At 55.7% G+C, this 68,595-nt stretch overlaps 3 protein-coding genes across 5 annotated transcripts; 1 reads left to right on the top strand and 2 right to left on the bottom strand.

Annotated features, from left to right (window-relative positions):
* Positions 1 to 7,562: 7,562 nt before the first annotated feature.
* On the top strand, positions 7,563 to 17,678 carry TLE6 (TLE family member 6, subcortical maternal complex member). The gene is made up of 16 exons (XM_079918719.1): positions 7,563 to 7,631; positions 8,128 to 8,189; positions 8,609 to 8,654; positions 9,810 to 9,851; positions 13,329 to 13,391; positions 13,478 to 13,754; positions 13,857 to 13,911; positions 14,109 to 14,125; positions 14,314 to 14,417; positions 14,503 to 14,540; positions 14,894 to 15,146; positions 15,246 to 15,496; positions 15,790 to 15,931; positions 16,348 to 16,498; positions 16,761 to 16,837; positions 16,998 to 17,678. The coding sequence occupies exons 1-16, from the start codon at positions 7,629 to 7,631 to the stop codon at positions 17,100 to 17,102; spliced, it is 1,686 nt and encodes a 561-aa protein (XP_079774845.1). The 5' UTR covers positions 7,563 to 7,628; the 3' UTR covers positions 17,103 to 17,678.
* Positions 17,679 to 18,735: 1,057 nt separating this feature from the next.
* Positions 18,736 to 38,785, bottom strand: TLE2 (TLE family member 2, transcriptional corepressor). 3 transcript variants are annotated; one of them, XM_079917821.1, is made up of 20 exons: positions 38,660 to 38,785; positions 38,485 to 38,582; positions 38,037 to 38,100; positions 37,509 to 37,553; positions 35,011 to 35,073; positions 32,586 to 32,660; positions 32,184 to 32,364; positions 31,822 to 31,841; positions 30,133 to 30,240; positions 29,741 to 29,785; positions 29,007 to 29,156; positions 27,353 to 27,491; positions 26,362 to 26,522; positions 25,229 to 25,305; positions 24,211 to 24,460; positions 23,534 to 23,781; positions 23,257 to 23,404; positions 21,526 to 21,676; positions 20,651 to 20,727; positions 18,736 to 19,243 (listed from the first exon to the last, which is right to left on the bottom strand). In XM_079917821.1, exons 1-20 carry the CDS (start codon positions 38,681 to 38,683, stop codon positions 19,136 to 19,138), a joined length of 2,232 nt encoding a protein of 743 aa, XP_079773947.1. In that variant the 5' UTR covers positions 38,684 to 38,785; the 3' UTR covers positions 18,736 to 19,135. The 3 variants fall into 3 exon arrangements, 2 of the variants coding, with proteins under 2 accessions (XP_079773947.1, XP_079773946.1); XM_079917820.1 differs by having other exon boundaries at positions 32,184 to 32,367; XR_013827712.1 differs by lacking the exon at positions 23,257 to 23,404 and having other exon boundaries at positions 32,184 to 32,367.
* A 15,203-nt stretch (positions 38,786 to 53,988) lies between these two features.
* On the bottom strand, positions 53,989 to 62,974 carry TLE5 (TLE family member 5, transcriptional modulator). Its single transcript, XM_079917822.1, has 7 exons — positions 62,458 to 62,974; positions 61,262 to 61,359; positions 58,838 to 58,901; positions 57,398 to 57,442; positions 56,681 to 56,743; positions 55,213 to 55,287; positions 53,989 to 55,123 (listed from the first exon to the last, which is right to left on the bottom strand). Exons 1-7 carry the CDS (start codon positions 62,482 to 62,484, stop codon positions 54,902 to 54,904), a joined length of 594 nt encoding a protein of 197 aa, XP_079773948.1. The 5' UTR covers positions 62,485 to 62,974; the 3' UTR covers positions 53,989 to 54,901.
* Positions 62,975 to 68,595: the final 5,621 nt, after the last annotated feature.

Here is a 68,595-nt window from a genome sequence, read left to right on the forward strand (position 1 = left end):
GTTGCTTTACAATATATTAGCGTCAGGTGTACAGCATTGTGATTCAGTATTATTACAGATTACACTCTTAAAAGTTATTACCGGGGCTTCCCTGGTGGCGCAGTGGTTGGGAGTCCGCCTGCCGATGCAGGGGACGCGGGTTCGTGCCCCGGTCCGGGCGGATCCCACATGCCGCGGAGCGGCTGGTCCCGTGGGCCATGGCCGCTGAGCCTGCGCGTCCGGAGCCTGTGCTCCGCAGCGGGAGAGGCCACAGCAGTGAGAGGCCCGTGTGCCGCAAAAAAAAAAAAAAAAAAAAAAGTTATTACCAAAGAATGGATTTATTTCATGTTTAGAAGCAACGTGTCAGTGTACTTCTTTGGTGGAACATTATTTTAAAGTATCCTAGATGCTAGATAATAGAAAGATGGATAAACAGAGGAACTGAAGGGTCAGGGCTCCACCCACCACAACGACCCAGATCCATCTGACTCTGTGATTCTGGCGTCCCATCTCAGAGGATGGGCAGAAATGAGCCTCTAAATCAGGACTGGAGGTGGACAGCCTAGAGGCTGATGAGGGAAAGCTGGCATCTGGCTACCAGGAGATCCCTTCTGAGAAGGAAGAAGTTCCTACCACCGTGAATCCCCTAATGTGAAAGGTTTCCCACTGGGAGGGTGTGAAGCAACTGGGCCCTCAGGCACTGCTGGGAAGGAGGGAACCACTCAAAACGGACAAAAGGGACATTTCTGAGGTGATGGAAAGTTGCTCAAATTGGATTGTGGTGATGGTTGTACAATTGGACAAATTTACTAAAAATCAAGGAACCCTGTGCTTAAACACAGGTCAACTCACATTTTGTACACGTCAATGAAGCTGTAATAAAAAGTTTCCCCAGAAGAGGGCGCCAGAGACCACAAATTCAACTCAGAACATGCCTTGGGTATGAGATCTACGGCCACCTTCCTCTCTTTCCACCTCATAAAGGGGGTGAGCTGGACCCCCAGGAAGGTGTTCTGCAGCCTCTCCACACCGTGGGGGTCTCGCTGGGCTAAAGCCACCACCTTCCTTTAGATGATGCCATTGGAGTGAACAACTGGCCAACTGGGAGTTTGCCCGTAAGCCCTCAGCAGCCTAAAATGCCTGGTTTAACCAACCTTAGTCCCGCTGAGCCTTAAATGTACACCAGGGGGCTGGATGGACAAGTCAGTTAAGCACGTGACACGGAGGGGTGATGTTGGGACATCACCTGGGTCACATCCCTTCACCAAGTCACAGCGGAGGGGTCTTTACAGGGCAAAGTATGAATTGGGATGAATTGACAATATGGGATGTAACAAGGAGGCCAGGGCTTGGCCATCAAAAGACCACCTCAGGGGACTTCCCTGGTGGTCCAGTGGTTAAGACTCTGCGCTCCCAGTGCAGGGGGCCTGGGTTCGATCCCTGATCAGGGAACTAGATCCCTCATGCCGCAAATAAGACCCAGTGCAGCCAAATAAAAAAGAAAGAAAGACAAAAAAGACAACCTCAGTACCACCACCCTGCCCAGCCCTGGTGGGGAAAAGTCAGAGGACGCAGAGCTTCCTGTGGGGGGCCATCTTGGACCCCCACCTGCGACCCAGCCATCTGGGAGAAATAAGCCCCCCAAAAATGCACTTGGAGGAACACAAGAGTCATCCACCCAGCCACCCTTTCAGCCACGCATGGACAGCACGGACAAGAAAGAATTAAATAGGGACTTCCCTGGTGGTCCAGTGGTTAAGAATCCTCCTTCCAATGCAGGGGACGCGGGTTCGATTCCTGGTCAGGGAACTAAGATCCCACATGCCGTGAGGCAACTAAGCCCGCATGCTGCGACTACTGAGCCTACGCACCACAGCTAAAGAGAAGCCTGTGTGCCACGACAAAGAGCCTGCGAACGGCAACAAAAGATCCCAAGTGCCACAACTAAGACCCGACACAGCCAAAAATAAAATAAATTGCAAAATAAGAATTAAATAAAACCAAAAAAATCACGGGGTGATGAGCAGGATTAGGGGAGCAAGAGAGAGAAAGTGATGGAGCCTTACTGAGAAGAGATTTTAAGTTGAGTTCTGGATGGCAGAAGATGATCCCTGTAAAAAGGGAAACAAGAAAGGCTGAAACATGGATAAAATGTTCACCAGTGACCCAGCATTGAACCAGTGAAGCCACCTCCAGATTCCTGACCACTAGAACTCATGTGAGGTGATGTTTCTTATTTCAAGGCACTCAGCTAGGGGTCACTTTGTTATGCAGCAGTAGCTAACTAACACATCTGGATTTCTTCAGAAGTTGCAGGTCCCAGAGACCAAAAATCCACTTCTGGGATGGACACACCTTCCTCTAAGCTTAGGTCCATGGGATGGCTCAACCTATCGCTACATGGACAGTTCAAATGTGGGGCTTCCATGGGCTTCCCTGGTGGCGCAGTGGTTGAGAGTCTGCCTGCCGATGCAGGGGACACAGGTTCGTGCCCCGGTCTGGGAAGATCCCACATGCCGCGGAGCGGCTAGGCCCATGAGCCATGGCCGCTGAACCTGCACGTCCGGAGCCTGTGCTCCATAACGGGAGAGGCCACAACAGTGAGAGGCCTGTGTACCTCAAAAAAAAAAAAAAAGTGGGGCTTCCAGCAATCCCACTCCTGGGCATATATCCTGAGAAAACCATAATTAGAAAAAATACATGCGCCCCAATGTTCATTGCAGCACTATTTACAATAGCCAAAACATGGAAGCAACCTAAACGTCTGTCAACAGAGGAATGGATAAAGAAGTTGTGGTACATATATTCAGTGGAATATTACTCAGCCATAAAAAAGAATGAAATAGTGCCATTTGCAGCAACATGGGTGGACCAAGAGATTGTCATACTAAGTGAAGTAAGTCAGACAGAGAAAGACAAATATCATATGATATCACTTATATTTGGAATCTAATTTTAAAAAATGATACAAATGAACTTATTTACAAAACAGAAACAGTCTTACGGATATCGGAAAAAAACTTAATGGCTACCAAAGGGGAAACGTGGTGAGGGTGAGGGATAAATCAGGAGCTTGGGAATAACATATACACACTACTATATATGAGATAGATAACCAACAAGGACCTACTGTATAGCACAGGGAACTCTACTCAATATTCTGTGATAACCTATATAAGAATCTGAAAAAATGAATATATGTATATGTATAACTGAATCACTTTGCTGTACACCTGAAACTAACACAGTATTGTAAATCAACTCTACTCCAATAAAAAAATTTTTTTTGTTTTTGGCTACACCACGTGGCTTGTGGAATCTTATTCCCCAACCAGGGATCAAACCCAAACCCTCAGCAGTGAGAGCATGGACCCGTAACCACTGGACTTCCAGGGCAGTCCCAACTATACTCCAATAAAATTTTTTTAAAAAATGAACCATTACAGCAAGTCCTGAAATAAAGGAAAATTAATTTCATTTCGCAAAAAAAAAAAAAAATGTGGGAGCTTAATTTAGATCTGGGCATTAGGGCATAAGGGTTATGCATGTACGTCACGGGTTCAAATCCCAGCTTAGCCACTTAGTAACGGCACGACCCGGGGCAGGTCAGTTAACCTCTCTGAGCTTCATTTTCCTCCTCTGTAAAAGGGGGATGTCAGGATTCATGGAGGATAGAGTGGGTTGCTATAGTTACTTAATTTTTCTTTTGAGCCTTGTAGGGCATAGAATTGTATCCCCTAAAAACATACATTTAAATCCTAACCCGCGTTAGCTGGGAATGGGACCTTGTTTGGAAAGAGGGTCTTTGCAGATGTAATTAGTTAAGATGAGGTCATACTGGAGTGGGGTGGCCCCAAACCCAGCGACTGGTGTCCTTGTAAGAAAAGGGACATTTGGATACAGGCATACACACGCACACAGACAGCATGTGAAGACACAGGCAGAGCTTAGGGTGACGCTTCTGCCAACCAAGGATGCCAAGGATGGGCAGCAACTCCAGAAGCTGGAAGAGGCGGGAAGGATCCTCGCCTGAGCCTTCAGAGGGAGCAGGGCCCTGCCTGCCAAAGCCTTGATTTTGGACTTTCCGTCTCCGTCTCCAGAATGTGAGAGAAGAAATTTCTGTTGTTTTAAGCCACCCAGTCTGTGGTTATTTGTGACAGCGGTGCCAGGAAAGGAACACAAACCTCTTTCCACCAGGTGGCAGAAAGCAAACCTCAATCAATTCTGAGTAATTTGATAAATTCACTTTTCCTGGGGCCAGGCTAAGTTCAAGGAGATTCACGTGGTGGCTGAGTGGGGACAGCTGGGGGCATTGGGCCCTTGAGCAGCTCCCAGCCCGGCCAGTGTCTCTGGAGGGTCCCTGTCCTGCTGCTTCTTGGTCATTCATCTGTTGCCTGGACACGAGGGCTGTTTACCTACAGGCTTCTGCAGCTTCCCCCTCACTCCTGTCACTTGGCTATGGTCTGTGGCCCACGAGGCCCACTGGGAGGTTCTGGGGATGGGGGAGAGAATTTGGGGGGTTGAAACCTGTCACTACCTCCCAGCTGTCACCTCCCTGAGGTCACTCCACAGGCCCCTCTCCACCCTGGGCTCTCTCTTGAGCCCTCTGCCTGGTCTACACCCAACCCAGGTGACCCTGTGGCCTCTGGGCATCCAGGTCTGAGGTCTCTGGGGGTGAGCCCAGGGAATTCCAAAGCTTTGGAAATGCAAACTGTTTTCCTCTCAAACTTTCATCCAGACCTTGGATTTCCAAAGTAAACCACAGCGACTTGAGAGCCAAGAAGGAAATCTTTGCTTCCTTCTCTCCTAGCTGCTGTGTCATCCATCCCCTTCCTGAGGGCTCAGGGAGGATGCTTCTCTGCCCGCCAGGCTGGAGCAAGCGGGGGACAGTTAAAGGAAGAAGCAGGGGTGAGCCCACACCAGCCAAAGGGCCAACTATCACCCCAGCCCCAGGTGCGGGGGGCTTTCCACGAGTGAGGATGAAATGGCTGCTATAAAACGGCTCCCATTTCTACAAGGACCTAGGAATTTCTCTTTTTTAAGAACCTCAGATCTATGAAACTAATACAACATTGTATATCAATTATACTCCAATATAAAATAAAAATTAAAAGAAAAAAAAGAGACTCTCAGATCTGCACTGACCAGCAGAACTTTCTAAGATGATGGGAATGTTCTAGATCTGCAGTGCGGACAGTCAGGTGTGGATACTAAGCAATTGAAATTCATTTGCTCAGTGGCCCCCAGGAACTGAGGTTTAAATTTTATTTAATTGTAATTCATTTTAATTTAAATAACCACAGGTACCCGGTGGATACAGTAGAAGACAAGATAGCCTCGGATAAACTGGTATGTCCAGCTGACTGTCTGCAAACAGGGAGAGGGGCAATTAGCAGTCTGGACCATAAATAAAATACACTTCCATTAAGGGCCAGTGGAGGGATTGTGGGTGAAAACCTTTATTTGTGGCTCGTACATGGCAGCCCTCACTTTGTCCTCCATAGACAAGCCACAAAACCCGATTTGTGTGTTTACATCATAACCTCTGGGGGCTACGCATCCGAAGATCTGAACCCTCAGTCACCCGTTTCCTTCCATCCTCCCCCCATGGCAAAGCACAGACTTGGGTGGGGGGAAAGAGAGAGTGCTCTGGTTGTGTGGATCCCGAGCCAGCATACCCACCCAAGTGCCTGTGACCAGGTGTGAGCAAGTGGGAAAATCCCGTCAGCATTCAGTGAATTTTGAACACAGCAGGGTATAGGGCCATGGAGATTACGAGATTAGCTCCAACAGAAGCCAGATTTGGAGAAAAATAAGAAAGGGGGGGTGGAGGCCTCCCTGAGGTGCTAACCTCTGTACCAGAGCCGAAGGTGAGGGATCCAGCCAGTGGCAGTCAGGGGACAGGCTCTCCCTGGCCCAGGAAGGAACAGCCAGTGCCAATGTTCTGGGGTTGACCTCTCACCCCCAGACTCTGATCTGACCACTTGCCATCTCAAGCAGGCATTTCACACGAAAACAGGACTCCTGAATCCCTCCACATACACCCCACCACTTATCTCTGAGCTACCCTAAGCCTAGAGTAGGCACTACGCTTCCCTCCTTGGCCTTGAACCTGGAAAAATTGTACCAGCCTCAAGGCCTTTGCAGTTCCAGCTTTTTATTCTCAGATTTCTCAGAGTCTCGGTCCCCGGGCTTAAAGGGCAGCTGGGAAAATTCGCTGATAAGATGCACAGCCCCGGGCTTGGCTCCTAGGAAGCCTGGATAAAAGGGAGCCATTGAGTTTTCCCCAAGAAAGGGGACTGAAGCTTCGTTTGCATTGCACGTTATTTAATATTGAGGAAAAGGTTCTTAGTCCAGATCTAAGGATTGGAGTGAGAGTGCAGAAGACTCTCCCCATCTCCACCCCCAGCCCCGAGCCACTCCTGGGCAAGACGAAAAATTGACAGGACTTCTCACCAAACAAGGCAAATACACACCGCCCAGTCCCTCCTCAAGTTGCACCCGCTGACTCCAAGCCCCTTGCCCTTCTAAATATCCTCATCCCTGCCTGGATCCCAACCTGCCTGCGACTCTGCACGCTGCCCTTCTCCGCAGCGGGACCGCAAGGGTTAAGCGGCGGCGCCCCGCGCGCTGATTGACAGCCCGGCCAGAGGCTGGGGAGAGCCGACCAATCACCGACGGCGACCGCGGCCCACGTGGGCAAGCGGCCTCGCGATTGGTCGGCACTACCAGCGGCCGCCCGCGGAGCCTGAGCCCACGTGCAGCTGCTGCTAGTTCACGGACCAGCTTCGCGTTGCAGGTGGCGGCGGGGCGGGGCCGGGGCGGGGCCGGGGCGGGGCGGGGCGGGGCCCGATGGGTCAATTGGCCCCCGGGGATGGGGGGACGTGCTTCCTGTCAGCCTGAACTTGGCTGATCCCGCGGCTTACTCCTCGTTCCTCCTGGGCCACCATCCTAAGGGAGGCGGGTAGGCCTGCCAGTCTCCCGGAGGGCCCCATGGTCCCTGGGCTGGGGAGGAGCCTAGAGGGGAGCTGAGGGGCAGAAGCGAAGTAAAGAAGGGGCTTGGTGCCGCAGGAATGATTGGGGGTAGAGAGACGTCTCTTTCCTCCTGTCTGAGAAATTTCTCCGAATTCACCTGGCCAACTCTTACTCATCCTTCAAAACCCCTTTCCAAATGATGTTCTCCCGTGCTTTAGGAAATTGTCTCAAAACTAAGGTTGAGCTTTGATATCTTTCTCTGGGGTACCTCCAGCCCTGACTGCTCCTGTCAGGGAGTATGTTTGGCACCCTACGGCGCCCCCACCTCAAAGGGTGAGGCCCCAGGGGGTCCCCACCACTAATCAGCACAGCTGGAAGCACCAGAGTGATGAATGAAAGAACAGAGGATGTAGGGAATGCAGTGGGGTGCTGGCAGTCAGGGAGGGGTTTGGGGGCCCGGGACTGAGTCCTGGAGGAGAGAAGACCAAGGTGGGTGGTGCTGGAGGCCGAGGGTGGGGTGGGGCTAGTTCTGTCCTCTGCTACTGCCCAGCCTTCTGCGTTCAGGATCTGACATCCCCTCTTTACTTTTACAGTCCCTGGCTAAAGTCCTTGTGACTCCAGCCTGAAGACTGACTTCTTGGGGCCATCTCAGCCCCCACGGGCACCCTCAAAGGATGGTGAGGCATTATCCCCTGGGGGAGGGGGCAAGAGGCTCAAATCTTGTTCTCCTGCTCCTGAGGGACAGACATGGGCCGGCTGGCCAGGCCTTCAGCTGGGGACAGTAACCCATCATACTTTAAGGCCTTTCTCTTTAAACTTATTATTACCCAGGTGATAAAACATAGGGCTACATCACCTACTCAGTTACTATTTTATAAGCAAAAGTCCCTCTCTGCGCCTCCCCACCCGCCATTACTTCCCAGGGAAAACCATTTCTATCAGTTTAGGCCAGGGGCAGGCAAGCTTCTGTAAAGGGCCAGAGAGTAAATATTTTCATCTTTAGGCCAAAAATCAAGATGGAAGATACCCTGTGGGTACTTAAGTAATAAGAGAGAAAGCAAACTACCCTCAGGCCTCAGGAGGCCCCACCTCACCCTCTTTGGGGCTGATGACCTGACGGCAGGGATACGGGGAGGCTGTGGGTTTTCTTCATCCCTCCTTCGACCTCTCCAGGCTCATCCTGAGGCCGGCTACTATCAGAATGCCCTGGATCAGCTCAAGCAGCACTTCCCCAGGTGAGGGCGATTCTCAGGGGCTGGAGGCCCCGCTGGGGCCCTAAGTCCCACCGAGGGAAAGAATCCCATCCTTGTCTCCATGGCCCAAAAGACAGGACCAGTGCTGGTGGGGGGCGGGGAGGGGGGAGGAGCCATACTGAAGGCTGAAGCAAAAGGAAAGGAAAGCCAGTAATACCGATCCTGGCTTTCATTTAAATTTTTGATTTTGTTGTTGTTCAGTGTGAATTTGCTTGCATTCAATTACGTTTTTTTAAAATACCGCATTAAAATCATATTCGTCTTGGCGCCTTCTTCAATGTGGCACCTGGAAGGGACTAGCTCACTTGCCAGAACTGCCCTGATGGGAGGCTGGGGGCAGGGCTCATTCTGGGGAAGGGTCTTGAGGCCTCCTCTTGCAGCGGGTTTGTCTTCCCTGGCAGGTTCCCCACTCACTTGACGACACAGATGGACAGCGCTTACTACTTGGTGAGCCCCGGCCCGGGAAGCCCCGCCCTCTCCAGGAAGCCCCGCCCCTACTCTCCCCACCACCACCACCACCAGGTAGCCCCTCAGGAGCCTCCTGGAAAGGCTGTTGAGTTTGACCTCAGGATCCGGGTTTGGGGGCACCCTCTCCTCTACTTACTTTGCTTATTTTAGGCAAGTGAGTTAACCCAGTGAGCAACAACTTCATGTGACTTTTTCTTAATTAATAAAAACCTTGCTGTGAAAACAAGTAATTCTGTATTTAAATTAAGGAGAAGTTTCTTCAGCCCACGGTTGATGAGTTAGGGGTACAGCACGTGATGGGAGTCCCTGCCCTTCAGGAATGTATATTCTAGTGTGTGCTGTCTTCTGGAACTTTCCACAAAGATAAGAATGTTCTCTATCAACAGGGTCCAATATGGCACCCGCCAGCCACATGTGGCTACTGAGCTCCTGTAAGGAGCTGAATTTTAATTGACTGAAAGTTAAAGAGCCACGTTTGACTAGTGGCTACCCCATAGGACCCGGCAGCTTTAAGGGAAGGAGAGAGACAAATAAGTAAATAGAGAAACAAGATTCACAAAATGTAAGTGCTTGAAAGAAAATAGAAGGTGAAGCGGTGAAAGTGAGTCAAGATTTTGAGCTAAGGTAGTCAGGAAGGGCTTCTTGAACATGAGACACAGTGACACCATGTCTCACTGTGTCTCACGTTCACAGTGAGACATGGAAGATAAGGAGTTCCTGCCACCCTAGAGAGAACAGGGAAGGCTGTTTCAGGCAGAGGGCACAGCCCGTGCAAAGGTCCTGGGGCAGGATCGGGCCTGATGTGTTGGAGGAACAGCCAGGAGGCCTGTGTGTCTGGAGCAGAGTGAGCGAGGGGGAGAGAGGGAGGAGGGGAGGGCAGGGAAAGAGCAAGGGCAGGTTGTGCCCCTCTTTGACCTCCACTTCATACCTAGAATGAAAACCAGGGGTCTCCCTAATACTTCCTACTCTGAGTATGGTAGGCAGTATCCCATTTGATGAGAGCAGGGATCAGAGAGGTAGCATGACTTGCCCAGGGTCATACAGCTGGGGAGAAACATGCACAGCATTCAGTTCTGCACTCTTGCCCACTTCCATTGACCACCTCCCAGTGTGACCGCTGTTGTTCCTTTGCAGTTCCAGGAGATCCGGCAGGGGCTCCAGGAACATCACAAGCAGGTGAATGGGCCTTGTGGGCCGCGGAGGTGGACTTGAGCTTTTCCCCCTGAGGGAGATGGGAGTCCTGGAGTGCTGGGGGCAGAGGGGGTGGGGCCTGAAGTGGAATCCCCACGGTATCAGTGGATCCCCCACGTCTCAGGAGTGCATCTCTGGTCCTGAGCCTCTTCCCTCCTGTCCTGCTCGCTGGTCCCCGTGTGCCTGGAGGAGGCCAGGGGCCTGTCAGCACATCGCAGGTTAGTTGCCTGTGCTAGGAAGGGGCTTTTATGTGCCAGGCATGGCCGGATGCGGTCTCCATGTGTCTGAGGTTCCCAAGGGCCTGGCTCACACTCGGGGGTGGGGGGAGGGACAGGCCTGCACTGGGGGCCCAGCTCCCAGCACGGGGAGCCTTGCCCAGGCTGAGCATGGCGTCCACCCCGCCTGTCCTCCTGCCACCTGGCCCCTTTCTCCTGGGTGCTGGCAGGACTTTCTGCCTGTGCCAGATGTGACTGGCAGAGGGCCAGGGCTGTGTCTGCGACTTAGTGGGGCCTGGGGTGGGTAGCTCAGGGAACAGGGAAAGACAGATCCAGAGGCGGGGGTGGGGTGGGGCAGGAAGCAACCAGAACACGGTTATTCATTCAACAGATATTTATCCATCACCTCCTTGCCAAGTGCAGTTGTAGGCGCCAGGGAAATAGCAAAGGAGAACACAGACAAACCGCTGCCCTTGGGGTGAGAGGAGCTTGGTAAACAGAAGTGTCAGATGGTGAGGGCTGGGCAAGGCGGGGGTGGAATTGAGCAGCCCCAAGGCGACGTGGGGGGAACCAAGGTGGGAATGGGTTACAATTCAGGGTGGTCAGGGAAGGCTCGATGAGAAGGTGACATTTGGGCAAACTCTTGAAGGAGATCAGAGAGGGAGTGTAGATGTCTGGAAGGAGTAGACCAGGCAGAGGGCACAGCCTGTGCAAAGGCCCTGGGGCAGGACCAGGCCTGGTTCATTGGAGGAACAGCAAGGAGGCCCGTGTGTCTGGAGCAGAGTGAGCGAGGGGGAGAGGGGGAGAGAGGGAGGAGGGGAGGGCGGGGAGGGGTTGCGGCAGGTTGTGCAGGGCCTTGTGGGCCACAGGGAGGACTCTGGCTTTTACCCCCCCCGGAGGTGGGACCCTGGAGGGCTGTGGGCAGAGGAGGGGCGGGTCCTGACTCAGGTGCTCACTCGCGCCCTCTGGTGGCTGCTTTGGGGAGGATGGATATTTGGGGGCCAGGATGGGAGTTGGGGTCCAGTTGGACCATCCAGGTGCGGGAGGCTGGTCACCGAGCCAGTTTGGCGGTGAGAAGCAGTCAGAGTGTGGATGTGTCAGGAAACTGACAGCATGTGCTGAGTATCAAGACATAAGGGGAGGAATTCCTTGGTGGTGCAGTGGTTAGGACTCCGTACTTCCACTGCAGGGGACACAGGTTCGATGATCCCTGGTCGGGGCAGTTCTGCATGCCATGGGGTGCTGCCAAAAAAAATAAATAAGATGTAAGGGGGTGAGGAGGACCCAGGAGGGTCGCCCCTAAGCACCCTCCTCCCCCAACAGAAGGCCCCAGGTGGTGATCCCTAGCTGACTTGTGGTTTCACAGGGACCGCCTCCCCCTCCCCTGTTTCCTGTTCCTCGTCTCCCAGCCTCCTTGCTGTGTATTTAAAATCCTGAGCAGCAGCAGTGGCAACGCCCCCGGCTCCGCAGCCCGCCTGCACACAGCTCTCCCCAGGGAGGACCCGCATGCAGGCAGGGGGCAGCAGCACTTTTCATGCTGAGTGCATTAAAGTGCCAGTAAATTGCGCATTAACGAGCCAGGGAGGATTGGGGAAGGCTCCCCTGGGCCTCGTGCTGCTGGGAGGCCCAGCTGGGGAATCCATCGCCTGCTACCCTAGGAGGCGGCCACCTGGAGCGCCCAGAGCTCAGGGAGGGGGGTCCTCCATTCCAGCCTCTCCCTCCACCATCCTGCTTGCCCCCCACCCCAGCCAGCGAGGGGCAGGGGGTGGGACCAGGCTGCCAGTGGAGGCAGGGAAACACTGCTGGGCCCCAGGTGTCCTGACTTTAGGAAATTGACTTTGATGCTCTGAGCCTCAGTTTTCTCATCTGCAGAACGGAAACGCCAGTGGTGCCCGTTCAACAGAACTGACAGCCACAGGCCTTATGCCACGTTCCTTAGCAATTATTTCTTCCTGTGAATCACAATATTTCCCCAGGATTTTGGAATTCGCTCTGGGCCAGACAGCTTCCTGGCATCCACCGTGGAGGTGCATGTGCATTCGGAAGGCCCACGGCACTGCCTCCAAAGCCAAAGGCCCAAGACTAAATCCGTGTCACCCTCTGCAGTAGCCACGGGACACACGTGGCTGTTTACACTTTAATTGGCAATCAGGTGGCACCGTCCACGTTTCAAGTATTCAACCTTAGCTGGCAGGTCTAGAACATTCCTCATATTACTGTATTTAGTCCATCTGGACTAAATATAGCTGCACATTCCCGTAGAGCCCCTTATCGGGCCGAGAAGGTGGGTCTCCTCGCAGCGAATTCCTGGCACTACCGGCAGGTCGTGTCTTGCGTGGTCTGTGTCCTCAGCTGGCTGCCAGGCACATTCTAGGTTCGTGCCTCGCCGTCTCCTCTGGCAGCCCCCAGCCCCACGTGGCTATTGAGCCCTTGAAATGTGGCCCGTGGGACAGGAGGGATCGCATTTTTAATTAAACTTAACTTTCTATTTAAATAGTGACCTGCAGCCAGTAGCCGCTGTGCAGGGAGGTTCAGTCTTGAGGAAGGAGAGGTTAAACACAAATCTGGTACCCGGGCCAGATAAATGCTCTTGAGAAAAGCAGTGGGACGTGTCATAGGAGGGAGCCTGTCCTAAAGGAACAGATGGGCAGCCTGCTGGGAGGGAGAAAAAGAAAATTTAGGGTGCCTTCCATGACCACAGAAACTGTTCACTTAAATCTGGAATCGGTAGCAGCCACGTGGCTTGATTTTAAATATAAAATAAGTGACCCTCCCACCAGGGCCCCTAACATCCCCATCGCCAGCCCTGCTCCCCAAGAGGTAACCATTGGTTTCTTAGGATCTTTGTAATGTTTCAGCAGCTTCAAATGTCATCCCCATAAGGGGGACATGTGTACACACGGCCTTGCTTCTTGAAGCCATTTTAAGCAAGGGGGTGGCATTCAGGCTTTTGTTTCCAAACACCCCAAGAAAAGCAGCTGGGATGCGAACCCAGATCTGACTTGACTTGCGACCATATTATACTGGTGACAGGTCATTAGGGCTCAATTTTGTCACCCGCCGCCAAGGGTGGCCTCTGGGTACCGAGAGCTTGCTTTTTGCTAGGTGATCATGAATCCACCCAAAAACGTTCAAGGGAGGTGGTGTAGCCTCACTTTGTGAATAGGGAAACTGGCTTGTAAGAAGGTATTCGCACCCAGGGCTGTCCTTTCATGAAGCTTTAGCCGGGATGACGTTCCCCCTCCAGGCAGAAAACTTCCTACAGATAGTGGAGACCTGCAGCCAATCCCTGGGCTTCCAGCTGGGGGAGGTAGGTTCCTGGGTCCTTGAGTAGGGGGGGGATAGGCTTGGGGCAAAGGGTGCATCCTCGTGTCCCTCACGACCCTGTGCTTACAGCACCAGGGAAACCAAGAGTTCCCCAGTGAGCAGCCCAACCGGGACCCCCAGTGCCCAGAGGCCAAGACCCCACAGCCCTCCGGTCTCCAGGGGCCAGACTTCGAAGACATGGCCACGAGGTCATCCGACTGGCTCCAGCAGACCCCCGGAGTGGACACAGTCCACCAGCTAGACACGTGGCCATCCTGGGACTCGGAGCCCCGGTTTTGGCAGGATGTTCTGACAGAGCAGCTCTGGCAGATTTTTACTGGGACCCAGGAGCACCCAAGACGCAGGAGTGAGTCTCCCTGAGGGTGAGGGGAAGTGGGGAATCAGGCCGCCTGGAGGGACAGCACCAGTTGAACTGGCTTCTCCCCCTCATCCCCTTCTGTTGTCATAGCGACAGAGCAGGCGCCACGCCAGGTAAGTAACTGGAATCCTCGGTACCTGGAAGGGTGGGCTTTGCCCTGGCTGGGCCCCCTGGCTTTGACCTCTAGATGCCTGTGGGATTGGCATGCCTCCCCCACCCTCAGCCCTTGGATACCCTCAGAGGACCTGAGCCTGTCTGCAGCTCTGCCTGGATGGGAGGATGGGACTTCAGGCAGTTGGAGCATCCTGTCCACACTGCCTTGGCCCGCCTGCCATGTTCCAGTTCTCAGACCAACCCTGGTCAGGTCCTTTGGTCTGAACTGATCTCCCCAATTCCCACGGGCAGGAAAGCCAGGAGCCAGCACCACGATACTTGGGAGTGAAACTGCTCCCCAAGGACACTTTGGGTAATCCTGGTGGGAGGAGGGCAGTCCGCCCTGGGGGAGGGGAGCCACACCTGCCACTGATCCACTCTTGTCTCTGCCCAGTTCTCAGCCCAGCTACGCCCTCCCCCAGCTCCTCTGAGGGCTCCCGAAAGGGAAGCACAGGACTGGGCACTGTAGGAGAGGGGGTGTTCTCCCACATGGCCCAGGTGAGATCCCCGCACCCCACACAAAGGCTGGGGTGGCTGGGGTGGGAGGAGAATGTGGCTCAGCTGTGACCTCATCCACCCGCAGGAGCTTCCTGTAAAAACCTATCAATTTCTGAAGCCCATGTAAGTATGTCCCAACCTTGTGGTCTGAGGCTAAGGGAGCCCAGATGTGGGGGTGAGAAGGCTTCCTGGAGGAAGGGACATAATGGTTAGGACCTTGAAGGATGCGTAGGAGTTTGCTGGGATAGGGCAAAACATGTCAGGCAGAAGGGAGCAGTGTTTGGTCATGGGAGAAGGAGAATACTTGGAGGGGTGTGGGTAGAACCTGGGGGGATATAGAGTGCCGTGGAGAAATGAAGCCTGAGAGAACCCAAAATCTGACAAAGAACGAAGCCCCTCTGGGGCTTGATAGGTGCCCTGCTCCGGGCAGAGAGGCTCACAGGCGGGCTGGTGACCCTGAGGCCTCCTCTCCCAAGATGCTGGGACCCTGAGGACTTTGAAAACACGTGGAATAGGCCTGATGCTTTGCCCTGGCAGTCCAAGAAGCTGGCCGTGCCACACAGAGTGGAGAAGATACGGAGGCTAGAACATGGGGAGCCTGTGCTGGCCACGGCCGTCAGCAGCTTCACGCGGCACGCCTTCACCTGTGGCAGGGGCGGCGTCAAGGTGTGGAGCCTGGTCGGCCAGGTGGTGGAGGCCAGGTTTCCGGAGAGCTACCTGCGTGTACAGGTGAGGGTAGGGCTGGCTCTGGGGCGGAGCTTGTGGGAGCAGGGAGAGCCCCCCCACCCTGCAGGGGAGGAAGCTCACCCCAGGCTCTGCCCACCCCAGACCCAGGGGGCCTACCTGCGCACCTGCTTGCTGTTCTCAAACAGCACGGCCCTGCTGACGGGCGGCCACAACCTGACCAGCGTGAGCCTGTGGGACCTGACGGCACCTTCCCTGTACGTGAGAGCAGAGCTGCCCTGTGCAGGCCTCACCTGCCAGGCCCTGGCCGCCAGCCCTGAGGACAACCTGGCCTTTGCCGGTTTCACCGATGGCAGCGTCAGGATCTGGGACCTGCGGAACCAGAGTGTGGTCAGGTGTGGCCCAGGGGTGGGCGGGGCCACCCTGAGGGCCGCTTCCCACCTGGATCCCTGAGTAGGGACCCAGCAGTCTCAAGGCCAAAGCCCCTTTCCCTAAAGAACTCTTGCATTTGAGAGTTGAAGACCCAGGTTCAAACCGTGGCTGGGTCCTTGAAGCCCAGTTGTGGTACTTCTTGCCTGCCTCAGTTTCCCCATCTGTCACCCGGGTGTGATTGGAGGGGGGGTGTCCTCGGGGGCCCAAAGCTTAGAGTTTCAGCCCTGACCTCCCTTCCAATGCCTCTCCTGGCCAGGGACCTGCCGGGTCACCTGAACGGTGCCAAGAGCATCGCTGTCAAAGACCAGCACATCTGGACAGGGGGTCTGGACGCCTGCCTGCGGTGCTGGGACCTGAGGACCACTGGGGAGCCCCAGGAATACCAGTTCGAGTCTCAGGTGTGCAGCTGGGATGGGGCCTGCTTGGCCAGGTAGCAGCTGGGCTGTGGACTGAAGGAGGTGGAGGCTGGCGGGAAGGGCAGGGGTTAGTGGTACCTCAAGTCTCAGTGATGCCCTGAAGAGAGGGGTCCTTAGCTACATCCTCCCCAGTTGCCCAGATAACATTGGATGCTTTCATACTCTGTATCAGAGGTTCCTATTCTCATTGAGTCTCTGTGATAATCCCACAAAGTAGAGAGGACCACACCCATTTTGCAGATGAGCCAGCCAAGGCCGGATATGTGAAGTTGCTTTCTGGGGGTTTCACAACCAGGAAGCGGGCAGGCAGTCGGCCCCCGGGATGGGTCCCTGTGCTCCTGCCACCTCTCGGGCCCCGCTGGGACCTGGACAATGTTTCCCTGCTGCCTTCTCCCCAGATAATGAGCCTGTCCCCCAGCCCCTGGGAGGACTGGGTGCTGGTGGGCACAGCCAACGGCCAGCAGTGGCTGCAGCCCAGCCTTGGGGGCCAGAAGCACATGGTGGGGTGTAAGGACGGCACCATCCTCGGTCTCAAGTTCTCCCCGCTGGGTGAGTGGCCAGGATCGCGGCGGGGAGTCTGCCGTCGTCCCCAGCCTCCCACGGGGCCCTGGCTCACTAAGACTGACTCCACCCAGCCCTTTCTGACCCTTCCTGACCCCCCCAAGCCCTTCATCAGCAGGAACCGCCCTGAGTGATGCTCTCCGCAGGGGTGTGAGGGAGATGGGGAGCTCCCTGTTTCCCAGATCCCCAGGGGTCCAGCCCTCAGCTGCCAGCTTTCCCTATGACCGGGCCCCCCTCTGCCTTCTCCCAGGCCAGTGGTGGGTGAGCGTGGGGACGGACAACCTGGTCAGCGTCTTCAGCATGCCCATGGGGACCACAGTGGTCCAGGTACGGGGGTGGGGCAGGTGGGCGGCGTTCATTGGGCTGAGCCCGGGGTTCCAAATGCAGAGACCCCCCCCCCTGACCCAGGGACCACGTTTGAATCTATGGGCAGATGTTAAGGGCAAGGATGGGTGAACCCTGTCGCTCTGCTCCCCGACTCTTCCAGGTACCCGAGACATCCTCCATCATGTGCTGCGACGTGTCCCCCAGCAACCACCTGATCGTCACGGGGTCCAGGGACCATGCCTCAGTGTACCAGATCACATACTGAGGGCTCGCCAGGGCGGGTGGGGTGAGCACAACTGGACCTATGATCTTTGTCACGTGTAATAAAGCATTTGGAAAAAGCACGGATGCAGTGCTGCATCCTGTCCCCTGGTCGTCTTGTGGAGATTTGGAAGGACTTTTCCAGCCTGGGTCTCTGAGCCTTTTGAGTCCACATTCCCTGAGAATCGGATCAGAGCCACTGACCCTTGCCGTCGGGGGAACTGGACGTAGAGCCCTTCTTTTTTTTTTTTTTCTTTGTTTTTGGCCACGCCACGCAGCATGTGGGATCTTAGTTCCCCAACCTGGGATGGAACCCGGGCCACGGCAGTGAAAGCATGAAGTCCTAACCACTGGACCGCCAGGGAGTTGCCTGGAGCCCTTCTTTCTGCTCCACTGAGCTCATCTGATGTCATGGAGAGATGTTTCCCAGCCCTGCCTGCACAGTCCCAGGGATGGGGTCCTCGGTCCTTCCCAAGTTACCTGTGTCCCGTTAGATCAGTGCTTCTCACCTGGCGGTGACTCTAACCCCCAGGGGACACAGGGCCATGTCTGGGGACACGTGGTTTGTCACGACTGGGAGGGCTCCTGGCCTTGAGCGGTTGGGGGCCAGGGATACTGCTTAACACCCCACAGTGCCTGGGACGGCCCCACAACCAAGAATTATGCAGCCAGTGTCAGCTGTGCCGCGGGGAAGACTAGTTTACAGGGGTGGCTCTTGCTGGCCAGCACTTTTCCACCCTCTTAGTAGGGCTCTGAAATCACCATTTGCTCACCCCATCCTTCTGGGATAAGCAGCGTCCCAGGTGGCGTCAACGGGTCTGGCCTCCCTAACTGGAGAATTATCCTATCTCCGTCCCATGCCTTCAGAAACCCCCTGGGCACGACTGTTTCCAGCAGCGACCCTGCCACCTCCCTCCAGAAGTTTCCCAGCAGCAGCCCTACTTTGCCCCCCAGCCCCCCCAACCCATGGTCCTCGTGGCAGCCCCTGGGAACTTCCAGAACCCAGCTCTGATGGCTTTACCACCCCCACCGGCCTCTCCCGAAATCTGGCTCACATTTCCATGGGCTTTCTCTGCTTAAGCCTGATCTGAAGCTGAGGAGGAAACCCCACGCCCCTGCTCTCCTGACTTCCACAACGGCCAAGCTCTTTACCTCTGAGCCTTCGCACATGCTGTTCCCTCTGTTCCCAGCACATCCTTCCATCACTCTTCCAAATGGCTGTTTCTCCTCCTTTAGCTCTTCTCTTTGCTGTCACCTCCTCTGGGACTGTGACCTCCGCTCAGCACCTAACCGTGGGCTGGGCACCGTGTGCCAGGCTCTTAGGAATTATCACGGAGTCTCAAAGGAAACATGACTGCACCCCAAATACCTTCGTGCTCTACCATATTCCCTAACGCTCTGTACGTGGGCAGGGTCTTGGGGTGAGTCTGTCCCACAGGCTGGCAGTAGAGCACATAGGTGAAGCTTTGGGGCCAAGGATGTAGAAGCAGCCCCCCTGCTACGTTGGCCTCAAAAGCTACACACTGAGGTGGCAAAGCCTCCACCTGGAGCCCTGAGTGTCTGCTTGGAGTCGAGCCCCACCCGCCACATGGGCATGGGTGAGAAATAAACATCTATCGTTTCAACCAACTGAGATCTGGGGGCTGTTTGTTACGTGGCACAATGGAAGCCACACGGCCCAAGACAACCCCCATTTCCTGTGGTCGACCCCTCAGCATTTCATGCGGAATGAATTCTTTCAATGTCCAGGTGAGGAAAAAGAGGCTGACACAGCTAGCAAGTGGCCTTCCCTCCGGAACCGTGCCCAGGAAGAGCAAAGGTTCCTGGCTCCTCAGCCCAAGACAGAAAGGCGGTTGTGATAAATACGTTTATTTCCCCCAAGTCCCCCTGCACATCTGGTCCCACATCCAGCAGGGGAGGACGTAAGGCGGTCAGCCGGAGAGCAGATGAGATTTAGTGCTCAGAGTAGGACTGGAGAGGCGGTCCTGGATGCCTCTCCCTCGGGAGTTGGGCCAGGGGTGCAGGAAGAGTGGCGTCTCAGTAGACCACCTCATACACGGTGGCCTTCTTGTCCCCAGAGCCTGTCACGATGTATTTGTTATTCCCGGAGATGTCACAGCTCAGCACGGAGGATGACTCCTTGGACTGTCGACAGGGAGGGGAAGGGGGAGAGAGAAGGGAGAGTGAGGCACGGCCAAGGCCAGCACGGCCAAGGCCAGCACGGTCTGGTTCGTGCTCCCGACCACCAGCAAGTTCAGAGCAAGGAGGCAAGGAGACTGCCCACAGGGGTGAATCTGTGGTCCAGGCTGGGCCCAAGATAGGACTCAGGGGAGCCCAGTGTGGGGAGCCTAGCAGAGGGGAGGGAAGGAGGGTGACACATTTTCCAGAGAAAGGTCCTTTGGAGCTGAGCCTCTGGACAGGTGACAATGCTCCTGGGAAGAGCGAGACCTCGGTTCTCTGGAACAGGAGAACTGCCCTTTCCTGGGAAGCTCAGAGAGGGTGTGCACCAAGCATGAGGCCACACAGCACAGCAGAGGGCTGAGCTCACAGCAGGATGACCTACATACACCAGTGCTCTGCAAACTTTTTCTGTAAAGGGGCCAATAGTAAATTTTTAGGCTTTGACCTGAAAGCTCATTTAAGTCCAAATGCGCTCTGGCCATACGTCCAGAGACCAAATCAGTCTGTGTTACATCATCTCCTTCTTCTTTTACAACCCTTTAAAAAATGTAAAAACCACTCCACATCCAGCAGGATGGCTATAAGAAAGACAACAGAACAAGTGTTGTTGAGGAGGGGGAGAGATCAGAACTCTCACACTCTGCTAGTGGGAACAGAAAATTTGGAAAACGGTCTGGCCGTTTCTCCAAAGATTAAACAATTATCAGCAATTCCACTCCAAGATATCTGCCCAGGAGAAATGAAAGCATGCATGCACACCAGAACTTGTACATGAATATTCACAGCAGCCAAAAAGTGGAAACAACCCTAGTGTCCATCGACGGGTGATGGATAAACACAATGTGGTCCATCCATACAGTGGAATATTAGCCTTAAAAGGGAAGGAGATTCTGACACCTGCTACAACGTTCATGGACCTTGGGAACATGATGCTCAGTGAGAGAAGCCAGACACAGAAGGATAAATCTTGTGTGATCCCACTCATATGAGTCATCAAATCCATAGAGACAGGAAGTAGACGGTGGGGGCCAGGGGCTGGGGGAGGGGACGGAGAGTCAGTGTTTCATGGGGACGGAGTTTCAGTTTGGGCAGATGAGAAAGTTCTGGGGATGGATGGTGGGGATGGCTGCGCGACAGTGTGAATGTGCTTAATGCCACTGAGCTGTGCGCTTACAAATGGTTAAACTGGCAACTTTTATATATATTTTATCACAATTAAGAACAAAAACAGGCTGTGTACAGATGTGGCCCTCGGGCTGACCGCTCTGCTTTAGTAGCTCGTGGCTGGTGGGGACACTTCCCTGTTCAATCCCCACGGGGTCCCCGGGCACCTGGTGTCCTGCGGGGCTGGGGACCTCAGACACGAAGTACCTGGAAGATGCTGGCTCCGTACGGCGTCCTCCAGGCATTGAGCAGGTTGTCTTTGCCGGTGCTCACGAACCACCGCCCTGGGGGAAGCAGGGCAGGGAGTTCAGGCGGGGGGCAGACTGGAGGAAGCCAGGGCTGGGGGCTGCGGGCAGAGCCGGGGCAGCCTGGTCTGGCCTCTCTTCTCCCTCCCTTTCTCACACCTCTGCCCGTCTCTGGGGGACAGGAGGCCCCTTAGCTGATGCTCGAGCTTCCCCGCCACATTCCAGATACCGAAGCCAAGGCCTCAAAGGGCTCCAACTGGCCTTCAAGAAGGGGGAGCCCCAGGAGAACGTTGCCAGATAAAAACAGGGTGCCCAGTTACATCTGAATCCGAGATCAACCACACATCATTTTTAGTACCGGTGGGTCCCATATAGTACATTATCTGTTTGTTCGGGTTTTTTTTTAAGTATATGTAAGTTCCCTGAAATACTTGGGACATATCTATACTAAAAAAAAAAAAAAAAATTTAGTGTAAGTATATCCCATGCAATATTTGAGATATATCTGCACTAACACATTAGTTGCTTTTTAGTGTAAGTATGTCCCACGTATTTGAGGGACATACTTATGCTAATAAATTACGTGTTGTTTAGTGTAAGTATGTCCCACAAAATACTTGGGATCTACTTACTTATGCTAACTAATTCTTCGTCCTTTAGAGTATGTCCCATGCAATACTTAGAATGGGACAAGTAAGGAATGACTGCTGTTTACCTAAGATTCAAATTAAACCAGGGATCCTCTTTTTCTGTCATGGGTTTTTTTTGTTGTGGTTGTGTTTTGGCAACCCTGCCCCAGCACCCTGGAGTCCCCACCCCAGACCGGCAGACACACACCACAGGAGGCAAATTTGAGGGAGAGCACACAGCTCTCGTGAAGATGCAGCTGGTATTTCTCGGGTTTTCGGACGTGCAGGATCTCCACGTTGCTGCTCTCCATGCCAACCGCCAGCCAGTCCTGGTTGGGGCAGTGGCCCAGGGAAAAAATCTGGGGGTGAAGAGGGAAGACAGGAGATGAAAAACCCCTTGGGATGTGGGGGGGATGCCCAGAGCTGGGGGGCCAGGGCGGGGAGGGGAGATGTCCAACACTCTCCCGCTGCAGCTCCCGCGTGGAGAAGCAGCTGGCCCTGGGCCTGGAGCACAGCAGGCAACTGCGTGTTGAATCATTAATATTAATCAGAATTACACGGAACCCTGGGGCCTCATATCCATTATCTGCTCTGAACGCACAACAGCTCTGGGAGGGAGGGAGGGAGGGAGGGGGCGAAGCCAGCAAGGACAGTAGCTCCCCTTTAGCAGATGGTGGAAGGGAAGCTGAGGCCACATCCAGCTCAAGGTCATATAGCAAGTCCATCAAAGAACAGGCCTTCTGACTCCCAACTTGGAACTTTCCCCACTTGTCAACACCAATTTTTACTTTGATTTGAAAGTACGTGGTGGCTACATAAGTCTGTGCCCCATGCCCAGCGCCACACAGAGAGGCATAAGACCCTGACCCATCCTAAGCCTCTCAGAGTCTTACTGACAAATGAGACATGTGTGGAAAGAACCATAAATTCACAGCAAAGCCTGGAAGGTTTCACGGGTTCCTGGACATATAGAAGTGTTTCTGTATAAAGAAGGGCCCGGTGGGATGGGAGATATTCACCATGGGATCACCAGATACATATGCCACCCATTTAAATTTTGGGGACACGGGATGGACAACTATACCCACCTGCACCCCTGATTTTCCTATCAAAGGAAGCTTCAAGCTAAAGAAAAGGTAAAAAAAGAAAGAGTTTGGGGGCTAGTGCCCACCAGATTTCAAGGAGGGGGCAAACTGGAGATGGGTTTTGAAGGGTGTGTAGGAGTTTACCAATGGGAGAAAGGAAAGGAAAGGCATCTCAGCCAGAGAGAACTGTAAGTGGGGAGGTCCAGAGGTATCACATGGCATGGTGTGTGTGAGACTAGAGCACAGAGGTCTTAAAGAACAGGCCAAGGAGCTCACAACCTGCCCCTAAGGCAATGGGAGACAGGATCTGGGTCCAGGGTATCTGGAGACCTGTCCTTGACTCTTTGCTCAGCCCTGGGGAGCCCCATGATTCTGTCCAACCCCTTCACCACATCCTTCAATCTGGCCTTCCACAGCACCCCCAATAGAGACCTCTCTGTGTCCGGCTCCTATCGGTCCCCTGGGGTCAGCAGCTCCCCCACAATGAGTCCTGGTGGGGGGAGGTGGTCAAGAGCTCTCAGTAGGGTCAAGGGGTTGAAGGCTGGCAGGAGAAACCAGCTACACAAGAGACAAAGGAACAGAGGAATGGCTTGGCAAGAACATCTGGGAAGATGATCTGAGGGTCTTAGTAGCCCCACAGCTTGATACAAATCAGCTCCTTTGTGCTTCCCTGTGCTGTCTTTGAAGAATTAAAGAGGAAGGTCTGTGAATTTGTCTCAAGGACAAGAAAGATGGGCACAGAGAGCAGGTATTTGGTGCTGCCCGGCATCTGGAAGTGGGTGCCTCAGGGGGAGAGGAAGGGAGGCCGGATTCCTGGAGCTTGTGTCCCCCTTCTGCCAGATCCCGTGCGGCACCTGGGAGCTGAAGTCATGCTGCTGCAGCTGGCGGCCCTCCCGCAGGTCCCAGCAGCGCACGGTGTTGTCCAGGCCCCCTGTCCAGAGCCGAGTGCCGTAATCAGAAATGTCGATGCAGCTGGCCCCATCCGTGTGGCCCTGGAATTGCCTGGAGGAAGGAGGGCCCAGGTGTCCATCCTGGAGGAGGTGCTGTTCCAGCATCCTCCCAGGCCGCTCCCACAGCACAAAGGGGAGACGGCAGGGGCTTGCCCGAGGTCACAGGGCACCGGCCACCCACCTGACCATGGTCTGGTTCTGCAGGTCCCAGACCACGATGTTGCCGTCGCTGCAGCAGGAAAAGCAGACCTTGGCGTCGGGGCTGACGGCCAGGGCGTAGCAGGCGGGCGCCGAGGAGGTCAGCTCCGCCTTGATGCGAGGGGTGGGGGCCGCCAGGTCCCAGATGGACAAGGTGCTGGCCTCACCACCCACTATCAGACTCCGGCCGTCCGGCAGCAGCTTGCAGGAACGAATGTAGTTGTCCCGGTTCTGGGAGGGGAGAGAAGCAAGGGCGTGGGGTAGCACCCTTAGCCATGCCTGCCAGAGCCCAGCTGAAAAAACCACCCCAGTAGGCCTGTAAGCTCTGCCCCTGGTTGGCCTATAAGCGCCACCCTACTGGCGTTAATCTCCAATCCTGTTGGACTGTAAGTTCCACCCTCATTGGCCTATAAATCCTGCCCCTGGTTGGCCCATAAGCTCCACCTCACTGGCCCATAAGCCCCAACCCTGTTGGGCTATAATCTCCACCTGTGGGTGCCCTAAGAGCTCTGCCCCAAACTGGCCAACAAGCCCCACCCTGGTTGGCCTATAAACTCCACCCATTGGCCTATAGCCCCACCCCTAGGTGGCCTGTAAGGTCCGCCCGGGTCGGCCTATAAGCCCCGCCCCGCTGGCCTGCAAGCTCCGCCCCGCCCTCACCAGGCAGTCCAGCTGAGCCACTGGCGTCTTGGCGCCCGGCTGGCCCACGTCCCACACCTTCACACAGCCCTTGCCGCCCGTGTACACATGCTGCGTGGTGCCGCTGATGGTGACCGCGCAGACCACCTCGCCGTGCGCCAGCGTGTGCAGCTGCCGCGCGTGCCGCGGGATGCCGGCGCCCACCAGCGCGTCAGAAGGGAAGGGCACCGGCTGCATCTGCCCGTCCGCAGACACATGGAAGGAGTACGCCCTGGACGGGAGGTGGGGCATGACGCACGGGGAGCCGGGACCCTCCCCACCCTCACCCCCCTGCCTGTGCCCCCATGCGTTTAGGGACGGGGCCCCAGGATCAAAGGTCAGCGTGATACTGAAGAGGAAGGGGTCCGGCCGTGGCCTGATGCATGGTAAGCAAGCACTTAGTGAATCTCCGTGGAACAGAGGATCCAGGAAGATGCCCTGTGAGCTCCAGAGAACGCAGTCCAATGGCAGCCACCAGCCACAGGGCCAGTTAAATGGAAAGAAATTTAAAATTTCAGTTCCTCAGTCGCAGTGACCACATTTCAAGTGCTCAAAAGCCACAGATAGCTGATGGCAATCAGACTGGACAGCTGTTAAGTGTAGAACATTCCCGTCACGGCAGAAAGTTTTACTGATCTTGGGGCCGGGTCATTCTCTGGGATGGGGCAGTCCTGTGCACTGTAGTGTGTTGAGTATGATCCCTGGGCCCCCACCCACTAGAGGCTAGAAGCACTTGGGTGTGACAACCAAAAATGTCACCAGACATCACTAAATGTCCTGAGGTTGGTAGGGGAGGGCAGTAAGGAAGCACAAAATCCACCCCCTGCTGAGAACCACTAGTGTAGGCTTTGCTTGTTACATAACCCTCTCTCCAGAGAGCAACTCCGGGAGCCCCGATTATCTTACAGAAGAGACTTTCTGGAAAGGCAGCAGGGAAGCCCAACACCCACCCCACAATGTAAGCACCTGAGGAGGCAGGGAGCCCCACCCTGGTACTCACGGCTTTCCCCCGGGGATGGTGGGCAGGGAGGAAGAGATGGACGACCCTCGGAGATGTGGATGAGACTCAAATGCCATCTGCCAAAACGCCAACGGGGGTGTCATGGGCGGATGACTCAAACCCACAACTGCCCTCTCCCGTGCTCACTTGCCATATTCCTCTCTGTTTATCAGAGAACACACCCCCCAATTTGTTTATCAGCCCCTCCCCAAGAAAGGGGAGGTGCCCTTTCCTTTACCCATCCTACAGATGGGAAAGGGGAGGCTTTCACATGAGGGAACCCCAAGGTATCTGGCTGGGGAATCCTACGGCCCCAGAGGTGGAAGGATCCTGATGAATCTTCTGTCCAATGCACAGAACAGGGGTCAGCAAACTCCAGCCCCCTGCTTGTTTTCATAAATAAAGTTTTATTGGCACACAGCCATTACTGTATATGTTGTCTATGGTGGCTTTTGAGCTATGAAGGCAGAGTTGAGTAGTTGTGATAGGGATCAACTGGTCTGCAAGGCCAAAAATACTTACCATCTGGCCCTTTACAGAAAACACTGCTGACCTCTGTTCTACAACACCCCTTGCAAGTGCCCCCCCAGCCTCAGGCCTTGAATAACTCCAATGACAGGCATTTTCTTCCCTCTGGAGGCATCTACACCCACTGCAGGATGGCTCACTCTAGCAAGCATCTGTCCCAGTACTGCCCTCTGGGGCCCACGCACCAGCTCAGGAGTCTCATGCCTCTCCTTCAACTCTTTCCCATGGTACATCACTTCCAGTCCTCTCCCTGGGGTAGTCCTTCCTCTACAATCTACCAGAATCACCAACGTCCCTTAAAAATCAGGGCAAGCAACTGTACACCAGGCTGAAGCACACCCTCACATCCCATGGCTGAGGTTCTCTGGTTCTCTTAACGCAACATAATCACAGTTGTTTCTTCCACAGTCACAGGTGCTTATTTGTATTAAGCTTGTGGGGCTACTGAGACCCTCAGATCATCTTCCCACATGCACTTGCCAGGCCAGGACTTTCCTCCGTTTCCCAATTCCCTGGTCTTTGGGTGTGGACCTGGTTTCTCCTCCCAGCCCCCAGCCCCTGGGCCCTGCTCACACCTCCTGGCATCTCCCACCCTGACGACTCACCATGGGGGAGCGTCCATACATCACAGAGCCGCTGACCTGGGGGGACAGGTGGAGGCTGACGTAGGAGCTGGGCACAGAGAGGTCCCCATTAAGGGCGCTGTGGGAGCCCAGGCTGAAGGATGTGGTGAAGGGACTGGAAAGGGTCAGGGGACTCCTCAGGGCTAAGAAGAGACAAAGACAGATCTTCAGACACGTTGGATCCAGATCCTGCCTTCCACTGCCTTGGGGGAGCTCCAGGGCTCTCATGCTCTGGCCCAGCATCCACCATACCCTGTCCTATCTCCAGACATTTACAGCTGCTGTTGCCTCTGGCCAACAAGCCTTTCCTTTTCCTTTTTCAGTTATTGAATTCTTACTCATCCTTCAAAACCCAGACTCAATGTCCAGCAACGTCTCAGGAACATCCTTGAGCCTCCCCACTCCACCCCTTGCCTCCAACCTGGCCCATCTTGGGTCCCTTCCTCCACCCCAGCCCTGATCACACAGAGCTGGGAATTTTAGGGTCTGGGTCTCCTCCCCCACCACCTGGGAGCTCCCTGAAGGCAAGTTCCAGGGCTAGTTTCTTTCTGGGACTCCAGAACCAGCCAGAGCCCGGCCATAAGACAGAAAAGAGGAGCACTGTCATCCCCATATTAATGATGGGGAAAGTGAGGCTCAGAGAGGTTGATCACTTGCCCGAGGTCACACAGCTGGTGAGTGTCCAAAGCTGGCCTGAAACCCAAGCCTGTCTAACTCCAAAGCTTGTCTCTCCAGCACTGGGCTGAAGCCCCAGAGCAAGTCACTTCCCCTCTCTGGGTCTCAGTTTCCCTTGTCTGGGCCAAGACAATGAAGAAACGGAGGCCCAGAGTGAGGCAGTGTCTATTCTGAGTCATGGAAAGGGCAAGGCAATGCCCCAGCTGGAATCCACACGTCCTGCCTCCCCCACCCCCCACCCTTGTTTCAAACTCCCCGGAAAAGAGGCCTGTCCTGGCAGGCACCAGCAGGTGCTCACCAATACTGTCCGTGGAAGGTGCTGGCTTGGCCGCGAGCTGGCGGAGGTGACTGGCGGAGCTGGGCCCAGGGGTGGACGCGTCCTGGGGCGGGGAGGAGTCTGAGGACTTGGAGGCAGGGGTGCCGGCAGGAAGATCGTTCTGGGGGAGAGAGGGCAGCACTGAACACCCCCAGGCACCTGGTGCCTTGCAGCCCAAGGATCTGGGCAGAAGGTGAGTTGGAGGAGGGAGTACACCTGGAGCAGGCCAGGGCTCACGCAGGGACACACACACCAGGGGAGCGGGCCCCACAGCCGACCTCCTGAGCATGGGGCCCGCTCCCCTGGGGTGTGTCCCTGCACGCATCGGAACACCAGGCGGGTGCCTGAGCATCCACCCCACGGGGTGCACACACGTGCGTGCCCACGGGAACCCGGGCAATCTTGGGAGAACTGCGCATGCGGGTGATAAGGTACACAGGGCAACCACAGGGTCAGGGATGCGGTGAACATTCCTACATCTGGGGCATGGTGGGCGCACAGGGATCACGAGAGAAAGCGACGCACAAAGTTAGAGGCTGGCGCATCCTTCAGGGCCGAGGAACAAACTCTAGGATGGGCTCTCGAAGTAGGAGACCACAGTATGCTCCCAGATGCAAGACCCTCACCCGGTACTGCTGGGCACCCCCTTGCTCCCCACGAGGAGCTCCCCCACTGCTGTCTGTCCCCGTGGGGACCCTGGAGGAGAGGGGAAGCCGGACCTCCTTCACGGAGGAACAAGCTCTGTCTCGGCTTCCTGCCATCGCTTCCTTTGCCTTTCAAGAAACTTCACATCCTCGTCTTGTGTGGGCTGCGCCCTATCCTTCCTTTACAAGGTCACACATTTTGTGACAGCCACACTCACACACCCACGACAGGGAGCGGATGGTGCCAACGTGGGGACCAGGGGGGCCTTCTCCATTAGGACAGCGCCGCCCCTCCCCCTCTTTGTCTCCTTGGAGTGGGAGGAGGGCACAAGAGATGCGATGGGAGCCCCAACCTTGGCGGTTGCCATAGCAACCTGCTGGGAGGGGAAGCCTAGAAACCGACACAGTCTCCCTGGTAAGGGCAGGGCAGGGGTCTGGGGAAGATTTGGGGGCAGGGACAAAAGGAGCTGAATTGAGAATGCCTGGGGGAGTGCTTTCAGGTGGTCCTGACGGCTGGCATTAAACATCGGGAGGCCCAAGGAGAGAGCTGTTCTGATATGGGTCATCTTTTCTTGCAGGGACCACATCTCAGGTTGGGGCTGGTGTGTTCCCAAGGCCTTAACACTCCCAGGGCTGGAATCAGCCTGGCCAAGCCAGCAATTCTATAGTTTCACTGTGTTTATTTTCACCAGATTTCCTATTTATTGCAAGAGATACTTGGTTTCCACATAAGATGGTGAGCTGCCTTTTAATATTATTTACAAAGTTGCCTTTTCAGATTTACTGAGGTTCCGCAGAGTGAGTCCACTTAGGAAAAATTACTGGACTAATGTAGAGGTGTTTTTTAGGAAGGCAGCAAAATAATCACTAAGGAAATCCTGGACCACAACAGCCTGTTTCATTTCTCATCACTCCACATCTAATGTGGTAGAATCTGTTTCCAGGTCCCCAGGATGAATAAAATGAGTTTCAAGGCTTCCCCTACTCCTTACCAAGACGAGCTCCTTGGTTCTGGGGAGCGGTGAGCCAAGGCTGGAGGCCAAGGAGGCTGGACTGTCCACCAGGTCCCGACGGGCAGGGATGCAGATGGGTGCCTTTCCACATGGGGTGGTTGCTGGGCTGGGGGGCTCGGAGGGTTGGTCCTGGGTTGGAGGAGGTGATGATGAGTGGGGGGGAGGGGCGGGGTAAAGTGGCAGGGGAAGGAGAGGCCCTCTCTATACCCTGCTCGTGTCCTACCCCAACCTCTAGACTGGGCACCTAGGACCCACCTTGGGAGGATTATGAAACCTCCCTGAGCCTCAGTGGACTCATCCGTAAAATGGGTTAAATGACCTAAGCACACATAGCAAGGACTATATATGGGCTTGGTTTTGTTTTCCCTCATTGAACAGATGGGGAAAAGTGAGGCCGGGGAAGGGGGTGTCACTCTCCCAAAGTGACACGGTGAGCCAGGGCTTGAAGCCGCTTCCGTTGCCCACATCCAGGGTTCTCTGGGTCTCAGTTTCCCCACCTGTGCTATGGAGAGGAGGTCAGCCTGGGGTGCCCCAGTTTCTCCTACTTCCCCTGGCCCCGTGCCATCCCCATCCCAGCCATCCCATAGAGAGGGGAACACCAGGACACCCACTCCCTCTGGGTCCCCCAAATCCCCGGATAACCCACTGCCTGCTCTGTGCCCAGACCTCCTAGTCCTGAGGTCAGAGTGGGAGGAGGCTGGACCCCGACTCACCTCGTCCACCACCAGGTTGTAATCGCTCTTGTCCTCATCACTCTCCTGGGGGGACAGGGGGGAGAGAGCTCACCCTGGCCATGCTCCTGCCTCCACGCCCCTTACATCTCTTCAGGAGGGTTTGACTGGGATTCTGTGGTTTGGTTCATTTGCTCAAGTACAAGGGAGGCCGGGGAGAGGGGGGAATCCTTCAATGGAGGAGATGGAGCTGAGTGCCCAGGAGGTGCTGTGTGGCCTCACTTTACTCCTCTGTGCAGTGGGGGAAGAGCCAGAGACCAGGAGGCATCCTTACCTCCTTCCCAGCTCCTGACCCACAGGGGCAATCAATCTCTCAGGCTGGTCCGCCTCCCACACTGTCTGCCCACCCCAGTCCATGTGTGCCCCCGACTCACATAAGGTCCCGACAGATCCTTCTCCTCCGCTCTCTGCTTCCCATTGCCACCCGGGCCGCTGGGTCGCTCCTCTTCCGCCACACTCTCTGGGGGTGAGGGGGATGCACTCTGCAGAGACACAGGGCCCCAGACTGCGTCCTGGTCCAGCCAAAACCAAGGATCCCCATCACTGTTATTAGGATCTGTGCCTCAAGCTTCCCATCTGGGAAAAGGGACCTTCCGAGGGCAGACTCAGTGGGGTCATGACAACCACAAATGTCCCCAGACATCGCCCAGGGTCCCCTGGGGGGGGCACTAATGTGAACTGAGATGAGCTCTAAGTGCAAAATGCATTCGGATCTTGGAGGCATAATACAATAAAAAGAACGGAAAAGATCCCATTAAAACTGTTTTATGTTGGGAGTTTGGGTTTTGTGGGGGGCATGAGCCAACCTTGCAGGTCTCCTTGCATGACCCTGCAATAAACCTTTCTCTGCTCCAAAAAAAAAACCCAAAAAACAAAAAAACAGACTGTTTTATGTTGATTACAGGTTGAAATATTTTAGATGCATTGTGTTAAATAAAATTTACTATTGAAATTCATTTCACCTCATTAACTTTTTTTTTTTTTTTTTTTTTGCGCGGTATGCAGGCCTCTCACTGTTGTGGCCTCTCCCGTTGCGGAGCACAGGCTCTGGACGCGCAGGCCCAGCAGCCATGGCTCACGGGCCCACCCGCTCCGCGGCATGTGGGATCTTCCCGGACCGGGGCACGAACCCATGTCCCCTGCATCGGCAGGCGGACTCTCAACCACTGCGCCACCAGGGAAGCCCAAACTTTTTTAATGTGCCTACTAGAAAATTTACAGTGATGTTTACACAAAGCTAAACGTGTGACTGAAGCTGCATAAACACACACACACACACACACACACACACACACACGAGTGCATGTAAAACCGTGAAGTGGGAATAAGCCCTGTGGGTTGCACCCATGTCTGTTTCCTGGCTTTGATATGGTATTTTAGTTTTGCAAGATGTTATCATTGGGTGAGGGGTGCATGGGACCTCCTTGTACATTTCTTTGCAACCTCCTGGGCATCTGTAATGATTTCAAAATTAAACAAGTTTAGGGCTTCCCTAGTGGCACAGTGGTTGAGAGTCCGCCACCGATGCAGGGGACACGGGTTCATGACCCGGTCCGGGAAGATCCCACATGCCGCGGAGCGGCTGGGCCCGTGAGCCATGGCCGCTGGGCCTGCGCGTCCGGAGCCTGTGCTCCGCAACGGGAGAGGCCACAGCAGTGAGAGGCCCACGTACCGCAAAAAAAAAAAAAAAAAAAAAAAATTAAACAGGTTTAAAAAAATTACCTACGGGGCTCACATGATATTTCTATTGGTCAGCACTCTTGTAAATGATAAAATGGAGTGGATGAGGGATAAATTAATGATGGAGGGATGGATGGAATGCTACCCGAGCATGCATTCATTTATTCAATTGCAAAAACTCGCTAGAGATGGAAAATTTAAAATAAATAAAACTCTAGTCTTACGGGCATCCCCCCCACCAAAAAAAATGGCTACACAGTGTGAAAGCAGGATGCGGTCTCCTTCTGAGGCCCCTATCAGCTCAGAACAAGCAGCTTCAGCCACATGTGAAGACAAAGCAAATGTGAGATAAGAGGGCAAATCCCCCATGCCCCTCAACTTACCCTGCTCGGGGCTCTCTCCACTGACAGGCGGGGGCGTGGTGAAGAGAGAGAAGGAAAAAGAATGAGGTGTTTGTGCCACCGTGCCAGAGCGCAGAGCCCTCCACAGTGTATAAAGCCCCCTTCCCAGGTCAGAACCCCCCCTTCTCCTTCCAACACCCTTGCAAGGGGTGGACAATCCCTTCCCCGCACCATTCAGATAGACGCTCAGAGAGGGATAGAACTTGCCCAAGGACACACAGCCCACTGGGAACAGAGCTGAACCCGCGACCCTGCAGCCCCTTTGGTGAGTTTGATGGTCCAGCTATCCTCTCCATGGGCCCCTGCGGGCCCCCAGCCCGCAGCATCTGGTGATGTCCACTCACCTCTGGACCCCTCGGCCTCCACGCCTGTCCGGTCCTCCTTGGCAACCGCGGCCAGCTGAGCCTGGGCGGCCAGGGCTCCCGACAGGGCCAGCAGCCCCGTAGCACTGCCGCCCACCAGCCCAGCCGGGCGAGGGGTGAGGGGCACAGGGGGGGCGTGGTGCGACAGTGGCTGGAGCTGCTGCTGCTGGAGAGGAGGGGGGTGGGCCAGGGGCGGGCGGGGGCGGGGCCCCGGCCGTGCCCTACCACCCCCTACAAAAGGCTATGGAGAGAGAGCCGGGACAGGCAGGGTCCAGGCAGAAGGGGCACCCTTGAGGTCTCTAGGGCGGCCAGAACCCAGGCCAGCTGCCCACCCGGCACCCCCAGCTTCACCACCCACGGCGGGGCGGGGGCCGGAAGACTCACGCCGATGAGGCTGTTCAGCTCCCCCACGGTCACCTGCTTGGCCCGCTCCACGGCCTGCAGGACCTGCTGTTGGTGCTGGGGGTGGGTGGGGGGAGGGCGCTCAGGAGAGCCCCCCATCTGCTCGGCAACCCCACCTCCCAGGCCATGCCCTCCGGGGCCCCTCTTCTTCTCTCACTTTTTTTTTTTTGGCGTCGGGATCTTAGTTCCCTGACCAGGGATCGAACCCGTGCCCCCTGCCATGGGAGCGTGGAGTCCTAACCACTGGACCGCCAGGGAAGTCCCTTTTCTCGCTTGCTCTTTGTAGTTTCTTTCTCTCCCTCTCTCCCTTTCCTTTCAAAATCATGAAACAGACAGACAAAGAAACAAAGCATTTAAGTGCAGTTCAAACTAATAATTAGAAAACGGGGTTTATATATCAGGGTCCCTCCCTCGGCACTGCTTACATGGGGGCCGGGTCACCCTCTGTGGGCATTCGTCCCAGGCACTGTGGGGTGTGGAGCAGCATCCTCAGCCCCCCACTCACTCGATGCCAGGAGCACCCCCAGGGGTGATGACCACAAATGTCCCCAACATCAGCCAGTGTCCCCTGGGGGCAGAGTCACCCCCAGTAAAGAACCACTGTACAAATCAGTACCCGAGTACCAACCACCCAGGTCACAAAATACAAACTGGCAGCCTGTAGAGGCCCCGTACACCCCACCCTCATCCCACCCTCCTTCCTTCCTCTCCCCACCTTCCTGCAGTGATAAAATGTCCTCAGTCTGCACTGTTGGATACGGAAGCCACATGTGGCCATGGGCACTTGATATGTGGCTGGTGCAACTGGGAACGGGATGCCTCCTTTAATTTAATTTAATAGAAATTTACATGTAAATTTAATGTAATACATTTTAAAAGAAATATAAATTAATACAAATGTAAATGGCCACACATGGCTGGTTGCTCCTGTGTGTGCTCTAAGGCCACTTGTGCACCTGCAACTACCCAGGATGGGGATTTGGGCTGCGTGACACCACTAAGGAGGTGTCAGGATGCTAACCAGGCGCTCCTGTACAGGTCATGCCTGTCAGAGTGTGTCCAGGCCATGGATTAGTACATTTTGACTGTAAAGGGCCAGAGAGTCAATATTTTCAGTTTTGCAGGCCAGAGGGTCTCTATGGAAACTCCACAACTCTGCCATTTTATGCGGAAAGCTGCCATAGACAATAAGGCCATGAGTGGGCATGGCTGTGTGCCAATAAAACTTTATTTACAAAACAAGTGAAGGGCCAGTAACTTGGCCCTTGGGCTGTACTTTGCTGACTCCTAGTCTAGAAGCATGGAATTTGCTGGGGCACCCATGTGTCTTAATTCACTCCTTCCTAAAGTCTTTTTACCCTGTTTCCTGTGGTTTTGGCCTTTCTCACTCCGGGCCACCTTGTCCCCATCCTGGGCTTTCAGACACCATCTCTAAGTCTGAGACCAGAGAGAATCTCACTCCATCCCAAGAGCCCAGAAACCTCAGATTCAATGAGGTCCAAACCAAGAGGAGAACCTTTCCCTTTTTTGGTCCCCAACACAGTGAGGGCCCCCCTGTATCCACCCTGTGTCAGAATCCGTCCTCTTGTCTCTCTGGAGACAGGATACTCCAGATGGAAGCAGGAACAGGGGATGCAAAGGTCCTGAATAACTTGGGGCATTCGCACAAGGGCTAACTTTATTTTTTTAAGTTTCAATGAAGTGCTCATACTCTATAGTTTTATCTGCCCTGTTCCACCTTTTTGTACTATTGTGGTTACAAATACGTAAGAGTTACCCTTTTAACCATCTTTAAGTGCACAGCTCAGTGGCATTAAGGACATTCACACTGTCCTGCGACCAGCCCCACCATCCGTCTCCAGAACTTTCTCATCTTCCCAAAAGGAAACTCCGTCCCCAGGAAACATTGACTCCCAACCCCCCTCCCCCAGCCCCTGGCCCCCACCATCTACTTCCTGTCTCTATGGATGTGATGACTCTAGGCACCTCCTATGAGTGGAATCAGACAGTATTTGTCCTTTTGTGACTGGCTGATTTCACTCAACATAATGTAAGGACAAAGTGCTAAGGACTAATTTTTATTGGATATTTACTAAGCACCCAGCATCATCTTCACCACCTTGTATGTATCAACTGCTCTAAATTTCATGACAGAGGCACAGAGAGGGCAAGCCACTAGCCCAAGGCCACACAGCCAGGACTTGGACCGAGGCAGCCTGGCTGTAGGCTTGAGCCCCCCCTCCTCCCCCTCAGCCAACACCCCCCCTCCATCCCTAAGGCCCCAGCCCAGCCAGTGCCCAGGGCCCCAGGCCACCCAGCAGAACCAGTGCCTGTGGCATCCAGCCAGACCCCCTCCCCCACCCTTCTTCCAGCTCCGCTCCCCATCCCCCCCACGAAGCCCACTCACCTCCTGCGTCAGGAAGGGGATAATCTGAGCACAGATACCACTGAGGCGCTTCACAATCTCAGCCTGGCAGGAAGCAATGGGGAGGAGGCTTGGAGGGGAGGCTGTCAATCCAGAACCTCCACTCCAGGGCATAACAAGTCTTTGCAAAGCTTGGGGTGAGGGGCTTGTCACCCGCAGCTGCAAGTGTAGGGCACGGGCTCTGGGACAGACTGAGAGCCTGGCGAGGACACCGTCCACCTGATGTCCAGGGCAGCCTTGAGCCGGAAGACAGGACAGACAGATCCACCACCCGCCAGACCCACTCAACAGAGATTTCCAGAAAGCAGCTGAGCAGCCACCCAGCGCAGACTGTGACCCCGAGAAACTTTGAGTTTGAGCCCTGGCTGGGCCCAGGTCTCTCTCGGGCATGGCCCCTCTCTGGGTCGTGCCTGCGCCCAGGGGCTGTAGTCAGGGGCGATCCCAGAGCACCACACTCAGGGGTGTGATGCTGTGATATAAGAAATATACATTTGGGGGGAAAGAATTTGAAAAAGAATAGATATATGCATATTGTATAACTGAATCACTTTGCTGTACACCTGAAATGAACACAACATTGTTAATCAACTATAGTCCAACATAAAAGAAAAAGTTAAAAAAAAAAGAAAGAAATATACATTTGGTCTTTGCCTCAGTTCCTGGCACAGAGCTCCTAAACCCCTAGAGACTTCTGAGTATTAGAGGCAAGAGGAGCATCTTCTGTTATTCACAATAAGCCCGTTTCACCTGCACGTGAGTTTATTAAGAGGGATGGAACTTTCAATCCCACCCCCAACTCCGACCGCCGGGGAGTCAAGAGGAGCTGGAGATTGAGTCAATCACCAGTGGCCAGTGGTGAAATCAATCGTGCCTAGGTAATGAAGCCTCCCTAAAAACGCCTAACTGAAGTGGTTTCCAGAGCTTCTGGTGGGTGGACACATGGAGGTGCAGGGAGGGGGCGCCCGGAGCGGGCACGGAAGCTCCATGCCCTTCTCCATACCTTGCCCTGTGTATCCCTTCCATCTGGCTGTTCCTGAGTTATATCCTTTATCATGAAAGGGTGATAGTAAGAGCTTTCCCAAGTTCTGTGAGCCATTATAGCAAAGTATCAGACCAAGGAGTGGGTCGCGGGAACCTTGATGTATAGCTGGTGGGTCAGAAGCCCAGGAGGTCTGGACTTGCGATAGGCATCTGAAGTGGGGGCAGTCCTGGGGAGCTGATCCCTGAACCTGTGGGGTCTACACTGACTCTGGGTAGTGTGTTAGGATTGAGCAGAAGTGCAGGACACCCAGCTGGTGTCAGAGCTGGAGAACTCGGTGTGGCAAAAGCGAAATATTTGGTGTCAGAGGATAGAGATAGGATACGAAGAGTGTGGGTTTACTTGTAGGTTTCACCTGGGACCGGGGCTGGGCCGGGGACGCCAATAGAGGCTGAACAGAGGGGAAGCATGTGGGTGGGTAAGGGGGTGTTTTGTCAGCCTGTGCTTTGTCTCTGCCTCAGTTACAGGAGTGCTGGGTGCTGTGTGTATCTGGGTGAGGTTTGTGTCTTCCATCTGCTACCAGGAGGGTGGAACGAAGGCTCCTGGGGCCGGTACCCTACCCCTTACCCTCCATCCTATAAGGGGATCTATCTCATGCACCCATGGGACCACACCACGCTCCAGGCATACAAGCCCCCCGCCACCTACACCAGACGCAACAGAGCCCCCAGAGACCCAGAAAAGCACGCCAAGGCAGGTGCCCCCAGGCACTCCCAGTGTACCCCTACTTCTTCCCACCCACCAGAAAGACCCTAGGTTCTGCCCATTTATTCTAATATTTGGATGGACAAAATCCAAGATTCCTTCAACCTCAGGATCTTGGGGTCCCTTTCATCTCCTTAGAAAACATCAGGGTGCATGGGTGGTAGAATCCTCGCCTGCCCTTAGAAACCATCAGAAAATCTTGAGCTCAGGATCTGGGGGTTAATCTTGAGCAACCGAAGTCAATTGCAGAACCTTCAGGTCTAACTCAGAACCTTGAGATCACACTCAGAAGCTGAGGACAATCTCAGAACCTCAGATCATTAGGGTTAATCTCAGAACATTCAAAACAGCGACAGGACCTTGGGGTCCATCTCAGACTCTCAGGATCCATCTCCAAATGTCAGACATGCTGATCTGAAAGGGACCTCTAAGACTGTCCGTTTGTCCCCCTCCTGGGACAGAAGGCCCGCCCCAGCCTGGCTGACCTGGCTGCTGGCTTCTGCTATGAGCCTTCCTTGACAGGGATGCCTGGCCCCTGTCCACTGCCCGACTCTCTCGTAGACAAGGTCTCCAGAAGTTCATTTTCCTTTCATGAGGCTGAAATCTGGCCCCCTGATCCCAGAGATTTCAGGATAAGACCTCTGTTCCCTGGAGCAGAGGGAGCGACGGGTCCCTCTCACAACTTCCATCCCCAGCCCCCCGCCACTGGACACCCTTACCCCCAACACACAGTTACCTGCTTATGCATTTCAATGTTGAGCCCGTAGGACATTTCATAGTACTGCAAAGGAAAAGCTGTCTGGCAATGTCCACCGTGCCCATGGATGTCCAGCTGCTCTGGGTGACGCTGGGTCTTCCAACAGCCCCCAGACTGGGGGGGATCACAGCAGGACCCAGAGCCTCCCAGCTCCTTGGGGGCCCAGAGGGGGAGCCCAGAGAAGAAAGCAGGAACCCCCTTCATTCTCCCCACGGGAGTGGGGGAGGGGGGCAGTACCCAGATACCCTAGCCCCTCAGAGATGCTCATGAGGAAAGTGGGCATCCTTGCCTTATTGTTCTTAAGAGCTCGGAGGGCCCTGGGAGACAGCCTGGAATCCCAAGCTGCCCACTTTACAGATGAGGGAAAATGAGGCCCAGAGCAGGCCGGGGACTTGCCCCAGAGTGGTACTGGAGTCAGGATTCACACCCCACGTGTTTTCACTCACAGCCAAGCTCTCTTCCCCACTCTCCCCCACCCCCCCGCCCCGTTTTGACAACCCGCCTTACCATGACATAATGTCGCTGCATTTCTGTCTTCTCACTGGCCAACTTCTCACACTCCAGCTTGAGGCTGGGAAGGAGACGGGGCATCGGGATCCCACTCTCCCTGCCCCCGCAGCAGGGACACCCACGGACCCCTTCTGGGCCAGTTTCCAAAGCGATGGGATTGGCTCTCCCCCGCCCCACTTCCTCACACACACACCCCCACCTCCCGCCCCCAGGCCCACCCCATCCCTTCCCAGGCTCAAAATGTCCCAGCACTGGACCATCCGTCCTCCTCACCTGCGATTCTACCTGGAAGCCCTCCCTCCCCACGCCCCTGGGGCCCCTCCCTCCCCCCTGCACGCTGGAGGCCCCGCCCCTTCGCCCCAGCGGGCCCCGCCCTTCGCCCCCAGGTGAGCCCCCGGGTGAGATCCCGGGGCCCCTGGGGCGGGACGCCCCCGCCCCCCCTCACCTGTGGTACTGAGCCTGAAGAAACTGGAATTCTTCTTTGATGCGGTCGCAGATCTCCAAGATTGAGAACTTGAAGGGCTGGCCGGACTGAAGCGGGGTCTGGGGGTGGGAAGCCGGGGTCTGAGTTCCCGGACGCGCGACCCTCCCTACCCCCCGGAGCCCGGCCCCCCACTCACCGGGTGCCTTCCCTGGGGGTACATCCTGTCGATTCGAGAGGCCCCCCCTCCCACGCCGCCTGAGCTTGACGATATGGGGACGGGGGCGGAGAGGCGGCGGCGGCGGGATGGGGGAGAGGCTGGGGTGGGGGGCTGCCCGAGAAAGAAGGGGGCAGCGGCGTGGGGCAGGGGACCCCGGAGTCCCCCGCCCCCCGAGCGAGCGCGCGGGGTCGCGGGGACTGAGGGGCGCCGAGGCCCCTGCCGGGCTGGGGGCGCGAGGCCGGCGCAGAAGGTCGGGCGAGCAGCGGCCGGTTTCAGAGGCGCGGGCGACGGGCCCCGCGCAGAGCCGCCTCCCTCCGGCGGGGCTCGGCCGGGAGCCGCGGGCAGAGCCGCCTTAAGGTGGCGCCGCCGCCCCCCGGCCCACCCACCCCGTGCACCCCCGCGACCGCGGCCGCGGCCTTGGGACCAACCCCTCCCTTCCACCAGGGACGAGCGGGGAAACTGAGGCTCGCGTCCAGCCCCGCAAACGTCGCCCCCTCGCCCTCCCTGAGGGCCCATGAGAGAAAAGCGCAATAAATACCTAGTGGCCCACTGTGGGAGTAGCTTGGCGGGGAGGGGGGCAGTTGGGGGCCAGAAATGGCCTTTCTGAGGAAGTGGGCTAAGACAAGTGTCGGGAGGAAGCAGCCTGCCGAGTGTTGGCTGGGAAACCTGCCTGCACAGAAAGGGACCAGGTGAGGGATGGGGCTGGGGGGCAGAGGTAGGCCCTCGCCTTTTCCTGGCCTCAGTATTCGCATCTGTAAAATGGCAGAGGCAGGGGCTATTTTTAAAGGACACGGTACATGAACAGCCCTCAGCCTGGCCTGGCACAGAGTAGACTCCGAGAGCTGGGAGTTGGGTTCCGGTGGCCACCACCAGCAGACTGGGCTGTCTCCCCTTTCAGACGATGGGCTCCTAGAAAGCAGAGGTCCCAAGGAGGATGAAAACGAATTTCTGCCATCAGACTGAGGTCTCGCTGAGGACAGGGGCTCCATCTCCCATCGCAGACCACAGATATCCTGTGAGGTAGGAGGTGGGACATTCTTATTCCCATCATGCTTCTGAGAAACTTCAGGGTTGTTTGTAAAGTCAATCAACAAACACGTGTTGACAGCCTACTGTGGACCAGACACTGTTCTAGGCACTGGAGCTCAGCAGGGAAGCAGACAGAGAAAATCCCTGGCCTCCTGTTAATAGCTGCCCCTGTGTCATTAGGTGAGTAAGCAGAAGCATACAAAAGCCCTAACAAATTCATTGGGCATCTATGGCATGCCAGGCATCCTTCCAGGCACCAGGGTGGATGGAGAACAGATCCCTGCCTTCTCTGAGTTCAGGGGATAAGGCAAGATCACAGCTTGGAAATTATGGAATTCTGTGTGCATACAAAGAGGAGTTTAGGGGGCAGTTATAGAGGTAGCGGAGGGAATCTGCTTATCTGGGGTGTCTGGGAGAGACCTCTTGGAAGAGGTAATGTTGGAGATGAGACCTGGAGGATAAAGATGGGCAGCCATGGGAAGGGAGGAGAAGAGAGATCCTGAGGATAAAGATATGAGTGTGTATGTGTGTTAGAGGGAGTGAGTATTTGACGGCTCCCTATTGCCATCAAGATAAAATCCAAACTCCTCCCTCTTCCCACAAGGCCCTGCACAAACCCCCTCCCCACCCTCCCTTCCCTGATCCCAACTTCCTTCACTTTCACCCTCATTCACTCTGCTCCAGCTACACAGGCTTCTCCTGCTCACCTGGTACAGTCCTGCCCCAGGGCCTTTGCACTTTCTGCTCCCTTTACCTGGAATGCTGTTCCCTTGCTTCTCAGTCATTCAGGTCTCAGCTCAGATGTCATCTCCTCAGAAAGGCCCTTCCTGGCCACCCATCTAAGCAGTGCTCACCCACTCCACCCTGTAATTCTCAAACACTGCCTCCTATTCTCTCTCTTTCTAGGTCCTATCAGAGTTTGTTTCCGTTTGTGTTTTGTTTTGACATGATTGTGTTTCTTCTTGGGTTGTTGTACTCATTATTTGGTTCCCTCGCTAGGTTGTGTAGGGACAGAGCCCATCTTGGTGCCTGCAGAGACTGGCATACAATAAGTGCTCAGTAAATGAACAGGCACTGGCGTGAGAAGAAGAAACAGCAGATTCAGCTAAAACCAGAAATCACTGGCCACACTCCTGCTGGAGAATTCTAAGAAACAGGGGGTTCCACAATTCCATGATGCCGAAGGTTCATCATTCCAAGTTTGGGGGCATCTGTGAATTCCTAATTCCAAAACCTTTCCAGGAGGTGCCTTACCTCCCCTGGGAAGACAACAGGTCCCCTCTCTGGGCCACTAGTCCAAGCAGTGGTACCCCTTCCTCATCCTCTTCTCCTTTAGAGCCTCTGTCTTCTCCTGGGCCTTCTCTTGACAGAAGCCCTCCTTCTGGGGCTTCCCTGGTGGCACGGCGGTTAAGAATCCTCCTGCCAATGCAGGGGACACGGGTTCGAGCCCTGGTCTGGGAAGATCCCAGACGCTGGGATCATCCCACAAGCCCGTGCGCCACAACTACTGAGCCCACACGCCACAACTACTGAAGCCTGCGCGCCTACAGCCCATGCTCTGCACAAAGAGAAGCCACCACAATGAGAAGCCCATGCACTGTAACGAGAGTAGCCCCTGATCACCACAACTAGAGAAAGCCCGCGTGCAGCAACAAAGACCCAATGCAGGGCTTCCCTGGTGGCGCAGTGGTTGAGAGTCCGCCTGCCGATGCAGGGGACGCGCGTTCTTGCCCTGGTTCGGGAAGATCCCACATGCCACGGAGCGGTTGGGCCCATGAGCCATGGCCGCTGAGCCCGCGTGTCCGGAGCCTGTGCTCCGCAACGGGAGAGGCCACAACAGTGAGAGGCCCGCGTACCGCAAACACAACAAAAATAAGACCCAATGCAGCCAAACAAACCAAAAAATGCCTTCCATCTCTTCAAGTTCAACAGCTCCTTCTTGACCCTCATCTCGCAGCTCTGCCCAGAGCAGCCTTTCCTCTCCCTGCCCCCATGCCCTCCTGATCTGTTGGCCCTCCTTCCTCTCTGAGGGCTGGTCCTCCTAGCCTAGTCACCTGAATGTCACCTTTGCCCACACCTCTGGTTGCCCAGGCTCTGAGCCACCACGTTCTCTTGGAGGCTTCAGGCATCACCTTCATGGAGATGGTTCCAAGCTCTGGCTCCACTCCTGGTCCTACCCTGAGACCCAGCCCTGTGAGTAGAGCCACCAACTAATGGATGTCCCCTTGGATGTTCCCCAGGCCACTAGATGCAGCACCTCTGCCCAGACCTGTCCCTCACCCTGTCAGGCCCCAGTCCACCCTGATCCCCCAGGACAGAGCATCAGCATAGCCTCTTTTCTCCCCTTCTCCTGCCATGCAACCCTGCTCCCCATTCACACAGCCCCCTACCTGCACCAGCCCTTCATCCTCTCCCATCTGGACCTCAAGCCACCTTCTCACTCTGAGCAGCTTTCACTATTGTCACCTTCTGTTTGAGTCTGGCCCTCCCTCACCTAAAACCCTCCCATGGCTTCCTATGGTCCTTGGGACAAAGTTCCAGATCTTTAGGCATCAGATGCCCTGCACCACCTGGCCCAGCCCAGCTTCACTTCCCTCCACCGGTTCAAACACTCTCTGCTCTGGCCACATCAGCCAGATTACCTAATCTGTGTTCCTCTCCACCTCTGGGTCTTTGTTTATGTTGTTATCTCTTTCGAGAATTCCCTCCCTCTCCTTTTCTGCCTGGAGAAAATCCATTCTGTCAAAGCCCAACCCAAAAGGCACCTCCTCCAGGCAGCTTCTCCGAAAGGCATCTCCCCTTCCACACACAGACTGTTTAAAGTTGGCAGGTACATGGGTATTTATTCTATAAACACCTCTTCATGGGGAAGATGATGGGGCCCTGGCGAGGACCAGCCCCAGGCCTAGCCTGGGAGGTTCCTAAGGTGGGTGGGACAGAGCTGAGGACACACCGCAGGCCCACCTAATCAGTGCCAGGAAAACTGTGCCCAGGGCCTAAAGGACCCAGAGGACGAACAGGAGCTCTGCCTGGTGAGTTCAGAGAAGGCTTCCTGGAAGAGGGGACTTTTACCCATCAGTGTTTAGATCCCTCAGCCAGGCACACTCCACAGGGGAGGGTAAATACAGATTTGTGGATTGCCTGAGAAGCCACAAAACCACACACACACACATACACACACACACACACACACACACACACACACACACACACCTCTTAGTGTGTGTAATCTGCCAGGAAGGAGGAGATGATTTGCTCTGAGCAGCAGCAACCCGTTTGGGGAGCAGCTTTGAGAATTTGGGGAGGCTCAGCAGTCTGTGAGATGGGGATGAAACAGGAGGGGAGGGGGCAGGGCACAACCTTGAATGACATAGCCTGAGGACATGACATAAACTGATTACAACCAAATGGGTCCAAGATGGCAGATAAGTCGGACAAGTCAACTTCCAGTAGACCCTGAGCCTCAATGTATGCTCACTGTAACACATCAACAAGCTGAATGACACACCCACAGGCGCCATGACAATTCCAAGAGCAACCATAAGGATCAAAAAGTGGGCAGTGGCCCAATTCCTGGAAATCCCCACCCCTTCACGAAATAGCTGGAATACTCCTCCCCCTCATTAGCCTATGAAATTACCCACTCCTATAAAAACTGACAACCCCATAGCCTGGTGCATTCCTCACCTTCTGAGATGGCCCACACTCTGTGGAGTGTGTTTCTCTCTAAATAAATCCACTTCTTACCTATCACTTGTCTCTCACTGAATTCTTTCTGCGTTGAGACATCAAGAACCTGAGCTTCGGGGCTTCCCTGGTTGCACAGTGGTTAGGAATCTGCCTGCCAGTGCAGGGGACACGGGTTCGAGCCCTGGTCCGGGAAGATCCCACATGCCGGGAGCAACTAAGCCCGTGCGCCACAGCTACTGAGCCTGCACTCTAGAGCCCGCGAGCCGCAACTACTGAGACCGTGAGCCACAGCTACTGAAGCCCGCGTGCCTAGAGCCCGTGTTCCACAACAAGAGAAACCACTGCAGTGAGAAGCCCGCACACCACAATGAAGAGTAGCCCCCTCTCGCTGCAACTGGAGAAAGCCCGCGGGCTGCAACGAAGACCCAATGCAGCCAAAAATAATAAACAAATAAAATAAATAAATAAAATAAAAATAAAACTTAAAAAAAAAAAGAACCTGAGCTTCATTAAGTCCTGAAACCAGGTGTGTGATCTCAGTTGGAAGAGTGTGGGTTTTGGCCGGGTTTGAGTCCCAGCCACGTGGGTTCAAGTCCCAATCTGAGGTGCACAGTTTCAGGGGGGCCCCTAGGCAGCACTTACTTGATAACTTACTGAAATGCCACATCCGGCCAGAGCAGGAGGCAGGGAAAGGACTGCCAGGCATGAGTTACAGCCTGGGCAGTCTAGCACAACCTTCTCATTTCTCCGGGAAGGCTTTCCCCAGCTAACTCATTTGCCATACAGGGCTTCAAAGCCGCACTCCTCTGGGGTCTCAGTTTCCCCATCTGCAAAACCCAGGGGGAAGGTGCAAAACTGGGGAAAGGGGTTTAGCTTTTGATCTCTCCCCTCCCACTGTACAGAAAGACGCAGCCCCGGTTCCTGGCTGGGTTTTTATGATGTGGATGTTTTTGCTTTTTTTTTTTTTAAAGTAAAAAGCTGAGAAGCAGCCCTGGGACACGGGATTGCTCAGACCACCTTAAATCAGCCTCACCGCCCCAGCTACTGTGGAAATTCCTTTCTCCGCGGTGGTTGGCTGGGCGCACCAGCCAATCAGCCCGCGGAGCTCCCACATGGGTCCGTGACGTCACAATGAGCGCTGGCCAATGGGGATCAAGGAACCGGCAACCAATGGCAGAAGGCGCTAGGATCGGCTGGGCCAATCGGAAGGCGGCGAGGCACTCCCAGCGGGGTATGGAGAGTGTGGCTCCCCCTCCCTAAGAGAACTGAGACCCTCTTGGACGCCTGATCCTGGCGGGTTTGGGGCGGGGTGGGGGGGGTGGGAATCTCCGGCTCGGTTAGTATCCAAAAAACAGGGAGAAGCGATCCACCACCTAAGCCTGGCGGGTCTTCCTTTAAAAACAAGAGTCCCTCGTCCAACATACTACCTTGCAAAAGCCAGTCCAGCAAGCTGGACCGACTAGCGTCTTTCGCCCTCTTTCGCAGATAGGTAAACTGAGGTAGAGACGTTAAGTCACTGCGGACGCTCGGGGAAGAACTGAGACTCTCACTCGAGCCCGGAAGCTCCCAGCATGGTTCAGTTTCTGTCTTCAGGTCGGATGGGGAGGAATGGGCCCAGGGGTAGGCGAGGAGAGGGGGTTGCTGGTCCCCGCGCCTCAGTTTCCCCGGGCGCGAGCGGGAGAGTAGATTGGAACAGGGGTTCTACGAAAGACTACGAGCCCCAGAAGCTCCTGCGCGGCGCTCGCCCGGGTTGTCAATCAAAGTAACGTGGGTCCCTCTCCGACCCGCGCTCCCCCGCCCGCCGCCTCTCTCCTGCCAGCGCCCGCTCCCTCCCCGTCGGCTCCGGGCCCGGCGCGGTATAATTACAGCCCATTGATCCGACCCGGGCCGGGAAAGCGGCTCCCTCGGGGAGGCCAAGCCTTTGGCTTCCGACTTCGCCAACCTCTGCCTACCGCCCCCCTAGCCGAGCTGCTGGGCCACCAGCCAGGCCTGTCCCCTCCTGCTGGCCAGGGCTCGTAGGTGACCTCTGAGCCTCGGTTACCTTGGCGGTGAGCCCCCCTCAGAAAAATTACACACAGGTTTCCTTCCACCCAAGAACTTGGGACGCCCTCCTGCCCTGTTCTAGCGCCCCCGACCTCCTCATGTGACCTAGAGACTCTTGAGGGCCTCTCCCTGGGCCACAGTTTTCCCACCTGTACAGTGAGATGGTTGCACAAGACTTATTCATGAAACCAATGCTTTCTGCTGGCCCCAAGCGAGCAGCCAGCGCTAGGCCATGCAGGAGGGGTTCCTGAGTTTGGGGAAGTAGGGGGAAAACAAGCACATAGCTCTCAGACCCCTGAGAGTGGTCAGGGCTGGGGAAAAGGGAGGCACTGGGGTGGAGGTGGGGGTGTGGGCAGAGCCAGGAGTGAGGTGTCTGCTTGGGAAGATGGAAAGGCTTCCTAGATGTCAGGTGGGGGTGTTTAAGCTGGGGTTCTGCAGAATGCATAGGAGTTGCCTCATTTGATCTGTGCCTTTATATAACCCTAGACCAACATGGAAGAGGAAAGATGGGGCAACTTTAAACCCTGCCCTGGAATTGAGGAGCCTTGAGCTCTGACCCCTTGCCTTGCTGAGTGGACGTCTGAACATTCCCTGGCTGTGAAGTGGGGAGTGGACACACCCATGGGTGTAATACCCCTCTGCCTACTTTCACAAGGGTCCATAAAGTCCCAGTAGGCTCTGACCAGTGGGAGATGAGAAACTGCAGCCAATGGCTAGAGGCACTAGCATTGGCTGCGGGCTCCAAACTCCAGCCTTCCCCTGGGCAAGAACTGGACAGCTCAGGGGGAAAAAAGAAAGGGCTTTTGGAAGTCCAGGGTGGACCTGGGCTCAGTGGGTAACCTTATCTGGAATACGAGGTTGATAATAGAATCTTCAAATAAGTTCATGTCTATAAAGTACTTAAAATAATTCATAGTAAATGCTCAGAACGGGGTAGCCATTTGCACTCCCTTTATGCTCCAAAGGGCCCTTCTCTCCCAGCCTTATTTCATACCCCACAGCTGGGCTATGCACTCACTCTCCACTCCTCCCATATTTTTGATCACCCAAATGTGAATCAGATCTCATTCTTCCCTCTGCTCAAGAATCTTCCATAGCTCCCCATCACCCTCAGAGTAAAATCCAAACTCCCCACCTCTGTCTACATGATCTGACCCCCATCAATTTCCTACTCTCACCCCTCCCTCTCTCCTCCTCACTCACTCCCTTCCAGCCACACCGGCCTCCTTGCTGTTCCTCCAACACACCAGACATGGTCCTGCCTCAGGGCCTTTGCACAAGCTGTTTCCTTTGCCTAGACCACAGCTGGTTCAAAACATCAGCACCTGGGGAGGCCTGGCCTGGCCAGCCTGGCTGCAATAGCCCCCAACCTCCCTACCTGGTCAGCCTCTATCATTTCACTTCCTTCAGAAGCCTCATCACTCTGAACACTTACAGTTTATTTGCTTATGTGTTTATGGTCTGTCCAGGCCCAACACAATGCCTGTTCCACGTATTTGTTGGGAAGATAAAGGGATGAGCTTAGAGAGGGTCAGAGCCTCTCCCAGGTCACCCAACATGTGGGGCAGGGCCCCAGAGCCCCTGACAACCTGCCCAGTGCTAACCCAACCTGCGGGGGTCCGCTGCAACCTGAAGGCCTGGGTTCAAATCCTACCTTAGCCGTTGTGTTGCTGTGATTCTGTCAAATGGGGGTAATGACAGAAATTTCTTCATCCCGTGTTATAGGACTCCCGGCACGGCATGCAGAACTTCCCAGACCAGGGATCGAACCCCTGTCCCTGCAGTGGAAGCGCCGAGTCTTAACTACTGGATTGCCAGGGAAGTCCGAGGCATCTCCTATTTTTAAACTCCTGGGGTCTCCTAGTCAATGTAGCCATCCCAGACCCTCACCCTCTGGACCCTTCCATCTGGCATCTCTGTGAGCTGTGCCTCCATCTCTTTCCTGGGGCCGGGGGGTGGGGGGGTGCTCCCTGCTGGACCGCAGACTCACCCAGCCCCCAGGAACTGCACAGGTGTGGGTGGAGCCCTGTGGCCTCATATGAATCTTACTCCCCAACTTCTGGTTTGCAGGGAGACATTTTATCCTCTCTGGGCCTCAGTTTACTCATCCGGAAAAGGGGGCTGCCCTTGATAATGGTACCCATGGCGGTTATTACTCTGGGCTAGCTGCTTTATTCAGTTGACCTTGTGTCTGACGCTCACAACTGCACTGCAAAGTAGGGGATGAGAACCTGCGGTGGACCAGGCAGAACTGCCTCCAGGCTTCTGCCCTGGGCTCCCTCTGCCTGGAACACCTCCCTGCCCCTAGCCATCTCCCTGAGGCAGGCTCCTTCTGTGATCCAGGTCTCGGCTCAAATGTCACCTCCTCAGAGAGGCCTCCTCCCATCTCCTGGCTCAAGTAGCCCCCTGTCATTCTCTGTCTCCTGCCCCTGGTGGAGTTTTCTTCCTAGCACTTGACTGTTCTTGGAAATTATCTTATTCGCTGGTTTATTTGTTGTCTGTCTTCCCTACACGCTGTGGGTTCCACTAAGGGCAAGATGGGCCCTGTCCTGGGTCCAGGGCAGCCACCACAGAGCCTGGCACACATCAGGCGCCCAATAAATTCCGGTTGCCGGTCAGTCTGGCTTGGGAGTGGGGGGAGGGGAGGCGGCCAGGGCCAGAGACGCCTAGGGATCTATCCAGGGTCACAGAGAGCCGCGCTCCGGGTGGGCGCTCGGTGGCTGGCGTCCTGGGGTCCCGGGGCCACCCCCCCGCAGTTCAGGCCGAGGGGGCCGCGTGCCAGGTGGTCGTCCCCTCGTTCCCCGCGCCGCCGCGGCTGGGGAACACACCGGTAACCACGTGGGCCGGGCCAGCGCGTCACCCCAACTGGCCGGGACAGGCCCAGCGGGGCACGGGGAGCGCGGGCACCGCCCCTTCCCCGCCCGGGATCCGGGAGGCCGAGGAGGGGGAGTAGGAAACGGAGGGGACAAAGCGGGTGGAGGCGGAGTGGCGGGGGGAGGGGCAGAGGGCGAAGGGGGCGGAGGAGGAAGGGGTTGAGGGGCGGGGAGGGGGAGGAGGACGCCAGGGGGCGGAGGGTCAAGGGCGGGGAGAAGCGGGCTTCCTGGCCTGGCCGGCGCGCAGCAACCCGGCCCGGGGGGCCTGGGTGGGTGGGAGAGGTTTGCGGGGGAGGGTGTGGGGAGAGTACTGGCGAGGTCGGCTGAGAGGCGAGGATGGCGGGGAGGGAGCTTAGTAGGAGGGAGAGATCAAGGGGGAGGAGAGAGAGATAGAGAAGGACCTTGAAGGAGAGAAACAAAGCTGGAGAGACAGAGACCCAGAGGTTCCCGGAAGCAGTGGGGGTGAAGAAAGAGAGAGGGGCAGATCCCGGGAGAGACCCTCAGAGCAGGATGCTTGGCTGTGGGACGGGGGCTTGGGGTTCATGCAGCTCCCTCTTGCAGCTCCTAAGGTCAGAAAACATCTAAATACTGCGCGGGCTTCCTCCTGCGGCCCTGCCTCTGTCTCCCCTCCAGCTGGGCCCCTCTGCGACCCCAGAAGATCTTGCTCATCGTGCACCTGGCTGTGCCCCTCCTCCGCTCAAACACCTTCCATGCTCCCTGCAGCTGTCTCTCCCACTGAGCAGGCATCTTCCTGCAGGGCTGGCCCAGGCCCACCCATCTCGCTGGCTCCTTTGCCATTTTCTCACTTTCTCCCTAGATCTTCCGTGAACACATATTGTGTGCCAGGCAGGAGTCTAAGCCCTGGGGATTCAGCAGTGACCAAAACAGACCCAATTCCTATTGTCCTGAAACTCATCTCAGAGTGGGGAAAAGCAGAGGACAGGGAATATTTGTTGACCTAAGTTGTTCACAGCGATCAATGCTGTGAAGATAAAGCGAGCAGGAGAGAGGGGGTGGTGATGGCCGGGAGTGCGCTGACTGTGGGGACAGTGTGTTCCACGCAGAGGGTCAGGCCCAGAGGTGGCACCGTGCTTGGTCACCCTCAGACACGGAAAAGAGGCCAATTAGAATGAAGGCCCTGAGCAAGGGGAGCGGCCATAGCTCTACCCACGTGCACAGGATCCAGGCTAAGGTCTGGACCCGGCAGTTTGCATCTTCCCACATCAGAATCCTGGTTCCATGGCTGTGTGCCAGGGGCGAGTCACTTTATATCTCAAGCCTCAGTTTCTTTATCTGTAAAATGGTCCTTCCTTCACCAGGCATTTTCAAGAACTGATAGCGAGCTGTAGCTGGAGCCCTGAGCCGAAGCCAGAGCATGGTAGATGTTCAGTTTGCAGCCATCTATGATTTCTGTTATCCTTAGGATTTGTGTTGCTTTCCTGATTATTTTTTAAATACGTATTTATTTATTTATTTGGTTGCACCGAGTCTTAGTTGCAGCAGGTGGGCTCCTTAGTTGTGGTATGCGAACTCTTAGTTGTGGCATGCATGGGGGATCTAGTCCCCTGACCAGGGATGGAACCCGAGCCCCCTGCATTGGGAGCGCGGAGTCTTAACCACTGGACCACCAGGGAAGTCCCCTGATTATTTCTATTTGTGCCTAGCGGGGCTGAGAGCTCCGCTAGCCAGCAGAGGGCAGGAGACTGGCTGTGGCCCTGCCTTGTTTTGCGACTTTGACAGCTTCCTACCCTTCCTCCGGCCTCAGTTTTCCTGTCTGCACAATGGGGAGAGCATGTGGTCAGTCCAAGATCTCTGATTCCACGTCACTGCAGCTTCTTTTTGTTTCTCCTCCAAGTCCAAGTCCAAGGCGCAAACACACAGACTTTGGAAGGAGGAAGGCCACGTAAATATTTCAGGCAGTAGACGTACCTGGCCCGCCTGGACTGTGAATGTTTAACGCGTCACATCCTAGTTTTCGCTGGCCTTCACAGGATGTTCTTCTCCCTGGCTGGGGAATCTGTTAGTCCTTGACCCCTCCTGAGCCCTGGAGGCCAAACCAGGAGGAGGTGGGCCTGGCTCTGGGGGGGGCTGGGGTGCAGGAGGGGTGTGTGGGGACGGGGCTGGGTCAGTCTCATGCCACTCTGGGGCCTGTGGGACTCTCCAGCACTGTGGACATCATTGTGTGCACGGGGAAGTCAAGGCTCAGAGAGAGTCAGGGAGCCTCACACCCCGGTGTACACAGATCCCTCCCTGGAAAGACCCCTATAAAGGGGGAGGGGGCCGGAAGAGGGGACTCCCAGAAGGGCCTGGGGTCTAGGTGGGGGGCGGCGAGTCAGAAGGGATGGGTTCACCCAGTCCTGTGCCCCAGGAGCTGGGAGCGTAGCTCTGGCTCCTCCTCCTCCTTTCTGCCCCTCCCCCTCGCCTCCCTCCCCCCCCATTGCTCCTTCATTCTCTCTCATCCCTCGTCCCCATCGCCCTCCGTCCCCCTCACTTTGCTTCTCTCCCTCCTCCCTCCCTTCCCTAACCCCCCTCCTCCCTCCGGCCCTCCCTCCCTCCCATCCTCCTCTCCCCCTCCCCCCTCCCCCCTCCCTTATCTCCATCCTCCCTCTTCCCCTCCTCCTCCCACCCGCCTTCCCCCTCCTCCCCTTCCTCCCGCCTCATTAGGCGTGCCCGCGGCGCGGGGCCCATTAGCGGATCAATTAGCCGAGGTCGCCGGCAGCCCGGTCGTTAAGCGCGGGAGGCCGCACCTCCGCCCGCCCCGGCTTCCCGGCCGCGATCGCGTACCTCCAGGACCCTCTGGTCTCGCTCCCCACTGCGGACTCCTGGGCCCGCCCTATACCCTCCCCAGCCCCACGGGCGGGATGAGGGGCTTCGAAGCCCTCAGAGAGACCCCAGGTCACAGATGTGTCCGTGGCTAGGCAGGACCCCCTTCTGCTTCGAAGACCCCTGAGGGGGACTGTCGGGTTTGCCCCTCTCCCCAACGCCCTTCATCTGCCAGCAACATCAGTAATAATAATGTCAGCTGACGGCCGGTGAGCCCTTGCAGGCTTTCTGCTAATCCTCGGAACCCTCTTCCCAGAAACAGATGAGACAAGTGATTTCACTCGCCTCACTCGCCATAGCTCCTCTGCTTGCTGACACCTGCTGACACATTTTGTATTTTCCTACCGCCGGCCACAGGGCGGGGACTTAAGTGTCCTGTTTCCTGCTGTGTCCCCAGGGCTCAGAGTAGGGGTGCAATAAATGAATGAATGAAAAAGATGAATGAATGAATGGGTGAGGGTCTGCTAAAGCACTTTCCACGGAGTCAGTAATAGGATCTTCATGACAACCGTGTGTTCTGTGATTATACCCATTTTACAGATAGGGAGGGAAAACCAAAAACCAGAGTGGTGAAGCCACTTGCTTGGATCACCCTGCTGTGAGAGGAAGAGCCAGGATTTAAACCCACGCTGGAGACCCCATGCCCAGAATCAGTATGTGACAAATTAATAACAACCACTGTTCCCCTCCAGGGGTGGGGGTGTCCCAGAGCCTTGCTTTGGGGGGAGGGTCAGGGGTGGCCTTCAGAAAAGTGACTTCTGGGAGTCCTGGGGGATTAGAACGGGGGGGAGGGGAAAAAAAAGAACACTGTTCCAAGCAGAAGGAACAGCATGTGCAAAGGCCGCTAGGCAAGAAACAGCCAGTTGTTTCAACCTGGCTGCAGCCTGCTGGGAAGGAATGATTACAGGGCTGGGTAGCAGGCCCTTGCGGTCTCCTGGGCCTAGAATTTATTCCAAGGACCACGGAGGCCAAAGATTATCTATTCTTTAAATCCTTTTTAAAAACTGTGAAATAGAACACATAGAAGAGTGCCCTGATTGTAAGCAAACAATTCGATGAATTATCACAAAGTGAATACACTTGTGTAATCAACTCCCAAATTACCATCACCCTTAGAAGTCTCCTTTGGTAACTCCATGACATCTGGTGCTATAGGTCCCTTGGGCCTGTCTTTGTTCTTTATATAAGTGGAGTCACACAGCATTGACTTTTCCATACCTGGCTTCTTCAGTGTTCTGTGTGCCAGATGTACGGTGTCAAGTGCGGTGAGGTCTGGTTCTTTTTCTGGCTGCGTAGTATTCCACGGGCAGCTAATGTCACAACTTACCCTTCTGCCTTTTGATGGACAGCTGGTGGTTTCCAGTTTGGGGCAATGAGGACTAATTACAGCTGCTGTAAACATTCTTGTGGCACGTGTGTTGGGTGGATCCAGCATTCAAATCTGGGGGTATCACTGGGTGCTAAGCAGCCTTCTGAGGCAGATGTAACAATTTACACTCCCCAAGCGAGGGGCAGAGATGAGTTCTGGTTTTCAGCACAAGGATATACATTAAGCAGGGAGTGATTCCATCTCACTGGCATTTTTGGAGGTGATTTGGCTGCAGTGGGGGAGGGGCGGGGCCCAGCAGGAGGGTCCCCCTGTCCCCTCTCTGCCTCCTCTTTCTCTCCTTAGGGACAGGAGACATTTACCCTGAGGTTGGCTGTCCATCATTACCCCTCTGTCTCTCCTTCCTTCCCTTCCTGTGCCCTTGGCCCCCATGCAAACCCACTGGATTGGGCAGACAGCTGAGAATTCCTTGCATCCCTCGTGCTCCCAGTTCCTTGAGGGTGGGATTTCTGTAGCATGAAGCCCTTGTGAAGATCTTACCAAGTCCAGATGACTGTCCCCACTCTCCACCCACCTCCCCGCCGCCAGGCCCATATCCTGGGTGGGGAGCCTGAACTTCTCTTAGTTTTTTTTTTTTTTGTTTTTTTGGTTTTTTTTTTGCAGTATGCGGGCCTCTCACTGTTGTGGCCTCTCCCGTTGCGGAGCACAGGCTCCGGACGCGCAGGCTCAGCGGCCACGGCTCATGGGCCCAGCCGCTCCGCGGCATGTGGGATCTTCCCGGACCGGGGCACGAACCCGTGTCCCCTGCATCGGCAGGCAGACTCTCAACCACTGCGCCACCAGGGAAGCCCTCTTAGTTTTTATTATTAAATTTTTTGGCCACAGCACGGGGTATGTGGGATCTTAGTTCCCCAACCAGGGATCGAACCCACACCCCCTGCATCGGGAGCGCAGAGTCTTAACCACTGGACCACCAGGGAAGTCCCTGAAGTTCTCTTGACTGAAATGCCAAGTGTGCTGGGAATCACCTTTCCTGCTGGCTCCCCCTCCTGGGCTGGTCCAGCTTGGATGCAGGGGGGCTAGGGTGGGCTCCAAGTGGTCCTTGGAGAGTTGAGGTCCAGCTGGGGGTCTGTGTTCTCTGATCTGGAAAAAAGCGTTTTGTGTGTGCAGTGTGACTGTCCAGTCTCAGCAGCTGTCTCTAAGGGTAAAGACTGTCATTTAGGAACCCTCTGGCCTGGGACTCAGAAACTAGTGACCCCTTAGCTTTTCTGAATCCCTTTGCCTACCTGTCAAAACGGCTGGCTAGACCTCAAGCACCTAGGCTGTGCTGTGTGACCTAGAGCCTCCAGCTGGCCCTCTCTGAGCTAGGCGCCAAGTTCAGGAGCTAGACTACATTTACAAGCCGGACTCAGCTAGGACTCTCAATATCCAGTCCTGTAACAGACGAGGGGATCTCAGACTTGAAGGAAGCCCTCTCCTCCTCCGGGAAGGGGGGGCACCGCGGGCAACTCGCAACACAGAGGCAGGAACACGGCAACCAACCTTCTCACATCTTTATTTGAAAGGCACAGCTAAGCCCACCCTCGATACAGCATTTTCACTTCTCTCCGTAGAGATCAAACGACTGAACACAACAAAGGCTGACAGTCTAAAAGGCTATATACAGACACAGGTGTGGGTGTTGCTTTTTTTTTTTAACATTTTTCTGTCTTTTTCTTTTTTTTAATATCCCTTTTCTTAAAAGACAAGCTAGTATACTGGAAAAAGGAAAAATAAAAAATAAAAACCAAGACAACTCGAGTACCCTCATCTTTATTTGGGAAAAGGGAGAAAGGGAATTCTGGGTCGCCCATCCCACCCTGTTCCCCGGGCAAAGCTTGCTGTCCATGGCCCCTCTTTCTTTCATGGGTGAGGGGACAGGACTAGGTGGGTGTGGGCGGCGGGAACTAGCAGAAGGTGAGTGAGTGGGAAGGGGAGACGCGGGGCGCCCAGGGCGGGGAGGGGCAGCTAGCATTGTGTTTGCATGCAGTGCCAGGGTGTGAGGCCAGGGTGTGCCCCGGGGAGGGGCGGGGGGGCAGCGGGCTGTCAGTTACAGGTGTGCGAATTGGGGAAGTGCAGGGGGTATTGGACCTCTTGAGGTCTTGCTCCCTTCGGACCTGGCCTCCCACTTGTGCCTCCAGGCCTCAGCTTGCCTCATCTGTGGTATGAGCGGGTAATGACCCATTCAGGCTGCAGGGGAGGAGGAGGGAGGCTGGGAGTCGGGGGTAGGAGCCAAGTCAGGGGGTGGCACACAAGCAGGGCGAGGGCCCCAGCAGGCGGCTACCATAAATACTACCAGAGTTGAGCCAATCCCGAGCTATACTGTGTCTTATGCTGAATCTTCCTCTCTCCGTGTCTGTCTCCCCTTTGTCCCCCTGCCCCCATCCCAGCCACCCACTAATCCGACTTCTCGCCATCATCCTCCTGGTGGGTGTCACCGTCATGCCCATTCTTGTCTTCCTTGGAGAGGTGGGCCTGGGAGCCCAGTGCCGACAGCGAGAGGAGGCCGGTGCCTGCACTGACCGCCGGCAGCGAAGGGGGCTGCAGCCCCACAGGCAGTGGGGTCAGAGGCAGGGCCAGAGCCTGCAGCTGGGACAGCTGGTGGGCTTGGAGCTGCTGCTGCAGGGCAGAGGAAGGGGAGCGTTAGCCCCCTTGGGCCCACCTGTCCTTCTCCCACCCGCTGCTTCCCCCAAAGACCCCAAACATACTCGGATGATGGAGTTCAGCTCAGGAGCAGTGACCTGCTTAGCCCTCTCGATGGCTCCCAAGACTTGCTGCTGGTGCTGGATGTGGAGAGAAATCAACTGATTAGCCCCGATCTTGTTAGGGCTTGTGGCTCAAAGCCCAGAAGCCCCGCTCCCATCTGGGCTATTAGAGCCCTCCCTCTCCACAGCTTCCCACGCCTCCCGAAACCCCCCTCTCTCCAGCTGATTCCTTTCATCCAGCCTCAGTCTCTTCATCTGGAAAATGGGATACACAGAGATGCAGAGAAGACCCAAAGGGCTTGGTACCAAAATCTTAGGAAAAAGCTTTTGGGTGAGTCTGAGAAAGCCTGAACCACGACCAATGCCATGTGCAAAGAAGCAGAAGTGCAGTGCACAACCTGGTCAACAGTACAGGGAAGTCCTGGTTCTAAGAGCTCAGACCAGGACTGCTGGTCCAAGAGATCTGAGATCTGCTAACCCAAGCTCCTCTTTCTCCAGAGCCTGGGAAGGCCCAGTGAATTCTGGCAGGGCTGGGGCACGAGTCTCGGTTCAGGGCAATCCCCCACCCTGTACCCCAGCCCTCCCTGAACGTCTGTCTCTCTGGCCATCAGATGCTAGAATCTGCCAAGCTCCTTCTTTGCCTTGGCTACCAGGGAGCCCCTGTTGTGAACGGAAACCACAAGGCTAGGTCTTCAGGGTCCTAAGAGTCCCCTTCTTTGGGGCTTTCATGGTGTCCTCCTGGAATTGTTCCTGGGCATCACCTGAGGGACCCCAAGATATGGGTGGGGGCTAAAGAGAAAATGATGAATTATCAAGAGTAAATCTGGCAGAGAGCAGATGGGCCTTACATGACCCAGACATGTGTGTGTGTGTATGTGTGTGTGTGTGTGTGTGTGTCTGTCTGTCTGTCTGTACAGAGTGGGCCTCACACCAAGAGTCTTAGAACCCCAGGAAACAAAAGAGGAAGAGTTGGGTACCTGGTTCCTCCGTGTGTCCGTGTGCATCTCTGTGTGTCTGTGTGCCGTGTGTTTAAGTGTCACCTCTGCGCATACCTGTGGCTGTTTGTATGTCTGCCTATGTGTGCTGGGAGCCCCCCTGTCCACACTGTGGCCAGCAGGGCCCCGCAGATGAATCTCAGGGGGTGAAAGACGGAAGCAAAACAGGGCAACAGAATTCTTGGTGAAGTCTTCAGCGTAGCTGACATTTTTACAGTGCAATGACTCACTCAGGCTGGGAATTCCACAGCAGGGTGAGGCCCCTCCCTCCACTGCCCTGCACCCCTGGGGTTTCTCCAACCTGGGGATTCTTCTGCACAGACTGGCTGGTGGCTGAGAGGTCCAGAGAGGGAAGGCATGGGGTACCCAGCACGCTGCTGCCCCAGATGGCTGCAGGACAGAGGACCTGGGGAAAGTTCACGATCCATCTACCGCCTCCTCCCCGCAGCCCTGGGAGGCCTGGGGGCTCCACTCACCTCTTGGGAAAGGTAGGGCAGGACCTGGGCACAGATCCCATTCAGCCTCTTGACGATTTCAGCCTGAAACACACAGACGCTTCAGCCCTGGGCAGCAGCTGGGGCAGGCGCAGACCAGCCCCGGGAGGCCTGGGGGTTCTGTCTAATCTAAGAAGAGGCCAGCTCGGCTCAGGGTCAGGTCAACTCATCGGGCCCACGGGCACCCAATCAGCAGCAAAGGTGGAATCTGAGGCTGGCTCTCTGCCCTGTAGGCTAAGAGCACAGGACAAACCCACGCCCAGCCGCTTGGGGTCCCGGTGGCCCTGGGAAGATGATGCCCAGTGCCTGAGAGGTAGTGAGTGCTCCGTGGGGGAGAGGGGAAAAGGGGTGGGGGCAGCTGGCATCAGTGTGCTACAACATACCCGAGGGTAGCCTCATCAGGGCACAGGTGGCAAGAGCAAGGCTGCAGGGCAAGGGGCAATCTGGGGGTTCCAGGGTGGGTTGGCACATCACCCCTCCCCTGCTGTTTGCAAAGGGGAGACAGTGGGGTGGGGGGTGGCAGGTCCCCGGAAAGTCTCTGCCCCTCCCCCTCAGGGAGGCCTAAGAAAGGGGGGTGGGTTGGGAGGTAACAGGATACCAGGGCAGACTTAGAGCTCAGGCAAAGGGTGGGCAAGCTCCTACCTGCCTGGGGGAGTGCCGAAGTAAGCGTGGGACGGAGGAGGGGGGAAGAGGGCGTACCTGCTTGTGCATCTCGATGTTCAAGCCGTAGGACATCTCGTAGTACTGCGTGGGGGCGGAGAGGAGACAGAAATGGCGGCGGGTGAAGAATGGGGGGCTCCAGAGACAAAGAGATGGGGGGAGTGACAGAGAGACAAAGAGGGGGAGAGGGGGAGAAGGGGAGAAGTGGAGAGATGGGGAGGGGAGGGCAGGCGAAAGAGATGGAGATGGAAGTGGGGAGACACCCACACCAGGCGCTGGGGCCCAGGTGCCTGGTGGGGCTGCTGCGGAAGCTGGGGGAGCTTCAGGGCCCCAGCAGTGGTGTGGGTGCCCTGGTTTCTGGAATAATGATCACGCCCCAACCTCTAACACACACACAGACACACACACAGACACACATAGACACACACATACTCTCGCGCTCTCTCTCTCTCTCTCTCTCCAAGGCTCCTAATCTTTTATCTTTATGTGTCTTGTCTGCGGGTGGCCCTGGACTCCAGGGAAGTTTGCCTTCCTGGGTATAAATAATCGAGGATAAACAAATCCTGCTGGGTCTGGCTCTGGGGCCAGCAGCGCCCCCCCTCACGTCCCAGATCTGACCCTGCCCCTTCCCTTGCTCTAAACAGTCCCATGGCACCCCTCTGTCACTCCAGGGAGGGTGGGGGGGGAAGACGTTTGTTCCCAGGCCTTTGTGTGGTCTCCCCTTCTCTGCCCAGCAAGCTCCTACTCATTCTTCAAGACCCCAGCTGCAATGCCCCATCCTCCAGGCAGTCTTTCTCAAACCGGGAGCACCCCCTTCTGGAGTCCCCCAGTCCTGGGTCCCTCTCTCTGCCCCAGCCCCATCCCTCTCTCTGAGGCCAGAGGTTCAGTGTCTGGCTCTGCTTCCCCCACAGCCTGGGAGAAGTGGGCTCTGGGCTGGACGGAGGTGGCGCAGTGGGGCGTGGGGGTGGGGTGGGGTTGACGCAGAAATCGCCACCTGGTGGGTAGGAAACCTAGCAAGTGATTCTGGCAGTGTGCACGCGGGCAGGGTCTCAAATGTCAGGCCCAAGAACGCAGTGACACCCCTTCCCTCCCACCCACGTCAGAGTCCTCCTCCCAGGCTTGGGCAAGGAGGGGTTAAGCCTGGGATGCCTGGACCATGGGGGTGGGGAGGGATCTGGCTGCTCCCTCAGTCAGATCCTGGCTTTCCCAGCCATTGGCTCCTTTCCTGCCAAGGACAGCCGGGGGACCTGGCAGGCCCAGGCTGCAACCCGGTGGTTTGGCACCTCGGCCACTGCCTGGGCCGGCAGCCAGGCCAGCAAGACGGACTCAGCCCGGCCCAGGGGCAGGCTGAATGGAGAGCTGACCCTGACTCCTCATACATCCCAGAGGTGGCGGCCAGGGTTCAGGCAACAGCTGCTGGTGCTGGAGGGGGATCTGGGGTCCCCCATCCCTGCCTACTGGACCCCAGGGCTGGCTTACCATCACGTAATGACGCTGCATCTCTGACTTCTCGCTGGCCAGCTTGTCACATTCGAGTTTCAGACTGAAAAAGAACACGGGGAGGGGCGGGGGCTGGGCTGAGGTCCCCCCCATTGTGCAGGGGAGCCCCTAACTTTGGTGGGGGACAGACAGAAAATGGGGCAGGGGGAGCCTCAGGTGCCCTAGCTAGAAAATGTGGATTATGAAACCAACTTTGCAGATCTGGGGGCAGAGAAAGCAATGAAAATAATAAAAATAACAAAAGTCAGAGCAAATGCCCTGACTGTAGCTGAGACAGGGATTCAAAGAAACTTTTACCTCTCCTGAAACCCAAAGAGGTCAGGGCTGTTAACATCACTCTGTTTTTACAGATGATGCAATGGACGCCCAGAGAGGTTGAGTGAACGGGCTCAAGGACACACAGCCAGGAAGCTGGCTTCAGAGGCCATACTCTCAAGCACTGAGGAAAACTCTCCAGCAAAGGAGGAACAAACAGACACGGTGGAGAGGCTGCTGCGGGAGCCGAGTTGGCTGGTAGGGCTCTGGATTGGATTTACCAAGGAATCTTCAAAGGCACCCAAGGCCCTCTTGTGGGTCCTGATTTCCCTAGCAGTGGGGCATAAATTTCCACCATTGGGTAACAGAGATGGTGACCGCCCCCGCCTCTCTCAAGCTCCCCCAGCAAGGATAAGCTTTGGGTATCTCTCAAAGGCCCCTCACGAGAGTGTCAGGGTGACAGGTAAAGAGCTGAGAGCACAAACTCAAGCCAGATAGACTGGGTCCAAAGTTCAACCCTGCTATTTTGATGCTGTGTGACTCTGGGCAAACCCCTCTACCTCTCTGGGTCTTGGTCTCCAAGTCTGTTGAGTTCCAACCTCCGAGGGTGAGGTGGTGAGGATGAAATGAATTAAGACCAGAAACACTCTTAATGCTGGTATTCAGCAAGTACCCAATAAAAACTTAGTTGCTCTTGTAGTCACCCCAGGAGACTGGAGTTTCTCTTCACCAGACTGACCACAACTTGTATACCCCAGTTAGGAGGACAGCCACAGTTGGTTTCTCCAACTTTCTTTAAAAATATGCATTTGTTGCCACCGTTAAAAACAAAATCAGGCAATTTCATTCCAAACTCTGCATTTCTGGCCCTTCCTGAAGGACTGGTGGATCCTGTGTGAGCCCCCAACATGGTAGGACCCCTCAGTGTAAAGCAGGAAGCCCAGGCCCAGCAGATGGAGACTCCAAAGCTCAGAGAGGGGGTGTGGCCTACCCGAGGTCACATAGCACTGTGGCAGCAAACGTCAGATTGCTGGGTCTCTGGAATTGGATCAGCCCCAGTGCTCACTGTGACATGGGCATGGGCCAGGCCGGGGGGTGGGGGGGTGGAGGGGAAGAGGCTCAGAAAGGCCAGGCCTGCCAGGCAAAGCCCCTAAACCCTCCACATCACAGGACCAGAACAAAGTTCCTAGGCCTGCCCTTCAACCATCTGTGCCTCAGTTTCCTCATCTTTGAAATGAGCACAACGATAGGGCAGCAGTAAAGATTAAACAAAAGGATGTATGTTCCACCTTCAGCAAATGGGGAGAATGGGAAGTACCTCCAAAAGAACAAATATATCACTGTTCCCAATTTCTTCTTGGAGACAACTCGGGACCCTTCAAAGAATACTTTCGTGTGGGTAAAGTAAGGTCCAGAGAGGGCCTAAGACCCCACAGGTATTTGTGGCCATGGACCCCCTTTTGATTCCTAGTTCAAAGCCCCCCTCCATAGCAAAACCTTGAGAATCTGCATTCTTCAACCCAGAGACTGGGTACAAATCTCAGTTCTGCCACTTCTTTGCTGTGCAACCCCAGGAAATTCCTATCGTCTCTGGGCTTAAGTTTCTCTAAGTGTAAAATGAAGACAATAATAGTTCCTTTCTCTTTAGATTTGGCACATTGGCAAGCCCTTTAGAAACGTTAGATTCAGTTCTGGAAAGAGAATCGCCTTTCTGCGGGCTGGCAGTAACCCTTTCTCCAAAACTAGGCAGAGAGAGAGAACATGCTACAGATTTTGGTGGGGGTGGGGTGGGGTGGGGAGGTGGAGGGCCCATCCCCAACTCCATCTGTTGGGAGGTCTTTTATCCAATGCAGATTGGGGTGGGGAGAGGGGCTCTGACACCAGACAGCTGAGGCTTTGGGCAAATTATTGAAATTTTTGTGCCTCAGTTTTCTCATCTACAAAATGGGACTGTCTTAAAGACTAAATGAATTTCATATCGGCAAAGTGCTAAAGACAGTGCCTGCCACCTAAGACATTCAACGCCTCTACTTTTTCGGAGCCTAGATATATAGCAGGGGCCACAACCTCCGCTGCAGGCTTCAGTCTTGCCATCTGAGCAGGGGTCTCCAGCTTCTCCCGGGGCGGGTACCACCAGCCCCAGCTCACCTGTGGTACTGAGCCTGCAGCAGCTGAAACTCATCTTTGATGCGGTCGCAGGAGTCCGAGGTGGTGAATTTCAGTTGCTGGGGGAGGTGCGACGAGCCCTGTGGGGAGGGGCGGCCCGGGTCAGGATCCGGTGGAGCCGCCACCCACCTCTCTCCCCCGCTGCCCCGAGGCAGCGGCCGGCGCAGCTGCAGCGTCCCCCCCCCCCCCCACCCGCCCTACTTCCCGGGCCCGTGTTTACAGCCCCCGGAGCGGCCCCCGCCCGCACTTCCTGCCCCCGCCTCTCCGCCCGAAGCCGAGGGGGGTGGGCGCGCCCGGAGGCTCTCGTCCCCCGCCCCCCGCAGGCTGTGGAGGTGCGTTTGAAGGCCCGCCCTTGGTGGGGGGCAGGGTGCGCCCTCTACCGCGCCTCCAAAGCGCCGAGAGGGGGTGCACATCTGAGCGCCCCAACTGCCTCTGGGAGGGGGGGAGAACGCGTCCTAGAGGGTCCCCCTCCCCAAGCTGGCGGTGTGGGAGGGGGGAATGAGGCTTCCTTGCAAACTCCCCTTGGGGGAGGGGCCTCTCTAAGCACCCGAAATCTTCCGGGGGGGCCCACCCCAGATTCCTAGCACCCTTCCTCCGGGCCGCGCTCTTCCGGGAGGGGTGCGCCTCCGGTCTCCCCCCACTCCCAAGCCCCGAAAGCAGCCCCGGCGTTAGAGGTGCCTGGTGGGGCTCCCGGGGCGCCCCAGGCCCGAGGCAAAGGCCGCCGAGGCCCTGGCTGGCTTGATGGGGGGGGGGGGCACAGGGCCCAGGAGCTGGGGCCGGGGCTGGGGGGATCTGAGTTGGGATCTGGAGGAGACCTGGCTTGGGAGCTAGGGGGGGTGCTCTGGGCCCGGAAGCTGGGAGGGGGACAGGGAGCTACCGGGGATGGGAGGGAGCCCCGGAGCTGGGGGTGGGGAGTAGCGCTGGGCCCAGAGCTGGAGGGGACTGGGCCTAGGAGGTGGGGGGGAGACGCCGAGCTGGGGGTGGGGAGGTCCGGCTGGGATCTGGAGCGGGGTGCGCAGGGCCCGAACCTGGGGGAGGGAAGGGTCCGGCTGGGAACTGGGGGGACCGGGTCAGGACCTGGGCGGACGCAGGGCCCAGAGCTGGGGGGATGGCCCGGCCGGGAACTGAGGGGTGCCGGGCCCGGATGGGGGGGCGCCGGGCCGGCGGGCCCCGCTTACCGAATGCCTGCTTTGTGGAAACATCATGTCAGTCGCGGCGGGGGGCGCGGGTTGCGCCCCGGCTGTGCGCCCCGGCTCGGGCTGCTCGGGGCGCCGGGCGGCCGCGCCTTTGTCCCGGCGCCGATCGGCAGCTCCCGGGGCCGCCGCCGCCGCCTCCCGCGCCCGGCCTCGCCCGCTTCCTGCGCCCCCTCCCCGCGCGCCCGGCCCCGGCGCGCCCCGGGCCCCGCTTCCTGCGCGCCCGGCGCCCCTCCCCGCCCCTCCCCGCCGCCCGCCTCCCCGCACGCCCGGCCGCCGCTCCTATTGTCTAATGGCGGCGACGCCGGCAGTGGCCGCGGCCTCGGCTAAGCGGAGGCTCCGGCTCCACCTGCTGCTGCCGCCGCTGCCGCTGCTGCTGCTTCCCGGGCCCCGTGCGCGCCGCCGAAGGGGGGGGCGCGCGCCCGGGGAGGCCCGCGGATCCCCACCCATCCGCCTCCCCCGGGCCGGCCGGCGCAGTGACCTTGGGCCCGGCGCGCCGCCGCCTCGCTGCGGTCCCTCCCGGCCGGGTGGCCCAGGCAGCCGCCAGGGCCTCGGTTTCCCCATGTGTCAGAGCCGGGGGGCCCGGCTGCCCCCATCGAAACCGCCGGCGCAGTCATGGCGCGACCCGGACGCGTGCCAGGGACATGCTCTGTAATCTTGGCTCACGGGCTGTTCTCTGAGCCTCGGTTTCCTTTTCAGTAGAAAGGAGGTGGTGATACCGACTTCCTGGGAGCCATGCCTTCAACACACATTTACGGAGCGCCTACTGTGTTCCAGGCCCCGCTCCAGGACGTGGGGGTGGGAAGGGGTACAAAGTCCCGACCCTGGTGGAGATGACATGAGACGGCAAACACGTGAACCAAATCCCTGGCAGGTCAGAAGGTGGTAACAGCTATGGAGAAAACAAAGCAGGAGGGAGGGCTGGGAAGGTGCGATTTTTCGCAGAGGGAGGTCAGAGGGGGCCTGCTTGGCCTCTAAGAGGGCCCGAAGGTGAGAGAGCTGAGAGAGCGAGCCAGTAGGCTGTGGGGGTGGTGGCTTATTCAAGTAGGGAGAAACGCCAGTGCAAAGGCCCTGAGGCAGCACTGTGGCTGGCACGGAGTGGGGTGCTTGGGAGGAGATGGGGGCAGGGAGGCAGCAGCTTCCTGCATTCACACATGGGCGCTGCTCCCAGAAGGGCCTGTGCTTGGGTTAATGATCTGCCGTTTTGGTCTGGAAATTCCTAATAATTTTTGAACAAGGGGCCTCACAGTTTTGTTTTGCAATTATTTACTTATTTTTTTTTGCGGTACGCGGGCCTCTCACTGTTGTGGCCACTCCCGTTGCGGAGCACAGGCTCCGGACGCGCAGGCTCAGCGGCCATGGCTCACGGGCCTAGCCGCTCCGCGGCATGTGGGATCTTCCCAGACCGGGGCACGAACCCGTGTCCCCTGCATCGGCAGGCGGACTCTCAACCACTGCGCCACCAGGGAAGCCCTTGTTTTGCAGTTTTTGAACAAGGGCCCTGCAAATTCAGTAGCTGGTGATGGGACGGGACAGATGGTGCAGGGCCTCGGGGTCTGTGGGAAGGACTTAGGCTTTTACTCAGTGAGGTCGGAGCCTTGGAGGGCTGTGGGCAGAGGAGGGACAGGACTGACTCAGGCCTCGAAGAAGCTGTTGAAATAATACACGTGAACCCCCAGCAAGTGCTAAATAGACAAGCTCTTCATTATCACCATCGCCATCAACTATGCACCTTGCCTCCTGGATGGGCCTTGGGTTTTCCCATCTGGAGTTAGGACTCTGGTCACCTTTCCTGGGCAGAGGAAGGGTTAGGACTAGGTTGACATGAGTAAGCAAAATTGAAGCCCCTTCCACCCAAAAAGCCCTTCAAGATAAAACAGTACTTTAACACCGTATTTTTTTTTTTTTTTCCCCTGTGGCCACCCAGTGCGGCTTGCGGGATCTCGGTTCCCTGACCAGGGATTGAACCCAGGCCATGGTAGTGAAAGCCCGGAACACGATATTTTTTAAAATAAAAATTAATGCCAGAAATTCATCACGAGCAAGGTAACACATTAAATAAGACAGCATTTTGGACTTCCCTGGCAGTCCAGTGGTTAAGATGCCAGGCTTCCATTGTAGGGGGCCGGGTTCAATCCCTGGTCAGGGAACTAAGGTCCCACATGCCACAGGGCATGCCCTAAATAAACAAACTAGCAAATAATAAAACAGCATCCAGTGGGGCCAGAGACGAGTTAGGAGGATGCAGGATCTCCCTAGTCCCGATTCCCTAAGAGAAAAAGCACAAACTTTTAGAAAGTTTACTATTCCTGGGGAATTCCCTGGTGGTCCAGTGGTTAGGACTCATTGCTTCCACTGCTGGGGACATGGGATGGATCCCTGGTCAGGGAACTAAGATCCCACAAGCTGTGTGGTGGGGCCAAAAAAAAAAGTTATAGAAAGTTTACTATTCCGAATGGTTCCGGAATATGCAGACCTCACAAATTGTATTCGGGTCCCTGAGTGGAACAGGCTACAGAATTTTCAGGGCCCAGGGCCAAATGAAAACGCAGGGCCTCAGGTTCAAAAAGGATCAGGAATTTTAGGATGGTAACAACAGAGCATTAAACTAAGATCAGGGCCCTTCCTTCAAGTACAGGGTCCTGTAAGACTGCGTGAGTCACAGGCCCAACAAACCAGCCCTGCTCGCAAATCTCCCCACTCCCACACAGGGACCAGACACCGTTTCTCCTGGGAGGCCCTCTGCATCTAGGCAGGCAGCTCCAAGTATTAGGGCTCTTGGTGACCATTTTAGCAGACCGTAGCCTTGGGTGGGCAGAGATGGACACAGACATCTCCAGTACAGACATCTCCAGTACAGCCTTGGGTGGGCAGAGATGGACACAGACATCTCCAGTACATCTCCAGTACAGTGGGGTCAGGGCAGGCCTTTCACCATGTAGTAGAGAAGCCTGGATGTGTGACCCAGACTATGAATAAACCGACCCACCAGTTTAATTAATTTATTCATTTATATTTGGCTGCGTTGGGTCTTCGTTGCTGCGCGCCAGCTTCCTCTAGTTGTGGTGAGCGGGGGCTACTGTTCGTTGCGTTGTGCGGGCTTCTCACTGTGGTGGCTTCTCTTGTTGCGGAGCGCGAGCTCTATAGGCGCGTGCGCTTCAGTAGTTGTGGTGCACGGGCTTAGCTGCTCTGCGGCATGTGCGATCGTCCTGGACCAGGGCTCGAACCCGTGTCCCCTGCATTGGCGGGCGTATTCTTAACCACTGTGCCACCAGGGAAGTCCCTGTTTAAGTTTTTAGGTGTACAGCAAAGTGAATCAGTTATACATATACATATATCCACTCTTTTTTTAGATTCTTTTCCCATATAGGCCATTACAGAGTATAGAGTTCACTGTGCTATATAGTAGGTCCTTATTATCAATTTTGTATATAGTAGTGTGTATATGTCAATCCCAATCTCCCAATTTATCCCTCCCCCCCTTACCCCCTTGGTAACCATAAGTTTGTTTTTTACATCTGTGACTCTACTTCTGTTTTGTAAATAAGTTCATTTGTACCCTTTTTTTAGATTCCACATGTAAGCGATATCATACGATATTTGTCTTTTTCTGTCTGATTTACCTCACTCAGTATAACAATCTCTAGGTCCGTCCATGTTGCTGCAAATGGCATTATTTTGTTCTTTTTTATGGCTGAGTAGTATTCTATTGTATATATGTACCACATCTTCTTTATTCATTCCTCTGTCGATGGACATTTAAGTTGTTTCCATGTCTTGGCTATTGTAAATAGTGCTGCTATGAACATTGGGGTGCATGTCTCTTTTCAAATCATGGTTTTCTCCGGGTATATGCCTAGGAGTGGGATTGCTGGGGCATATGGTAGCTCTATTTTTAGTTTTTTAAGGAACCTTCATACTGTTCATACCAGGTTACATTCCCACCACCAGTGTAAGAGGGTTCCACTTTCTCTACACCCTCCTACCTGTTTGAGTTTTTACCATGAACCAGTCACTGCTTTAGCATTTTAACCTTGCGTACTACCATTATGCCCATTTGAAATATGGGGAAATTAAGGCACCGAGAGGTTAAGAGACTTGGCCAAAATCACATAGCTGGTGGGTGGCAGCACCATGATGTCAACCCAGGTCCTTGGGCCTTTGATCGCTATGCAGTCCTGCCCCTCCAGGTGGGGCGTGAACGCAAGTCACGGTGGGAACACTGGCTGGAGAGGGCCAGGACCCCAGATGATGCAGGACCCTGCATTCTGCACTGAGGAGTTGGGCTTGTACCTGGAGAGCACTAGGGAGCCATGGAACAGTTCAGAGCAGGGTTTGTCAGTCTGTACTCTCGACATTCTGGCCCGAATCATTCTCTGGTGGGGGGGGCGTCCTGGGCACTGTGGGGTGTTGAGAAGCATCCCTGGCCCCCACTCACTAGATCCCAGGAGTACCCCCAGTCCCAAGTGTCCCTCAGGGCAGAATTGCCCCCAGCTGAGAAGCCCTGGCTTAGAGCAGCAGAGAGAGACCACCAGGGCGAGTGGTAGAAAATGCTTACTGGTAGTGGGAAGGGATGCAGATGAGGCGGGAGGTCAGGAGACCAGGGCGGATCCCCAAACTAAGGCTCAGGAGAGGTGCAGGCTGAGCCGGGCCCGCTGTGTGGAGGAGCTTTTGCGGGTAGAAAGAGCAGAAGGCCAGCAAGTCGGGGAAAGGCAGGGCAGAAGGCTGCAGCCCAGGAGGGAATAGTCTTCATCGTATAATTAATTTGGGGGAAACTGGGGCTTTTGAAGACCTTCCTGTCTGGGAAGCTGCCATCCCACACCCCCCAGCTCCTACCCATCACCTACTCCTTGGGTCCATATCCTGATCTTTCCTCTTCCTGGGGTTCTTAGGGCCACATCTGGGGCCAAGTTGGGGCGGGGATCTGTCTCATGTATCCAACAGCCTGAGACCAGCCTCGCAGCCTGCTTACAAATGAGCGCTGGGCCCCGCGCCTCCAGGGCAGAGCCAGGCGCTGGCTGGCGCATGATGGATGGGGCTGCAGGGTCATTAATCAGAGGCGGGGGAGGAAACAGGTGGCTGCCGTGCGCACAGGGACCTCCCTGTGATAGGCCTGGTGGAGCTGGGGCCTCAGCTGTCCCGGCCTGGGTTTGTGCCCCTGGCTGCCATAACCTGGCTAAGTGACCCCAGGGCAGTATGAGTTTCCTGGTCTGTACCCTAGTGCCCCCCTCCCCAAAGGGAGCTGTTATTCATTCATTCCCTCAGTAAACATTTATTGCACCTACTGTGTGCCAAGCATGGCTCTAGGTGGAGGTTTATAGCAGTGATGAAGGAGGACAAAAATCCTTCCCCTTGCAGAGCAGACAGGCTTTAAATACTTGACTCAGGTCCTGCCCCTCCTCTGCCCACAGCCTGCCAGGGTCCCACCGCCCTCGGGGTAAAAGCCCAAGTCCTCCCCAAGGCCCTGCAAGACCTGCCCCATCCCCTCCCTGCCCTCCCCTCCTCCCTCTCTCCCCCTCGCTCACTCTGCTCCAGACACACGGGCCTCCTGGCTGTTCCTCCAACACACCAGGCCCGGTCCTGCCCCAGGGCCTTTGCACTGACTGTTCCCTCTGCCTGGAAAGCTCATCCCCACAACCCAGTTTGGCTAATTCCTTTGTCTCCTTCCAGTCTTGACTTAAATGTCACCTTCTCAATGAAGCTGTATTGTGACTTTCCTATTTAATTCTGGTAGGGCTGGGACTAGGATGAGTGTACTTTCTAGTAAGGCACTTTCTTCAGGCGTAAAATTTAAGACCAAAATCTCAGTCAACAAGATAAATACTATTTTAGCGCAATCGATTTTTGAATTGTGGTAAAATACACATACAACTTACTATGAGAGACATTTACTACATTCACAATGGCGTGCAACCATCATGTCTATCCAGTTCCAAAACATTCCATCAGGAATTCCCTGGCGGTCCAGTGGTTAGGACTCCAAGATTCCACTGCTGGGGGCCCGGGTTCGATCCCTGGTTGGGGAACTAAAATCCCACAAACTGTGCGGTGCAGCCAATAAATAAATAAATAAAATTTATAAGGAAAAGAAACCATTCCATCACCCCCATAAGAAGCCCCATC

This window comes from Stenella coeruleoalba, assembly GCF_951394435.1.
Source record: "Stenella coeruleoalba genome assembly, chromosome: 3".
In the NCBI taxonomy this organism is placed as follows: domain Eukaryota; kingdom Metazoa; phylum Chordata; class Mammalia; order Artiodactyla; family Delphinidae; genus Stenella; species Stenella coeruleoalba.

Excerpts from the sequence above, each read along its gene's own strand:
- TLE2 (XM_079917820.1), bottom strand. The coding sequence starts at position 38,683 with ATGTACCCCCAGGGAAGGCACCCG. Across the intron at positions 31,842-32,183 it reads GGAGGCCGAGGGGTCCAGAG|TGGAGAGAGCCCCGAGCAGG; the intron begins GTGAGTGGACAT and ends CCCGCCTGTCAG. Across the intron at positions 20,728-21,525 it reads CCTCAAATTTGCCTCCTGTG|GGCGGTGGTTCGTGAGCACC; the intron begins GTGTGTGTCTGC and ends TGCTTCCCCCAG.
- TLE6 (XM_079918719.1), top strand. Across the intron at positions 14,418-14,502 it reads TGTTCTCCCACATGGCCCAG|GAGCTTCCTGTAAAAACCTA; the intron begins GTGAGATCCCCG and ends ATCCACCCGCAG. Across the intron at positions 15,497-15,789 it reads CGGAACCAGAGTGTGGTCAG|GGACCTGCCGGGTCACCTGA; the intron begins GTGTGGCCCAGG and ends TCTCCTGGCCAG.
- TLE5 (XM_079917822.1), bottom strand. The coding sequence starts at position 62,484 with ATGATGTTTCCACAAAGCAGGCATTCG. Across the intron at positions 57,443-58,837 it reads TGCAGCGTCATTACGTGATG|TACTACGAGATGTCCTACGG; the intron begins GTAAGCCAGCCC and ends GCCCCCACGCAG. Across the intron at positions 55,124-55,212 it reads AGCTGAACTCCATCATCCGA|CAGCAGCTCCAAGCCCACCA; the intron begins GTATGTTTGGGG and ends TCTGCCCTGCAG.